General features: G+C 41.4%; 1 protein-coding gene across 3 annotated transcripts; it reads right to left on the bottom strand.

Annotated features, from left to right (window-relative positions):
- Nucleotides 1-10,452: 10,452 nt before the first annotated feature.
- On the bottom strand, nt 10,453-36,024 carry LOC119651587 (phosphoribosyl pyrophosphate synthase-associated protein 2). Of its 3 annotated transcripts, none has more exons than XM_038055233.1 (9): nt 35,857-36,024; nt 23,179-23,298; nt 23,000-23,119; nt 22,788-22,944; nt 22,472-22,603; nt 22,228-22,397; nt 11,644-11,752; nt 11,423-11,569; nt 10,453-11,136 (listed from the first exon to the last, which is right to left on the bottom strand). In XM_038055233.1, the coding sequence occupies exons 2-9, from the start codon at nt 23,253-23,255 to the stop codon at nt 10,978-10,980; spliced, it is 1,071 nt and encodes a 356-aa protein (XP_037911161.1). In that variant the 5' UTR covers nt 23,256-23,298; nt 35,857-36,024; the 3' UTR covers nt 10,453-10,977. The 3 variants fall into 3 exon arrangements, with proteins under 3 accessions (XP_037911161.1, XP_037911160.1, XP_037911162.1); XM_038055232.1 differs by having other exon boundaries at nt 35,788-36,024; XM_038055234.1 differs by lacking the exon at nt 35,857-36,024 and adding an exon at nt 35,741-35,764.
- Between the last annotated feature and the right edge of the window lie 36,065 nt (nt 36,025-72,089).

Raw genomic sequence — 72,089 nt, forward strand, 5'->3', positions numbered from 1 at the left:
ACCAATAAAGAAACTCTGGTAAGAGTCCAAATTTTTGCACTTGACCTCTTTCAGCACCGTTATCCTCTCCATTTTATGGTCATGTTCTACAATATGCCATGCGACAAGGGCAATCTTCGCAAGACATCTTGTAAATGCCGATTTTTTCCTCTGCCTTCTCCGGGTCTTTTTCATTGCGTTTTGATCGTGTGAATTCTGCTTGATCCTACTGCTTCGATGCCTTCTTTGGCAAAGATTCGTCGCAATGCTACGGATAATTCCATTGAGTATGTTATGCTGGCTCGTTGTGTGTCCATCTTCATCTTCTTTTGTTCGAACAAAGTTGTTAGGCGATTTCGTTCCTTCGTACCTTGCATCTTTTTAATTAAATTATGGATTAGAGTTGACTGAAATCAATGTATGACTTTTCTTTTTCAAACCTGTCTTTAGTAAGGGGATAGGTATAGACAAAAATCTGTGCACTATGGATCGGTAGACCACTCTATGATGGTGGGAGTGGGTAGACGTCCTGCATGTTGTGTACTCGATGGCTTCCTATATATATCGAATTCAAAGCCATTATTCCGCTTTAGTATTTTGATGTCGAGGAAGGGAATGCGACCATTTGATTCCTCTTCCGTGAGTTTTATATTAGGGAGCCACTTGTTGATTTGGTCAAGTATATCTTGCTTATCCGCCTCTTTTACAATGGCCAGAACGTCATCCACATAGCGTAACCAAATTCTAGATTTGGTCATCTGTTGTTCCATTTTCTTTTCTAGGCCTGCCATGAAAATTTCACTTAATAGTGGGGATAATAGGTTATCCATCGCTCTTCCTTTGGTGATCTTATAAAATTTATCTCAAAAAGTATATTAATATGTATATTCCGTGCCATAAATTCATTTTATAAATTTATACTAGAAAATTGATTTGTCATCCAAAATTAAAATCATCTGTATGTATTTTTTCAAATTCACTTTGATATATAATGATTTTGTTATCTTTAATTATCCAGCACATACCGTGCGTTGTATATACTATCTGAAGGAGACATGCATAATTTATCCATTTTTTTTGTTCACAGAACCATCTCAAAGATTCTTCAAACAGTTTTTTATTTCCTAAAAAATATTTGCATTTCGAAACTTGACCTAAAGAGCAATTTGTTTGGTCAAACAAATAAGTAAATATTATCGTTTTGTATAGTAAATTAATGATGTTGGTAATAAAGAAGATATATCTGCCCTGGCTGGGGTATATGATGACGACTGCGATGATGTTAATAGTAGTGAAGACGAAGCCGAAACCGAACAAAAGATTTACGGGGTAAAAAGTCGTGAAAAAAATTATTTATGGAAATGGTACTGGCGTGATTAACTATAATATAGTGAATTGGATGTGAGAGTACTGTTGATTATCTTTTTGGCTTATATGACATGCATGCTGTGCTTGTATCCGTCTATGAAATGTTGCCATTGGAAGGATACTGACGTAAAGGAAATAAATAATTTTTTGTTCCGATTTTTTTCTTAAAATGGGAGATTAGTTTATTGAAGAGATTCTTTTGGAAGAAACTTTAATTTTCGAATATTATACGGAAGCCCAACAAGATACCATCTATTGGAACTAACCCTTGAATCCGAAAATAGATTTGGCGATGAAGGAATTTCAAAAAACTAGCGAGAATGGAAATCAAAGAAGAATTATAATGCCAAAATGCGATTTTATCAACATTTGGTGGCCACTCATATAAAAATAATATTACATAGATTGTAACAAAGAAGAAACATGCATCAATATTTCTAATGGAATTTGTGCCTATTTTCTGTTTATTCGTAAGAAACAAAATGACATGTTTGGTTCTTCTTCCTTCTTATGAAGAACCAGTTGTTAATAGCTGGTTGGTGTACAAGTACAATATAATTTCAAGAAAGCAATTGTGGATTTTCAGAAAGACATAGTGAGAAGCTTGCTTTGGTTAAAAAGACCTATAAGTTCATTAAGTGAATAAACTTTTGTAAGAACAAGTGGCAGGGCCAAAAACAAAATGCTAAACGAATGTTTTGTCAAATGTTACAAAGATTAGCCTATATATGTGCTCTCGCATTGTCACGTACAGCAGATAAAATTTTATCATAAATACACGCTGTAGTCATCGTAATAGCTTTTTATCTTGTTTTCAAAAAACTTCATAAAATATTGTTATTTATTTGATTTGTTTTACAACACATTGCAAACTTGGGCCAAACAAATTTAATGGACAGTTAAAGTTCCAAACAACTTTAAAAATTGTTTAAAATGGTGTTTTTGCTAAATATCAACAAACAAATCCAAAGACCTGAAGCTGCACGGTTCAGGTATAAAAGTTTGTATGTAGCGAAACTCGGTCATGAAATAGAGGAAGGATCTGCGCCGTAAGAATACACGCTCAACCCATTAGATTTCCAAGCGATACTTTGGGCAATTTTCCCATTCAGAAAGACGTAAAAAATCTAAAACACAAGTAAAATACATAGATTTATTGGAATCAGCATTTTGGCGAGCTCTATAAAGGTTCTTTCATACAAAATGTATTGGTCTCCTTGCTTCCTATTTGAAAAAGCAAGTGCCAGCAGATTCGAATTTGGTATCGAACTGTCATTAGCGGCTATCTCCGACCGGCTCGGTCTTTTCATTAGGATGCCGGTTTCTTGACAGATTCTGATTGCAAGATTTTATCCGTAATCGTACAGTTCAGGTTAAGGAGCATTACAGTTGAACTACTGCTATGGATCAAGAAGATTCCCGATATAGTGGAGAAAGATGCTTTCTACGAGCAACGAGACGCAGTTCAGGAGAGGTTTCCTAAAGGTGACGTCGGGGTGGGTGATCTGACTGCCATCGTCATTGGTGATCTAAATTTCAAGGGGAGGTCTCACAATACAACACCTAACACCGAACATGTGATGGAGACACACGGTCTTGGCAACAGTGGGAAGTTTGTGGATTTCTACAACTTCTGCCGTCTCGTCATTGTTGGCACATTGTTTGAGTAGAGAGCTTGCCATAAAATCAATTGGGTTATATTTAACCCACACCGTACGAACAAGCAGTTTGACCTCTTTGCGATCAGCAGTAGACTTAGGAGTTGTCTTCTAAATGTGAGTAGCAAGAGAAGCGTTGACATCGGAGTATTAACAAAAGCATTTAACAAAATACAACATACATTATACATTTATTGTTGTTAATATAATACAAGATATGTTATATTATTTATTATCATGTCCTTTCATAATCGTACGAGTCATTTGTTCTGTAGGTCACTCGATGTTCTCACGAAACTCAATACATTCTTGATCATGTTACACTCTTTCTGTACAAACATATAACAGAACACCAGCACGAGCACGAGCTGAATTAGTCAGGTATTTCACATTCGGAACTTGTGGACAGGTCACTGTTCGTGTAGTTTGCACTGTTTGTGCATTTTAAAGTGTGTTACTGTGTGTGGAACATGAGCTTGCTAGTCAGTTTATTGAAATCCGTGGAAATATCGACTATCACCAAATTGATTCTTAAATATATATAGAGTAAGTTAGAACAGGAAACAGCAGTGTAGAATTATTATTCCTGGAGTCATCCTTGAGGGCTATCGTCCTCTGCTAATATTGAACACATTGCTTCCACTTAACTTGTGCAGACTGAAGCCGTCGCCTTGTTAGGTATCAACACGGAGAGTGGAAAAAGGGGATGATTGTTAAGATTCGAATGAAGGACACTCATTTTGAGTAAGACAATTGGCCGTCGCAAAGATAATAGATAAAATAATCCTGGGACACATCAGGAAACATCTCGAAAGTTTGATCTTCAGATAAGAGACTAGCTTCCGCTCTGGATCCTCCTGCATTGAACACATCAATACCCTATGGATCTTTTTGGAACAGTATACGCAGCATTGATATTCACTTCACCTGTTCTCCGCCAATTTCGAGAAAGTTTTCGACAGCATCAACAAAGAGTATATTTAGGGTGCTCTTCGCAGGGAGGGACTAATTGTTATTATCAGAGGGACATCTGATAGCGCGAAATATCACTGTAGATAAATATCACATCCCATTCTTCATGTCTGTATTAATGGCAAGAGTATCGAAAAAGCTGATTAATTTGTACATCTAGGAAGCGTGTTTTCTGCCGACGAAAACATCGAACTTAATGTTGATAGGCGCATTAATAGAACTAGATCTGCCTTCGCTCCTGTGGCTAAAATGTAGAAATGCAGTTATCTCAACATCGAGATCAAGTTGAAACCGTTTTGTGCTAATTTTCTCTCTGTGTTGTTAGTGGGAGTAGCACACGGAAAATAACCACCACTATTACTCAAAAGCTCCAAACTTTTTTCAACGCTTGTCTGCGACGTTGCATCGTAGCACGTTATATGGTTGCTACATAAAAGACGGGCGACAGCTCCATCGTTGGCTACGACATGTAGTGGAGTCTACTATCTTAAGATGGCTGACGATTGCGTCTGGAAAAATCCTGGAGGGAACTGAAGTGCATTTCAGTAAACCGTGAACAATAGCGCTTCTGCTTCTTTGACGCGCCATACCTCAGTAGAATATGAATGGCGACAGTAGAATATGAATGGCGATACAGAAAATCATCCCCACTTTTCTCCTGCCACTATCTTCGCAAGACTACTATGATTTATGAATTCGGGAGGAGGAGACTCTGGTTTACTCCAGTAAGCCCGTGTTACTAGTTCACCTTACTTTCAAGATGTACTTTACTTCCTAAAGCTTAGCTTGCTTAGTGTTATCACTAATGTGAGGCTTCCTACTTAGGGATGTTCACCATCATTACGTTTCCCCTGCCCCTCTTCCTTACCGTGAACCCCAGACCATGGATTACACTGTGCGATTCCTCTCGAAGACAATCGTGAGATTGCATGGTGCAAATATTCCTTTTAACTATCATGTCTTCTAAGGAATTGTCAGGTAGTTATTCACTTTGAAGCCATTTCTCATAACACGGGGTTAATATATGGGTCCATTTAAGGAGTTACTCTACTATTGCTGCCGTCTGCTATATAACTCCTTCCTAACCCTTTTTCAGAAGCTCTTCTGTGGATCATGGCCCAGGCCAATACTCTTGCATAAACAGAAGTCGCATATTCCAAGGGGTAACACATATTCTCAGTGCAGTAGTTATGTGCTTGGGGAGTTCTGTCCTTATGGCTGTGGCACTTTGTTGCAGATGAATTACTAGTCCTACTCAGGGATATGCTAATTATTTTAGTATTCTTATAGGAGAAGAATTTTGGTAAACGTTCTCAGCGCATTTTCAATTAGCTCTACGTTTAATGGAAGGCTGTCGTGATCGGAAAAATCTTATATGTTCCAACATGGCAGAAAATTGAAAACAGGGCATCTGGGTACCTCTAGGTCAGCACACCACTATATTTTAGGCAGAAATTTATGTGAGAGATATGGGCGTCAGAGAAAAAGTGCCGGTATTGTAGTATCCACATTTTTTCTGGCTCTCAGACTTTTTTAAAAGCTATTGCTTCACCACAAACTAGATCTAAATTCATGCGATAATATTAGTAAAACCTCTGGTGCACGAAATAACATTTAAGTGGAAAGCGAAAAATAAAGGTATTGTCGGCAGTGAAAAAGTGGATGCGCTTGCAAGAAAGGATTCCAATCACCATTCGTAGGACCAGAACCTGCACTTGGAAGTAGCAAAACCTGACAGACACAAGGGATTGCGAAATTAAAATCTTCAAAATCTTCCACATAACCCTGAAATTCCTTTCAAATCGGAATTCGAAATGATTTTGAAGCTATAGCTTTCGAAGTGTCCGTCCCTCTACTGAAGAAACAGTGCCGACTTTCTCATGATTTCACCCGTTCTGGTTCGTTTTGGACGACTAGCTGTTATGTATTATATATGCATGCAATCAATGTACGTATATGCACGAATCTTTACACGAAAGTTAATGAATTACAGCATGGCGCTGGAATTGCTGGATGACTGTTAATTCTTACAATTTTTGACTTTTCGTTATTGAAATTGCAAACGCGTTTTACTCAAAACAATGTTTTTCAAGTTGATGACCAAAATAAGTCAAAAAAACTTTTTTGATCTTGCTGCTCTATAAGGGCAATATCTATGGTATAAAAAAGAAAACGCGACAGACCCTGCCTGAAATGAAACGATGGCGTAGGCCAGGACGCCAGGTAGCTGAGATGTCTGGAGTTCCTTACTAAGGCAGGTCTAGATCGGATATCGGTTGTTGCCCCTTGATGATGATAATAATCTTGCTGAAATTTTCCACACACCTTATATATAGTAGCATCTTCTAGTTTAACCTAACATATGCAAAATATTATTAAGGCGTAATATTCTTAATTTTTACTGAAAAAGTTTTTATTTCAAAGCTGAAAATTGTTACTAGATTTTCAAAAAATTTTAATATTTTATAGGTTTAGCTAGAAACTAGATATGTTTGAAATAATGATTAAGACTTGTTTTTGATTTTTCATTAGTGCTATTCATTCTTTTTGCAATTACCGATATTTCGGGAACCACGTTTCGACTTGCAGCACTGATGAAGGGAACAAGTGGTTCCCGGAATAGCGGTATGTGCAAGTATCATAAATAACACGAGCGAAAAAGAAAAAACAAGCCTTCTTCTTTTTCTTTAGCCTTTGTCCCGCTCACAAGCGGAGTCGGTTCGTAGTTATCGGTTGCACCATTTTATTTTACCAAAGGCCTTATCTGGATGTAGCCGTGAGGCTTTCAAATCATCAAACGTATCAAGCCACCATTGTTTCGATCGGTCTTTTGGTCGTCTACCATTGACTTCAATGTTCAGACCAATCATGGCGAGTGAATTCTCGTTAGCGCAAATTACCTGACACATACCATCGAATACACCTCTCTTGCAATTTTTTCGCGATCATTGCAACCCCTTATCGAACGCGTATATCCTCATGTCAGGCGTGATCAAAGTGTGTCCCGCCACCAATCCAACGCAACATCTTCGACTCCATTACCACGAGACGCCGTTCGTTGTCTTTTGTAGTCAGCCAACACTCACAACCATAGAGGACGACAGGGCGAACGACATTGCGGTAAATTCTAGATTTGAGGCGTTCGTTGAAACGTCGACCACAAAAAAATATTTCACCATCCAGGTATTTAAATCGCTCAGTTCTGGGCAGGCTACTGTCACAGACAGTGAGAGTGCCTGTTTCATGGGGATCGGTCGTTTAAAAGTCACAACGGTACCAGTCTATACCAAGTGCATGGCTTAGCATTCATACTCGTGGATGCAAAAATTACCTAAATCTCTACCAAACTAAGGAGTACGGCACCCGTGTTGAAACACAACATCACGCCGAAGCCCGAAGGTCTCTTCTCGCTTGAGCATAACCACAACCCCCATGAAACTTCCACTAGGGGGCGTACCGCAAATAAACGAACTGTCCTCACATACAACAGGAGTTCACCCCAAGTATGAGAGTCCAGGGGCTATCTCGGTTCCCATGGTACCAGTAAGGTTTCGCGGCCAATTACCACTTCAGATGAGTCCCCGTGTAGACTCGGGTCTGATCGGCCTAATTAGGCATATGGAGCATTCGCCTACTGCATCACGGCCGGCATACCAAAGTGAGTACAGCGTCTCCCGATGCCACCACTATGGAGGTTCTCCTCGGCCACTTAGTTTTGGTTTGGTAGCCAGGGTTGCCGCCCCGTCTTCCTCACCGCCACCTCTGAGCACCAGGTCCGCTGACAGATGGAATTGTTTCAAATGTCGGGAATGCTTGTGGAAGTGGAAGATGAACAAATTCTTCAATTTAAATCTGCTCGAAATATTCTTGCCAACTATTAGTCGCGGTTCGTCGATCGGTAAGCAAAGTTCCGTTCTTGTTATTAACCCAACAGAAGTGTTTGATATTCTGTGCACGTTAGTGTCGGCAAGTCGATACAGATCTATCTCACTATCCTGAGCGTCTAATTTACTGTAAATGAACCGCTTGGGTGACAGCGATCGCTATTTTTGCTTCCCGATTACAAATATGCCAATTAGCCAGCGTTATATCCTCGACAGACTTGTGGTAGAGACGTTCCTTTTCACGAAGATTCATTTCAATATCGTTATTATAAAGCCAGGTATCTCGGTTGATGAACCGCTTAGCTGTCTAGGTGACCTCGAAAGTTGCTTTGCGGCTCGTGTCTTGAATTTGGCTCTACTTTTTTCCACATTCATAATGGTTACTAATCGAGTGAATTCATTTCTTCCTTTTTTCATACGTGATCGCCATTATTTAATGCGCGGCAGGCCAGTGACTCCCGCACGCTGTGGCTTGATTCGCAAGATGGCAATCAACGGCCGAAATTGAAGTCAACGTCTTACGTTGTTTACCGTTCTATCTGCACTATAAAATTTGGTAAGTTAAAACAATCGTATGATGAACCATGTATTCAGTTACAACCAAACCCTTTTCCCCTATGGCACGTGAGCCATCTGCCTTTTCACCCTCATGACCATTAAGGCGCATTGAGAAGTTGCCAGAAGGCAACTTTCTAGGTCGACCTGTTTGTGGTGCGTACCCGGTGGAGGAGTGAATAGTGCCATCAGCTGACATAATGGCTGAACTTAAGCGGGGTTTCCGCTTTCTCAAAAGTACAACAAAATTCTATTAATGAATTTATTTAAGCAGATATCGGTATAGATAGTCTTTTCAGGCTTAGATGTCCCATAAAGATAACTTTTTCAGATTTTTGATTTTTTGTAGTTTCTAGGTGATCACTTTCATTTGATATCAAACATGTCTATATTTGGTGAGAAAAAAATGTACACTTCCATTTTGTATGTATGGAAATCAATGTAGAACGATTTTAGGTTAGTCACTGCAGTTTTTGCCTTGCTACCAAATTTCATTTTAATTAAGGTAACCGTTTCTGAGGAAACTGTGTATGACAGACAGGCAGAGGGGCATAATAAAAATAATAATTGTTGGCGCAACAATCCATATTGGATCAGGGTCTTGAAGTGTGTTTGAGTCCTTCATTCAAGCCGATAAAGGTACACTACAGTACACTGTCGTTGGCGATGTGGTCAGCATTGCGCTTGCCTGAGATTATTATCCTGATTTGACTCAGGTACTCATTCACAACTGAGTCGACTGGTATCCGACATCCAGTCATGATTAGAAATTTCTCTGCCACCAGTGAGATTTGAACTGCGACCTTCCGCTACGACAGCTCAACGCTCTAATCACTTCAGCTATCCGGACACAGAGAAAAACAGAAGGATATGCAGGCAGATAATGAAACGATTTTAGTGAGGTTTTGCTTTATACAAAACCTTAAAAATGAGGACCCTGACGGATCTCCACGAAAGCATCTGCATGCAATTGGATGTTTCTTTTCATTCATGTATATATAAGACCGAATATGCACACTTTGCGATAAAGACGGATCGACCTCTAATCCTGGCGCGGTAAAGGTACACTACACCGCGAACCCTGAAAACGGCTTGACCAGGTACAGCTAGTCGAATATCTTCTGGGACTAACGAGTAAGGCGGGACTGTCCACTTAGACGCATGGTAAGTCATACAATAAACCAACACGTTGCAGCATGGGGTCTCAAAGTTTATTCATTCATCTTGTGCTAGGTCCAGTTTAACTAGTAGTCTTCTTTCGCACACGATTTTTGTTATTATTTCGATGGTGAAACGAACTGATTCTACTATCGATGCAATAGCAAGGGACACCCTTGAGATGAAGGTCCGCAATAGAATGGCAAAAAATTGAAAGCTTTTTAGTTTGCTACCAACTAGGAGGAAACAGTGGTACCAGATACTGTAACCATATTTGGAAATAATTCTGTTGCGTCAGTTAGTTTACATAACCAAGCACGAATTGCTATAACCACCAAGTGGAACATTTGTGTAATATTATTAATGTATATTAGCGCATACACTACTCGTTGACATTATCACTTTAAAGCAATAACCTTTTTTTCTTCTAAAAAAAACCCATTACCTTTTACCAATGTAAGTAAAATGAATAATGTTACGGTCGTTTCTCACGCCTGTGCATTGCTTTTTCCGATATGAATGATTGATGCTTTACTAATATTTACTAACTCATTTTCAACACTTGTTTAAAAACATTCGCAATATAAATATAAACCTGAGATTTGTATGGGTTCAGTTCTATGGTCTTTTATCAGAAGTTTATTTTTCATGCTAGTTCGATACACATACATGTGAAACAAAGTATTCGGCTGTTAATAAGGTTTCCATTGGCATGAAAGCCGCAATCATAGTTTCATACATATATGCATTGCAGCTTATTCGCATGATCCAACACATTTATTCAGACCACCAGGCAATCTACCAAAAATTCCGAAAAGTTTGAAGGCCGGCTGTAACAAACTTGAATATATTCAACCATGGCTACAAGAAAACAAACATTCATTGCTCTAACATATTTACTTTTCATTTATTGGTAATAAATTTTTAGGATAAAATATATGTATTTAGACAAGTTTTTTCTCAACGACAAAGGAGTTTCACTTTGTTCTGTGTTGATTTAGTCTACTATTTCATTGGAGTGATCTTAACAAAAACATTCATTCAGAAATACTTGGTACTGCCGGAAATTGGAATACTAAAACGAAAAGAGTTACACAACTCAACTAGCAGTTTTCATGCTCAACTAAAATCTTTAAGAATATAAGTGCAGACAACGAATTAAACTTTGGTGCATTTGAAGGCAGCTAGAAAGCTGATCAATTGCTTCGACATCGAAAATAGAACAAAATAATTCACATTCAAGATAAAATCATCAATAGTTCGTTGACAGAAGTACAAAATATATCTTTGCTTTGAAGCTACTGAAAATTCAAAAGATATTTCAACAGATATTGTATCTGCAGTTGTTGTAATTGTAGAGATAGACATATATAAAAATTGTAGACAATCTTCCAAAGATCCATCTAGTCTTCCAAAGTTACGTTTCGGAAAAGATATGACATTGACTCTTTGTTGTGAATTCGACGGATTGCTTCGGCGATTAAAATGGAAATATCAACTGTTTTGATTTTGTGGCACTGCATTTTCTGGATTTCGTGAGGAATGCTGTTTGTTACGACGACCTGTAATGTAAATTATAATTGAAAGTTTATTGGAAAATGTTGCTTTTGTAACATGGTAGATTTTCAATTGCAAAATGATGGATTTTTCCTTTCAAAATGTCTACTTCTTATGCGTCTTTTTGGAAATATAAAGCCAAAATCACGTACTGCCTTTGCATATATTTTCAAACCCTAATCTGCAAGGCCAATACCTCAAAGACGTACTAATTTTAAACCCAAATTCATATTTAGAAGTTGGTTTGCTTTAAAGACTGGGACCCTGTTTAATAAAAACGAGTACACTTACTTCATCAATAGGGGAATCCTCTATAAGTCGTGGTGCATCTGAACTGAGCAATCCATGTGTAGCTAAAACATAAATTTTATAGGCCCCGCGTTCTTTGAGAACTTCAGCGGCAGCGACAAACGAGTGAACATCGTCGATAAGGTCATCCTAACAAGAATATTTTACAAATTTATTTAAATGCGTATATTTTTAGTATGAGCAATAAAGCACTATATACTTACGACCATAATTGCAATCCTACCGCCTACATCGCCTACTACGTTAATAGGTGGCTTCTCCTTGGCAGGATGGCATGGTACACCTACTGATACATCCATAGTACGCGAACGGCTGTTAACAAACAATAAAAGAGAATATCATGTTGAAATACTTTATTCTATATTTTCCATGTTTCAATATAAAAATATAATTTCGGAGATGGGTTACGATTGTCAATTTTCCAATTGTTATTAGTTTGAAACCAGCCGCTTCAGGGATGAAAAGTTTTATGATTTTTTATATGAGACTTTGGGTGGGTTGAGCGACGTCATATTTTTATTATTCTGTTAAGGGAAAATCACACCGCCTTCTTAAAGAACTATTGTGCTCCTTTTGCTGGTTATAGTGTACCTATTAATCATAGTATCTCAAGCAAGCCTACCGTCTGGAATTTTAGTATATTCTCTACTTCCAGATCGTTCAACTTTGCATCAGGTATTAAGTGTTCTCCCAAATGTCTCGACCTACTTCGCGTAAGTGCCGGACACTGTCCCAGGGCGTGGATAGAGGTTTCATCCCACTCCGCACAAAACCTGTAGGCAGTGTCCATAGATATCCCTAGCTTCCCTAGGTGATAGTTTAGCCGACAGTGACCAGTGAGAACTCCCACTATGATTCGGAGGTTCCCTTTGGTAAGGTTTAAGCAATCCTTTGTGCAGATGGGTTCGTATCCCCCATAAACACCTTACCTGGTAGGCCCGCCCAGTTTTTCATTTTTTAATGTCATAGTCATGAAACCGTTTCCGATTCCACAGAAGGGTTCTGGCCCGTATAAAGACGTCTGCGCTCTCTTCTTGCCTAGTTCACCCACTGCCTCATTGCCTTCCAACCCAGCATGGCCTGGAACCTAGAGTGTGCAGACTTTGTTGGCCGAGCCCGGCGTATTCAGTCTCTCGAAGCATTCCCACATCAGTTTAGAGTTCACCTGGTTGGACCTAAGCGCCTTGATCGCTGCTTGGCAGTCGGTAAGAATGGCTATGTTCTGCCCCCTGTAGTTCCTTTGGAGATTAAAGGAGGCACATCTTTGGATATTTGGTTCAAGTTTCACATTTGGGAAATTATTTAAAACAAAAACATATATGATCACGCAGAGTTCTGGGTGAGGTTTTTTTAATTATTTTTGGTTGCTTTATTCATTTGTTTTATTTCGCTTAATGAGTATTTCCTTTCATTTTATTTTTGTTAGTTTATTTTTATTTTGATATTTTCTTCTCCTTTTTTTTCTCTCAACTTCAATGAAAAGTGCTTTTTGCAATGCAGAGATGAATGATAACAAAAATATATATATATATATATATATATATATAGGGTTTAAGGGTCCAGGAGATAGTATCAAAAGAATGATGGTGTGAATAGCTACTGATTATTTATTACAATGCATTCTATTTATATCCTAAATCTAATTACCCCCACGCGCTCACATCTACTGCTAGGTACATGCTGTACTTGCGGGACCCACTTACTCATGGTTTCCAGATGTGATTGTCTGGGGGTTCCCCATACTTAATGCAATGACCAGATGTGATTGTCTGGGGGTTCCCCATACTTAATGCAATGACCAGATGTGATTGTCTGGGGGTTCCCCATACTTAATGAGCGTCGCTCTAATTATACTCTACGTACCACACGGCCATTCCTGACATATCGCCAGTCCCTGGTGATGTAATACAATAAACATTCATATCATACGACAGACACATATTACAACAATTACATACGTATACACATAATTCTGTGAATCCATCAAATAAGATGTTAATTAGAGATTAAAATACAGGATATGCAAAACATGAATACATCTTATAAATAAAATACAGTAATCAAAACAAGAATTATAGCATCAAAGGAAGTTACATATCATAAATATAGTAGTAGAACTAAGTGCCAAAATAGAAGTTACAGTAGATAATTAAGAGTTACATATTATAAACGTGTCGTATAATAGGGATATTATAAAGACATTTTAATTATTCCACGCGATTTCTTGATCTGCTGAGATACTGTGTTCGCCTTCATCTTCTTCGTCGTCATCGGGTTCGAGGTCATCAGCAAACCCACGCCACGGCTTCATGTAGTCTGCTCCGGTTGTTGTTAATATTGGTCCTTCGACTTCACCGATCCTTTCAACTTCATACCTATCGCTGTCCTTTACTCTTACCACTTTGTATGGTCCTAAGAACTTGATGGCTATTTTTAGACCTGGTCCTCGTTGGGTTCTTCTGATGGCTACGACGTCTCCGACTGAATACTTGGTAGGTGGTCGGCGGTTTTTGTTGAAGTTTTTGCTATTTTCAGCCTGTGTTTTCTTAATTTGCTCTACTGCCCTTTTTCTGAGTTCTGATCTTGTATCTATGAACCTTTCTTGTTTGGCCTCTTCTATATACTTTATGATCTCCATATCTTCAGGAATTCTTAATTTGGCACCAAACATAAGCTCAAATGGGGTGGCGTTTATTGAACGATGATGTGTCCCATTTATGGCGTGTTGAACTCTCCTTATGAACTTGTACCATTTGTTAGGTTGGCCGAGAGAAACTTTGGAGAATACGGCGTTTGCTACCTGAATAACGCGTTCAACTTGGCTATTTCCTCGAGACATTCCGGTTGTAATAAGATGTAGATCAATCTTGTTTTCTTCGCAAAACTCGTCGAAATCCTTGGAATCGAACCCTCTTGCTCTGTCGGCGATGATGCGTGTCGGAGTGCAGAAATGTTGTTGCAATATGGAAAGTTTTCCAAGGGCTTCTTTGGTTCCTTTGGTTTTTGTGGCAAAAATCCATGTATATTTTGTGAATGCATCCACAATCACAAATAGGTATTTGTAGTTCTTGTTCGTGGATGGTAGTGGACCTACATGATCTATGTGCCAAGTGTGAAAGGGAGCCTCTTCCTTAGGGATTGGTTTGAGCAGCTCCTCTTGTTTGCCTTTCTTTCTTGAAGCTAAAATGCAGGTGACACAGTTGTTAATATAATGATCTACATGCTTTTTCATATTTTCAAATGCGAATTCTTCTTGCAATTTTTCCATTGTCTTTTTTGTGCCAAAATGACCGATGTCGTGAGCTTGCCGAATGATGTCATATCGCATTCCTTTTGGCACAACTAACAGCAATTTTTCGCTTTTCTTTTCGTAGAGCAGGTCGTTGTCCAGGGTATAATTTTTGTATGGCCCTACGTTAAGAAGTTTGCGAATTAATTGCAATTTTTCGTCGTGTTGCTGTGCTCGTTTGATCCTATCCAACAGGGGATCATGTATGAGAAGTATTGAATCCTGTCTGCTCAGAGCGTCGACGTGTTGCATCCTTTGAGCTGATCGATGTTCTATCTTAAAATCAAATAGCTCAAGGAACATGATCCACCTTGCGAATTTCGTTTTCAGCTCCTTGTTGTTCAGTGTCATTTGTAGAGCGGAACAGTCCGTTACTATCTTGAATTTAATTCCTTGCAGGTTTATGCGGAACTTTTCCAATGCTCTCACTATTGCTAAGGTTTCTAGCTCGTAACTATGGTAATTGCGTTCCGTCGGGGTAGTTTTTCTACTCATGTAGTAGACTGGATGGAAAGCATTGTCCTCAGGACACTTCTGGAGTAGAATCGCACCATAGCCATCCTTTGAAGCGTCGGTATGCAGCTCCGTTTCACGATTTGGCCTGTATAGTTGGAGGAGGGGTTCGCTCGTCAGAACATGCTTCAATTGCAAGAAGGCTTTCTCCTGTTCTGGTCCCCATTTGAAGGTGGCATCCTTGCGTAACAAATTGCTAAGAGGCTTTGCGATGGTTGCATACCCCCTAACAAATTTTCTAAAATATCCCGTAAGCCCGAGCAGGCGTTGTAACTGTTTGGTTGTTCTTGGCTGAGGATAGTTTAGCAAGGCTTCCATTTCAGCTGGTCCTGGCGTGATCGTTCCTTTCTCTACTATGTATCCGAGAAACTCTACTTTCCGCTGTAGAAGCTGAGATTTTTTCCAATTGAATTGAATTCCATTCTTTTGCGCTACCTCTAACACACGGGCCAATCTTTCCACTGCTTGATCCTCGTCTTCAGCTTTCACAAAGGCGTCATGCACGTAGATTTCCATTATGCCTTCATTGATGAGTTCTTGAAAAACATTCAGTATGAACCTTTGGAATGCAGCTGGTGAATTGCAGAAGCCGAAAGGAGCTCTTTTCGGGATGTATTGTCCCCATGGAGTGACGAAGGACAAGTACTTCTGACTCTCCTCAGATACTTCTACATGAAAGAAGCCATCTTGGAGGTCCAGCGTGGAGTGCACCACGGAGTTCGCAACTGAGTCTACGGCATCTTCTATAAGTCGCATTGGTTGTTGTTCACGTTCGACGACTTTGTTGAGAGGCTTATAATCGATGCATATCCTAGCGCGTCCGTCTTTTCGACGAGCAACGACAATAGCACTCGCATATTCGGAAATTCCAGGAACTACTACGCCTTTTCTTGTCCATTCCTCAAGTTGTTTTTTGACATCGACTTCATCGGCTGGAGATAGGCGCCTCGGTCGACATGCAATAGGCTGGGTGTTCTTTAGCCTAATTGACATTTTAACCGAGGTTTGAGGAGGCATATTTGCAGAATAATTTTCTAATAACTGCCTAATTTGCTCCCTCCTTGCCTCTGGTACCTTGATAATTGCTTGACGGACCCCATCTTTAGCTTCGCTTAACTCTTCCTCAATAAGTTGTACGAAGTCGTTGCCGATGATTGGTTCTATTTGTGGTCCTTCCTTACTGAGAAAAACCCTGGCAACGTCGAGTATAGGATCACCTAAGAGGATTCTTGATGGTAAATTTTCTTCTGGCACTACGGTATATTTTAGTATGTACTCTGTGCCATTGATCACCGTTGGTATCCTTGCACTTCCCAATGTCCGAATGAGGCCACCAGCTCCGCTGAGTGTTCCTTGTTCGCCGTTCAACGGGAAACGATCTCCGATGCGTTTGTAAAAATCCTCTCTCATTACATTGCGATCTGCGCCACTGTCGACTTGGCAATTCTCGATAATTCCACCAATGTATGCTGTAATCCGACTGCGATTACCACTTTTGTATTGCACGTGGTTGATTTTAGGTGCAGAATTGTTTTGTGTTTTTCCTTTGTACTGGACGAAGTTTCGAGAACTGGCCTTTAGGCCCTCCTTGAAATTAGAAGGTCGTTCCTGGACTCCTGATTGTCCTAGACCTGGTCGGGTTGCTTCTAAAGTTGCCTCGGTACAGTCTTTTCGGAGGTGCCCGTACTTGTTGCAGTTATAACAACGCTTTGTACCTTGTCTATGGTGGTACCGACGTTGATTATGCTCCTCCGACTCCCGAGCTTTCATTTTTTCATGAGACTCAAGTAGTTCCATGAATCGCAGGCGAGATGAAGCACCAATAAGTGTCAATTTAATAGATTGGTCATCCGTTACACCATTGACGATGTATTGCCTTATCTCGTCTTCGTCCAAGTTAGCCTGAGATGCTAGTAGTTCCATCTCTTGAACATAAGCCAAAATAGTCTCATCTCTTCTTCTCTTCCGCTTGCTTAGAGCTTCATGTATGTCTGAAGATTTGACACGTTTTCCAAAGGATTCTATCATACGTGTTTTCAACTCTTCCCATGATATTATGCCTTTTTGACCATCGAGCCATTTCCGAGCGGTACCTATTAGTGCTCTTTTTGCCGCTATGAACTTCTCTACGGGAGACCAAGCATGAATTGTAGCATCTTCGTCGACTCTAACGATCCACGCCCGAACTGACTGGGTTGGAGAATCAGCACTGTATTTCTGCAGTTGTTCCATAGAGACTGACAGTGGTACGCGCCTAAGGACTTGCTGCAAATCGGATAATATTGTTCCTGCGTCAGACATGCTGCCTGTTGGTGTTCGATTAAGCTGCGAATACATCGCCCGGTTGTCTGCGACCGGTGAAAATCCAGAACCGTTGGCATCATGGCGATTTTCCTGATTGTTGTTCGCCGTGAGGATGCCAATAGAATTTCTATGAGTAGCTTCAGCTGTGACCATAGAATTCGATTGATCCTGTGTTGGAGTTGAGGCTGCGACCGTCCCTTGCTCTGTCCCGGCCGTCGCTGCTGCTGCTGTTGCTGCCGCCGCCTGCTCTGTCACAGCCGACGCTGCTGCTGCGGCTGCTGCCGCCGCTGCTCGTTCTGCTGCTGCCGCTGTAGCCTGCTCTGCCGCGAGTTTATCCAACAGCAGACGCCGCTCGTTTATCCATGATTCGCGTTCATGCTGCACTCGAGCCAAAAATTCTCGATTGCTTTGAGCCTCGTTGCTGCGTTCTGCCTGCATCGCTTGAAATTGCTGTCTAAGTTCGGCTAAGGCGGATGAGAGCTCGTTAGCTTGTCGCTCGGCTTCTTCACGACGCTGTTGTTCCTGCTGAAGAAGCTGTTGATGTGTCATTGTTGTTGCCTTGGTGCTTCTTGGAGGCTGGAAGCGCGACGGGGCGATTATCGATTTCTTATGATTTTCAATCGTGATTTTTAATTTTTTCGCACTCACAGAAACCACTTTTAGCACGATAATCACATCTATTTTCACGTATATTGGCTATTAAACAAACACTATTATTTAACTTTTATACAACTCGCGAGTATTCACTTGCTGCTCCACGAAGGAGGTCTCCACGTCAAGGAGATTTATTGCTCCACTAAGGAGATATGACGGCTCCACTTAGGAGAAATGACGGCTCCACTTAGGAGAAATGCTCCACCAAGGAGAGATTACGGTATTCGCGAAGATTTGTGCACCAATCAACGCGAATATTAATCAAACTTCTAATTTACTACCTTAGGACGAGCCCCCATATAGGGTTTAAGGGTCCAGGAGATAGTATCAAAAGAATGATGGTGTGAATAGCTACTGATTATTTATTACAATGCATTCTATTTATATGCTGACCACATTGCCTCCTACAGTGCTCTGTAGTGTACCGTTACGGTCTTGAATGAAGTGCTCTAACACACTTCAAGGCCCTGATCCAATATGGATTGTTGTGCCAACGATTATTATTATTATTCTATTTATATCCTAAATCTAATTACCCCCACGCGCTCACATCTACTGCTAGGTACATGCTGTACTTGCGGGACCCACTTACTCATGGTTTCCAGATGTGATTGTCTGGGGGTTCCCCATACTTAATGCAATGACCAGATGTGATTGTCTGGGGGTTCCCCATACTTAATGCAATGACCAGATGTGATTGTCTGGGGGTTCCCCATACTTAATGAGCGTCGCTCTAATTATACTCTACGTACCACATATATATGGTTGCCATTCAATCCTTGGTGGGGCATAGCGCATCAATCACCGCACACACGTCATTGTACACGATCCGCTAAGATGCGCTTCAACTCCTAGTCCTTCCTGGGATGCGACAAGTATTTTTGGTGTGATCTACTCATCGGCCATTTAGGGAGATTGGGTTTCACTCCATAGCGTAACCAGCAGCGGAACTGCCGCCCCTTTTTAATGTATTACCTGTCGATTACCACTTCCGTCTTCTTATCACATCGTGCCGGGCAACTGGCTTGTGCGCCGACCAAGTTGCTTGTTAGAAATAGTGTTAAGCCAGCATACCCCAATCACACGTCACAGTTGACGACGGCTTGGGACCTTTGAGTGACAGTGGAGGTTACATTCCATGTGCTACTCCTATACAACAATATAGAAAAAATTCTAACACAGATCAGCCTCAACTTGATCTTGTTGTTGAGATAACTGGATTTCCAGATGCTGTTAATGCGTCGAGCAACATCTAGTTCGGTGCCACCGTCGGCAGAAACCACGCTTCCTAAATATACAAATTAATCGGGAGAGGGTGTTGACTTCAATACAACTTTCTTTGCCTCTCTTTCCCAATCCAGAGCCATTTGACTAAGTTTCCCGATCTGGTGAGAGAGCAAAGAGATGCCATTAGTATAGTTGTGGTCTTTGAGGAAAAATGTAGTCCATTAAACTCCTCCCCGTCCATTGGACTAGACAGCATTGGGAACGTCACCAATAACAAAAAGAATAATATTAGTGACAAGAGGCAACCCTGGAGAACTACCTCAAATTGCTCTCAGATTATCAGGATTTCCGTACGTGTGGAAGTAGCAGATCTGCAGGTGCAGCGTCAAGCCGAGCCGCTTTACTCCGTTAAAGTGCATTGCTGGCCGAGATGATTTCTCTCTATTTGAAAGAGTTGTCTTCAGCTGCTCGTTATCGTGGATGAGGAGTCTCTAATAGGACAATCTTCCGGGATGATGGTGGCCCAATGCTCATCGATATTCCCAAGCGAGTTACTCCCACTCTCAAGCGACGGCTGGATCATACAAGCTCGATGTTATACTTGGGGGGTCGCACCTCTCCAACCCTGCGAGACCTGCTCAAAGAATGCATTCTTCTCCACTATATCCAAAATCCCCATCGATGCCTAGCACGGTATAATTATGATGTTCCTTATCCTGGGCCGGCATCTTGCAGTCAGAATCCTGTTAGAAACCGGCCCCTAGTTCAGTTACTATACCGGCTTCGTATCTTTTACTACTTGGTTTTCTAGAGTACAAAAGCACATTGCCATTGGTGTGGCAAGGAGAGGAGTGTTCTCCAGAAATCCATCGTCTCGCATCGCAATCTTCATCAACATCATCATCATCAACGGCGCAACAACCGATATCCGACCTAGGCCTGCCTTAATAAGGAATCTTGGCGATCTTAGGTGCAGAATGTCCAGCCTATATCGCTCAAATTCTGGCCCGAATTGAAAAAAACGAGCATTCTGGGGATCCTCGATACCGTTGCCAAGGAGGAGCGTCCATACATTACATAAACCAATCATAAGTCGTTTTCGATGTTAACTTTTCAGTAGCAGTAAAGTCTAGAAAATTTCAGGCTATCTGGCCACTAATTTCTATCTCTTTTACTCGCCTTTTGTGTCAAGCAGGGAGGACTTAATGTATTTTTAATCCCAAACTTTTGGCTTAGTTATTAAAAAATATAATCAAATTACTAATATTTTCAGGCAATAAATGCCGGAATGATGGAGGCACCAAAATTATGGTAAACCGTATTACGCGGCGAAAAAATTATACTATGTGGTGACTATTAGTACGTTTCCTGCGATTCAATTTACTTTTGATTTCAGCATCTCCTCTTCGGAATTATGAAATCTGATAGCTACGTTGAAGGCCTCGATGAACTTCCTTCATCCATAAACCTCAGATAATGGAACATAATGTGCATCGCGTCTGAGAATAAAACGGCTCATTCAGGACAATCTGCTGTTTTTCCAATCCGAAGCGATAAAATGTTTCCTTTATTAGCCATGTCTTGTAAGGAAATGCGTTAGGTGATGATCTAACACCCCGTGTCTTTCCTCAATCCATTTCTCAATAAACAGGGTCAATTTATAGGTCTCGTGGCCCTCTTTGGAATTCTCTCACTGTTACTGCCATCGTCTGTTCAGCTCATTCCTAGTAACTCTTTGGAGGTCCGAAGCCACTTCAGTCGAATTTACCTTCCGCCTCTGGTCGAAATAATGGTTCGTTGCAAGATTTAAACGATTCATTTCTGCGATGAAAGGCGCTATTTTCCTGATAGTATCGTATACGCGCTGCGCACTATCACTATGATTGGTCGATACGCCCAGACAGGAGCTAAGTTCAAGCAGGATAGATTTCACCATCCATGCAAATGGTAGCCTGCTTTTTCTTCTGATTGCGACATCAATCTTGCTAGAGATGAACTAGCCCTTGTTGCCTGCCTTGCATAGTTCAGGTGTCCTTTGAAGTTTAGCTTAGTATCAATCTAATGATCGATTTTGAGACGACTTCATGCTCATTAAAGCGCATATCTACAGAATGGTTTTTCCTTTTATACGTACGACAGGTTCAGTTTGACATAATTGGATAGCATGATTGGCTGCACTTCTCAATAGTTCCCCGTCCTTTGGGTTTGTGCATAAGGTTTTTCGATTTTCTCAACTCGCTAAGGGCCCTTCGAAACAAGGCTATGAAAAGTCCTATTGAAAGAGATCGCTAAGGTAGGGGCACGCCTTCAAGATTGTAGCAATTTGAATTTAACCAAAAGCGGATTTCGTTCCTACCAAACCGCTAACAGTATGCAATTGTTCACGAAGGACGGTAGCTATTAGATTAAACGCGGCAACAAATTTTGATTAAAAACAGAAAACGAAAAACTTATACAAGTACCATCAGATTGTCTTCATGTTCTTTTCATCCGTCATTCGTCTCATATGAGGAGAGCGAGCATCTCAAGAGGTAACTCTCACCGTAAGCAGCCAGACAAAACTAGTTTAGCCAAAGTATTTTTAATCCAAACACAATTGACTAAATTAAAAGCATTCCATTCCATCTACCGCTACCATCGCGCAGAAATTACTAAAGATCATCGCTTCCCGGCCTAAATCCACGACCATTTCCATGTCACAAGCAACTTTTTCATGCTTTTTAGACGAATTTGTTCGTAAGATTCGTTTTGTGAATTAACTATACTTCTAGCTGCTGTTCATAAAATTTATAGACCTTACCTTGAAGGTGGAGGAGGAGAATATCGTCCATCGACCTCATCACTTTCAGATTCTTTTTGTTCACCGTGAATAACTGCGATTCCCAATCGCAAACGTTCGGCATATGAAGTAGCTTTTTTCGCTGATCCAGGATTCCGTGCAACAATAACAGAATTCCGATAGTCGGGAATCTGAGGGGACCAAAAAGATTGGGGGATGTATTATTTCTTTTTTTATTTTTAAGACCATGTTGAAATATGCTTACACTCTCTTGGATGTATTGCAATAAGAATGGTGAAGCTCTTAAATTGTCCACTGGACAATCGAAAAATCCTTGAATCTCTTTCTGATGTAGATCCATAGTGATAATGTGGGTTAGGCCGGCTTTACACATCATCTAAACATTTAATAATTTATCGTTAGAACTTCCTGGTATTCTTTCGTTAAAAATATTATAAAAATACACAAATTTACAACTTTAAAATTGCATTGGTTAAGCATGTGGCAATCGCAAAACTAATAGTTTCTAAAGAGCCATCAAAAGCAAATGAATTTTTAGTATATGAGAAGATGTTCATTACCTTAGCTAACAATTTCGTTACGATGCATCCTCGTTTCCTCATTTTGCATTGCTTTGAATATGGTAAGTAAGGAATGACACCAACTATTGACCGAGCTGATGAAGTTTTGCAAGCATAGGCCATAATCAACAACTCCATAATATTGTTATTAACGTCCCTATCAAAGTTTACTTAAGATCGTGCCAATTTATTGAGTTTATAGTCATATTTACTTAGTTCCCGTTTGAATGATGTAAATATCTTTCCCTCGAATTGAATCGCCTATTTCGACCATCGTTTCACGATTTGTTTTATGATATACGGAGCATCCGCCGCTTTTATAGCCTAGTCGACTAGACAGTGTAGTATATTTTAGTATCACTTTTAGCAGGAAAATAAACATTGAACTTACTTTGCAACCAAATTGGCTAACTCCGGATGAGAGTTGCCATGTATTATCACGAATTCCGCGCTGGATGAGACATCCATGTTGTCGATTTTTAATCGTTTTGGCGGCTGGAGGCTACCAAATCTGAAAAATTAGTTAAACATTTAAGTATATTGCATATGAAAGTAATCAAATAAATTCGGAATATAGCTTTTCGACTTTTCTATAAAATTTGCTTAATGGAACGTGCAGTAGATATAATAGGTGTGTCTTTTGCTTAGAAAAGAATTTGAATTTATTGCTATAATTTGAGTGAAACTAGGTGCGTTGAAATTAATACACGTGCAAATTATAAGAACATCTTATATACAGAAATAAGATTATAAATAAAGCTCCAGTTATTTCCATGATGAATCAATGGAATGGACGTCAGTGAATAAAGTTGGAAAGTATAAACAAGTTAGAAACCAGAAACTTGATGTTTCAGCTGTGGAAGGTGTAGAGGATTATCCATGTATTCATAGCTCATGCATGTGCCATATATGTATTCATCTGTTCTTCTTCTTTAGCCTTGTCCCGTTCAGTAGCGGAGTTGGCTCGTGTTGATTGAATGTGCTATTTTTATTAAGGTTTTGTGTTAAACAAAAAAACCTTAATGAAATCGGTTTACTTTCTTCTGTCTGCCTGCCTGTCTGTGCGTGACACGCATATTTCTCGGGGACTGTAGAAGCGATTTGGGGAGGAGGTCCCCATACATGCAAAAGAGGGATGTATATTTTTTTCACCAAATATACTCATATGGGGTATCAAATGAAACGTCTCGGTTAGTACTTTCCGAAATTGGCCTTAGTTTTAACATTTGTTGGAAAGGCGGAGAGTTCGGGGGGTTGAAAGTGGTCATTTGTTTAACGGGGCCATTCTCAGAAACTGCCCAACCGAAAAATTGAAAAAAAATCAGGAGGCTATATGTTGGCTAGGCTCCGAAATACCTCCCTTTAAATATATTCAATAATAGTATATTACTAGAATTTTCAGTAATTGGCTCCCTTAAGTCCATCCTGGCACCACGAAATATGTAGCGTAATATACAGCTTGATCCTACCAAGTTTGTTGGAAATCGCATTATTACTAACAAAGTTATAATAGGTCACCAGCTATTAGGACGAACGTGACTTCAGCACTTCATCGAAGTTACTCTGCATGAAGTAATTTTCTTAAGACAGTTTACCATTTGCTGATAGTATTGATCTCAGATACCTTAATAGCGTAGTTCCCAATAGGTAGATGTCACTGGCAGTGATAGGGATATGTATTCATTCACGATATAATTTTGACAGCAGTAGGATCTCCACTTAAATTCCCAGTATCATGCTCCATGTTATGGTCTACGACATTGCAAAATTGTGAATATAAGGGAGGTTTCCAACAAACTCACAAAATAAAGTAATAACAATATTAAATTTTATTTCAGTAGTTATCAAAGTGAAGGATACTTTTCGGCCTAGATGGTATATAGAGGCGTCGTCATGATCCTTATAATTGGATATTTTCTGAGAATGGACCCTTGACTTTAGTGGCATGGGACGTTTCGCCAAAGTTCCAATGAAACATTTTCGTCTCCATTACCGCAAAGTGCCATAGATAGCGACATTGTGGTAAATTTCGGATTTCGCTGATGCATAGATCACAAAGAACGCCAGCTGTGAAATACCATTTAATCCAAATTGTGCTGATACGTGAAGCATTTTCATAACGCGATTCACTATTGACTGACAGCATTGATTCGAGATATCTAAAGGTAGATTTCACCTGCGATGTGGTGAAATCCTGTTGTTGCAAAGTAGTGTTCCTCTCATTAACGCCACCAGAAATATTTGATATCTTGTGTGCGTCAGTGTCGGCTTTTGACAAGTTGTTACATGTCTCTCTTGCCGTCTTTAGTGTACAGTTTATTGTAAAAATCGTTGTAATGGACCGCTTAAGTAACAGTGATCACTTTCTCCGCTTTCCGGTTGGCATTCTTGTAACATTGCCGATCGGTCAGTGTTTCATCGATGAGAAACTTATACTAGAAGCGTTTCCTTTCAAAGCCAAATATCTCGGTTGATGAACCGGTTACCACGCTCGGTGACTGCGAAGGTTGCTTGGGTCGCTTTGTGGATCATGTTTTTAGCTTGATTCGTTCGTAATGGTAAAGTCGCGTAAGTGAAATAACTTTTTCTCTTTCCTCATGAAATCGCCACTATTTTATTCGCGGAGGGACATCTGCGCGCGTTCCAGCGTTTCTCATGCTGTTTTATCGGTAACTTGCGATGCGATGATCTTATAGGAAATGATTTGGCAGGAACGAAGCCTTTTTTGAGCAAGAGCGACGTTGGAAAATCATTTGCAACGTCATGCAGAAAATATCGACCATGATTTTTCCAACGTAGTTTTTTTTGAGTAAAAATCATGGTCGTTAGGAGGTTTTTATAATAATAACCACCTGTTCCTGTCCTTGCGAATGATTTGCTGGTGAAAAATTTGCCTAAATAATGATTTGTGCCAATAAAGAGGAGCATAATGGAATTACTCTCAAAACAAATCGCTGAACAAAATTGGGCACATTTAACCTAAATCGGATCATTCTAAGTAAGCTAAGTGAATTTCATGCAAAAATTATGTAGTTTTTCTTCATTTAATGTACATACAGCGCCCGACAAAAAATGTTCGTACTCAACACTTTTATTATTCCACACCATTTAGTCTCGGCTAATGATGTCTGTTTTGGGATTCAAAGTTAAATGTTGTCAGATTTAGTTCAGTATCAGTTTCCTTGGAGAGAGAGTGAAACCCCTCATTTTGTGTGAAAAAAATGTCAGGAAGGAAAAAACTTAAGTGTTCAGAAAAAGGTCCGTATTCTGGTTTTGGGAGAACGGGGTGATAGTAATAGGGAAATAGGAACAAAAATCAATTATTCTGAGGCATTAGGTATTATTATTTTTAAAAAGTATGCCAGAGATGGCAGTCTGCGAGATAGATTTGCAACTGTTCCTCAATTACGTACTGAATTGCTGAAAGACGAAAATGTGTCAGTTAGTGAATGAATTCGGACTCATAGCTCGAAGACCAGCAAAAAAGCCGATTTTAACGAAGGCTATGCTCGAACAAAAAGCTGAATAGGGCATTGAAACGACGTGACTGGACTGTGGACGATTGGAGGCGAGTTGTGTTCTCTGATAAGTCTAAATTCAATTCAGTCCCCAGTGCGAAAAAGAAAAGGAGACAGATTTGCCCCCAGTGTGTTGTATGAACTGCACGACATTTTCCCTCAGTAATGATGTGGGGATTCATAACATCTAAAGGAATCTGCATTTTTTCATTTTTAAGCGGTGTTGTCAACGCAGAAAAGTACAAAAAAGTTATCGATAATTGCGTTGTCCAGACGGTAGGAGCACTGCATGAGCACTTTGATGAAGTAATGTTTCATTACGATTCGGCTCCGTGTCATAGAGCTCGTATTGTAAGTAAACAAAATTTTTCCCGTGTCAATTATTTTATCTGTTTTATTCTCAATACGGTTCTTATTCACAGGTAACATCTTGGAAAGAGAAACTTGGCATACAGTCGCTGCCAGGGCCAGGAAACAATCCAGATTTTAACCCCATAGAGAACTTGTGGGCGTTCATGAAGCGGCGACTGCAACAAAGATCGATAAAGAATAAAACAAATCTTAATGAAATTCCGGACGATTTTATTGAAAATTTATACCAATCGATGCCCGCACGAGTTGCAGAGGTGATTTTCTTCTAATTTGACAGTTATAGATACCTTCATTTATCTACTTTCATTAAAAAAATCATTTAGCAAATTGTTTGTGCATGTGTTTATTTTCGACGTTTTTAAGGTTTTGTGTGAAACAAAGCCTCTCTGTCTTTTTGTCACACCCGATTTATTCGGAAACGGCTTGACCGATTGTCACGAAAATTGGTAAGAGTGTGTTATCTGCTGCTCCCTGGCGGCTCCCCATACATGTGAATGGAGGGTGCAAATTTTTTTTTTCTCAAAATGTGGTCATGTGTGGTATCAAATGAAAGGTCTCAATTAGTACTTTTCAAAACTGATTCTATACTTGATATTGTGTGAAACATAGGGGAGTGAGAGCTCAAAATATGACTTACAAAAAGTATAACAAGTCTCGTTCTCAGAACCTATCCAACCGAAAAATCTGAAAAACATCACAACGAAATATAATATAATAGTAGTATATTTCCACATTTTAGAAATTTACCCTCCACGTTTTTTTTGATAAATCTGTACTTATACTCCACCCCTCCACACCATACAGTTCTAGAGCAACCCAATGAAGTCGTCACCCTTTCTCAATGTGTACCCAATCCACTACTATTCGCTACAACTAAATACATATGTAGACTACCAGTGTCCCATTTAAGGGAGTAGTGTGACATACTAAATATACCTACATTACGAGCAGTTGTACATCAAAAGATCATGCCTGAAGCGACGAGCTTCTGATTTCTAGCTTGTTCAGTTTATCATCTAGCCACTGCCGGTTACGCTCCTAATTATCCCTTTCACTGATATTTGAACCGTATGCTTAAGTGATTCTTAGATATAATGTGAGACCAGAACAATGATTCCTAAGATAGAGACAAGAACAATGATTCCCAAGATATATTGAATTGCAATAGCGTTCTCTTTTTACTTTGGCTTTCATGAAATAGCAGAGGGAGTGCCAGAAGCAAAGAGGAGAGGAATACATGAATATTAGCCCCCCTACAATTTCTCTACACAATCTTTTTGTTCTTTATTTCTTAGTTTATTTTTCGAGGGTTTCCATTGATTTTGTCGCCCTTTCTTAGAGAAAATCATTAACTGGTAGAGAAAAATTACTCCTGTGTTTATTATTTGAATTGAAAGCAGACAAAAATAAAACAAAAGCAGGCAACAGCATCATCTTCTCATTTCTTGGATAAATATATTAAAACAGATAAAATTTTATTTGAATAATGATGGAATAGGTAAACAGGAAAACTTGTGACACCACCAGATCATTCTCAAATATGTATTAGCCAATAAATACGTGATAGATTTGAATAAGTCACATTTAGAAAGCATGACTCCTAAACTTTAAAGTATTCAAATAGATATAAGCTGTTCAATTTCATCATATTATAGATAAAAATTAAATATTTGATTCGAAGAAAAATTGTGAGAATTTTAGACATATGTTGACAAACAACGACGTATAATTAATCTACTTCTCTGGCTGACTTGAAGCTCTTCAGCAATTATGCAATGTTTTCCCAACTGTGTAGGTGTGGACCTGAAAGCGTACACCAAGATTACCAATAGTAACAATTTGTATCAATGCATTGGGATGGAATGTTGCATTGTTGATATTGAATTTTCATACAAATAGGAAAATATACCAGGAGTGAGCAAGCAAATAATGCCGAAAAAATTGAATCCATTCGCGGGGCTCGGTAAAGAATTGTGAAATTGAATTGGGAGCGATAGACGTGTAGACAATGTGTGATGCATTCTCTTACCGCAAAGAATATTCGCAATCGTCTGAACTTTGCCAATCGGCATCATTAAGAAGCGGGAAGGATACACGAGTGAGCATCGTAGGACGATTCAGTAGTGTTTATCATTTAAAAAGAAAGAGCCGAATTTCGAGCAGCGCTCTGGAAAAGTGCTAAACGTAAAGGAAACAACTAATGTGGAGAAGCAGAACCAAAGAGGACACTGGGATGATTTAACGGTCAAAAGTTGTATGACTAAGATTTATGCGGCACGATGGTAGAATCTTCTACAAGTGGGCAGATAAGTGTTCAAAGTCTTGGAAAATGAAGGTCGTAGAGTCAAATGTAGATGATTATGTTACGAGTAACGACACGGGGCATCATTTTGGAGCATCATGAAAAAGTAAGCAGTGAGAATTTGGATGTCACCGAAACTATAGCGAAGAACAAGCGGCAATTCTATTGGGCTAATGTTTAGGCTCAGATTGAATAAGATTATTTGCAAAAAGGTCGAAGATACTAAGAGGAAGAGGATTTATGAGCTTGGAGATCTTGTCAAAAGCGCAAAGTAGTTTTCTAGTAAAATCTTTGCATCACTTTCTGCACGGAGTCAGTCTAGTGCTAGAGTTAGAACAAATCGGGTCGGTTATGAATACGCTTCGAATTGTACCAGTTGAAGGAATTGTTCTATAATGAATTGTGCAGTACGGTTATCTAAGTTAGTGTAAAATAAACGGTTAGATTAAAGCTATAGAACGGGTTTTTGTTTGGTGCTACGCAATCCAGTGATACGAGCCTACGTAAAGCAAGTAGCGTAACTAGCGTCGAGTACGAAGAACGTAACAATTGGTGACAGCGGCAGGATTAAGTAAAGCGGAAAACGTAACCATATGAATGGTTAAAAAACTAAAACTAAATGTTTCCCTGCAACTTCCTATTCAGGCGAGCTCACTTAATTGTGATATTGACGTCATACACATTTTAAAATGCACAAATTTCACACAAAATGTAAAAGTTTTACCTTCTATAACTTTGTTAATAATAGTTGGATTTCGTTCAAAATTTCCAAATTTATGCCTTATGTTATTCCTTCTGCAAGTGCTTGTGCTTCTAGCATGAACTTAAGGGGGGTTGCCGGCTAAATTTCTAAAATATGCTAATATACTATTATTAACTTTTATTTGTGCAGATATCGGAACGCGATTTTTTTTAGATTTATCGGTTGGGTAGGTTCTGAGAACGAGACCTGTTACACTTCTTGGGGGACATATTTTGAGCCCTCACTATGCTACGTTTCACGCGATATCAAATATAGGACCAGTTCCGAAAAGTACTAATTGAGCCGTCATTTGATGACCCAATGGCCACATTCTGTGAAAAAAATATTGCAATCTCCAGTCACATGTATAGGCAGCCCCTCCTTAAACCTAACACAAAATGACGCCACTTGCTATGTCCTCACCACTTTTCGTGATAATCGGTCTAGTCGTTTCTGAATAAATCGAGTGTGAGAGACAGACATCGAATCGATTCTAATGTTTTGTTTCACACAAAATCTTAAAAAGGGCTGGGGAGAACTGGATTCTTCATAAATGGAATTTTAATATTTCACTCGAAAGTCAATTATTCTCGCTAATTATGACGGCAGCATCTTATTTGCATGGTTTTAAAAGCAATAAATTTGCGCGAAGTTTGAACTGCTATAACTTTGCCGATAATGGTCAGATATCCATGAAATTTGGAATGTGTATACGAAATATTTTGCTCTAGCTGAAGTGCTAGGATGAATTTAAGGGCTTTTTAAGTCAATTTCTAAAAGTTGGTAATGCACTATTAGTATGTTTGTTTGAGCAGATATCGGAATCGAACATATTTTGAGGTCTAGTTTTCATCTAAGTGCACCACTTTGATTTTTTCGAATTTTTAGGTTGGGTAATTTCCGAAAATGAGTCCTCTCATTTTAAGTGTCTACATTTTGACTCCTTACCCGCGCACAATTTATGTCAAAACTAAAAGTACCAATTGAGGCCCACATGTCTATATTCGACAAAAAAATTTTCCACATTCTCCCTTTGCATGTATGGTGAGCCCTCCTTTAAACTGCATATAAATTTATGTCACCCACTGTATGCATGGGATTTCATAGTTCCCATATGCCCACCGCATTTCGTTCGGATCGGTTTAGCTGTTTTGAAGAAAAGTGCGCGTGACTGACAGACAGACAGTAAATCTGTTTGAACTAATAAAAACTTGTTGTTTCTTTCTCGTTGGTGTGAATATATATTCTTGCAAATACCGATATTTCGGGAACCACTTGTTCCCTTCATCAGTGCTAACAAGTTTGTTTGGTTCCCGAAATATCGGTATTTGCAAGAATATATATTCACACCAACGAGAAAGAAACAACAAGTTTTTATTATTTCAAAGAATTAATCGTTGGAAATACCGCATAATTTCACTCAGACAGTAAATCGTTTTTAATAAGGTTTTGTTTTACACAAAACCTTAAAAATGTTCCGCCCGGAACGTCTCATCATAGGGTCAAAGCTCTTACAAGACAATGATCCTGCCAGTCCTAATGTATTCTTCGGAAACCCGGGCTCATAGCAGGAAAAATTGTCAACTCTCCGCTTCGGTCGAATAATTTTTGACTCCCTACATGAGGATGAATGTTTCCCTAGCCTATATAACGACGAAATTTATAAGGGATACCACAACCGTAAATCCAGATGCTAGATAGCTTTTAGGGATATCGAACTGGTGGGCGGTCAAAGGGTAATATAGGTCCCAGGGCGAAACGTAGATTGTGCCTGCTGAACAACAGCTCTACTACCAAACCCTATCTCCACCTCCACGTAGTGATCGCGCGTTCTTTCTTCATGAAAAACTGCAGATGGACTAGGATGAAGGCGAGTCTCCCGCGCCTTAAAACGGGACAAAATCTACCAACTGGTCCTCCAGGTTGGGTAGGACTAACAACCCTACACGGAAAACCGATGTTATGAAGCCACAGAAGGAGTCTTCTCGGACAGGATGGATTTCAAAACGACGAACCCGACAACGGATTAACGATTTGCGCATTTTCTCATGGAACGTTCGCTACCTGTACAGACCGAATGCTGCTGAGCAGCTAGCCGATTCCTTGTCCCAATATAAGGCTGGTGTAACAGCATTGCAAGAGATGCGATGGACAGGGACTGGTTTCCTGGAGAAGAGCCGCTACATCATATATTATAGCAGCCATCCAGTAAACCATGTGCTCACAGTAGGTTTCTTAGTCAGCCAAAAAATGAAACTTGCTGTTATCGGCTTTGAAAATATAAGCGCGTTTGCGAGGCAAGTTTGGAAATATAAGCCTCATAAACGTTCATGCCCCTTTAGAGTCGGAGAGGATACCTTCTACGAAGCAGTTGAGCGGACCCTCGAAGCCTGTCCCAAGTGCAATATCAAAATCATACTTGGAGGTTTCAACAGTCAAGTAGGGACGAAGCCGTATTCAGGCGATACGTCGGCTCCCATAGCTTACATAGAGATGCCAATGATAACGGACTGCGGATTATTCAGTTAGCAGTATCGCACGAAATGATTGTTGAAAGTATCTGGTTTGCACGGAAAGCGGTGAGAGATGAATACTGAAGCCATTCACAACACAGCCTTCCGCAACACCTATAAGAGGGAAATGGATGCCGCAATAACCACAGTTAACAGGGATCCTGGAGATGAAGCATCAACAAATGATCTTCACAACCACCTGAAGAACGTTATGATACGGCCAGAAAGATACTTGGCCCCAACCGCAAGGAAAGTCGGAACGGCTCGTTAGACGATGAATGTAAGCTAGCTACGGAACGAAGGAATGCCGCATACCGAGTAATGTTACATTCTCAAAGAACGCGGGCACGCGCAGAGACTTATCATAAACTCCGTCGAGCGGAGAAGCGACTTCATAGACGGAAAAAGGAAGCCTGGGAGAACCAACAAATCAGTGAACTAGAAAAGTACAAGGAGAAACCGCACTAGGCGCGGGTTTTACCATCATGTCAGCAGGATGAAGGCTTATACACCTCGATGCTCCTGTCGAGACAAAAAGGGAAATCTGATTTCCGACAATATGGACATATTGGAGCGATGGGTCGAGTATTTTGATGAACTGCTGAACAACCAGAATATCGGCGAGTTGGAGGTCCCGCCAACTGAAGATGACGGACAAATTCTGCCACCGCCAAGTGTAGAAGAAACAATCCGTACAATCCACCGGCTTAAAAACCATAAGTCGCCAGGAGCTGAATTGGTAAAATATGGAGGCGATCAAGCGGTTCGTCAACTGATGCTCAAAGTATGGGACAGCGAATCAATGCCTGACAACTGGCAACGAAGCATTACCTGTCTTATACATAAAAAGGGGGAGCAATTATCGAGGTATCACGTTGCTGAGTACCATCTATAAGAAATTCTTCTTTATCTTGCTAGGCTAGATAGCCCATACTAAGGAGCCTTCACTCCAGGCAAATCAGCAACATCAGATTTTCTCTCTGCGGCAAGCGATGGGAAAACTGTTGGAATATAAACATCAGTTGCACCATCTTTTCATCGCCTTTAAAGCCGCCTATGACAGCGTAGCCAAAGTAAAACTGTACATGGCCATGAGAGAATTCCAGAAAGTATCCCAATGAAATTGATAAGATTGACTATGCTGATCCTGACCAATGTGCTAGGACAGTTAAGTCCTTGAGGGTTTAACGTGAGCACCTGTCTGGACGACTTAATTCCACGGTCTTCTTAAGACACGGATTGATTTTGTGACCACAATCAGAGCCCCGCTGAGACAAGCACTCCACTCCACTCGATACCAAGTGCATGGTTTGGCATTCATACTGGTGGATGCAAGACCTACCTAAATCTCTACCGAACGCAACGCAACACCACGCCGAGGCCCGAAGGTCTCTTCTCGCTTGAGCATAACCAACAACCCCCATGAAGCTCCCACTAGGGGGCCAACCGCAAATAACCGAGCTGTACTCACATACAACGGGAGTTCACCCGAAGTATGAGAGTGCAGGGGCTATCTCGGTTCCCATGGTGAGGTCTCGTGACTAATTTGCCACTTCAGATGAGTCCCCGTGCAGACTCGGATCTGATCGCCCTGATTAGGCCTTTGGAGCATTCGCCTACTGCAACACGGCCGACAAGCCAAAGTGAGTACAGCGTCTCCCGGTGCCACCACTATGGAGGTTCTCCTCGGGTACTCGGAGGCACCATCATCTTCAAGTCCACCCAACTACTGGCCTACGCTGACGATATCGACATCTTGGGAATAACATTACATTAACAGATTAGGCCTTTGGAGCATTCGCCTACTGCAACACGGCCGACAAGCCAAAGTGAGTACAGCGTCTCCCGGTGCCACCACTATGGAGGTTCTCCTCGGGTACTCGGAGGCACCATCATCTTCAAGTCCACCCAACTACTGGCCTACGCTGACGATATCGACATCTTGGGAATAACAACGGGAGATATACAAACTGCCTTCATCCACATCGAGCAGGCGGCAAACGGGGCGGGAACTCGGGCTGCACATTAATGAAAGCAAGACGAAGTACACGGTGGCAACGTCAGCGCCAATACAAAAAGAACGAACAACATCGAATCGAACTGGTCAAACGGGAAGAAGTAAGATAGGATAAGGAGGCTATCACTTTGAGGCCGTTGATAATTTCTCCTATCTAGGGGCGGAAATTACAACCGATAACAGCTATGACGATGAAAGCGGCGCACGGTTGTTGACAGTCAACAGAGCCTATTTCTCACGATAGTGTCAAAGCTCTTACTGTACAAGACTATGATCTTGCCAGTCCTTATGTATTAGTTGGAGACTTGGGTTCTTAGCAAAAAACGAAATGCTAACTGCTGGCCGCGTTAGATGATGAACTGGTGGGCTTCGGCGCAAAAGCAATTGTTATGCTGTTGATGACGGTGGAATTTGCTATTGGAACTTTGATGTTAAGACCAATCTTAGCTGACAAGTTACTATCAGCGTTAGCATGAGCATGTCACCAAGGCTGACCCTTTTGCACTTTCTGCGCGAAGGGTGCAAGGTCATATCAATCGCAAAGGTCCTCTTCTCGGACATGATCAAAGTAGGCTATGTCATTTTTCCAGCGCAACAGTATCGTCTCCGTTACCTCGAAGTGGCGTTCATTGTGTTTTGTGGTGCGTAGTTGACAAAAGGAGTTTCCATTCGCTTCATATTCTCTTTTAAAAATCCGTCTTTATTGGGTATTTCTTTTCGGTTATTGACAGAAATCTTTCGTTCTCAATAAATAACCTTTAAAGCTGAAAACCACAAAACATTTTGTAACAAATATAAATCAACATTCCTCCGTCAAGGAATGGAGCAGGTGCCGTGGAACAGAAGTTGGAAGTGTAGACAATCATAATTCTCGTGTTCATTAAGATACACAGATTCAATTGGCAAATCAGAATCACAAGCAAGAAACAAAGCTTTTCGTTACTGGGTGCCTTTATCAGGGGTCGCCAACTCACGATTCCAGGACAGAATTAAGATTATCTCGGAATCATTAAATTCCAAATTAATTCATCCAGCATAATTGGCGTGAAACAGTAAAATACACATGAAACCGTCCGATCCAATCAGTAACCAATTGGGTTCTCTAGCCACGCCGCGGGCCGATATTTCCCAGCCTTATCACGGTCTGGTGGCCTCTCAGCCGCTTATCTCAGATCTATTTACTTTCGTGTTAGCAGATAATCCACAACGCGGCACGAAGCTGCACGGTCACGCCGTTTTCCTCTAATTATACACTTTGCACGCCAATGTAACTCAATATGCAATTACACGGGCCATTGGTTTCGAGATTTTGCTGATCAACCCACAAACCCGATAATTTTTCACTGAGAAATATGGGAACGCGGCGGGATCGTCATCTTCTAGATCCGCGGCATCGAGCCAAGTTATCGAGACTCAGAGTCAGAAGCATGCTAATAGCAACAGCGGGGCTTAGCGTTGGAAACATGCAAGCAATAAGCAAGGGGAATACCTGGAAGCAACAGGAAAATCAAAATTTCTTGCTAAATTCAAATTTACTTGTTCCGGCTGAGTAGCATTACAAGTTTCTACTTTTTCTTGTTTGGCTTTGTTCCCAGAGCGACTTACATCAAATGAACTGAATTTGGGAATACGCGGAAGCGGTAATCGATAGGGAAATGGAAAAAAAAGTTTCACAACACTTCCTTTCCGGCAAATTATTAAAGCTTAGTTCTGCACTTTGTAAAACGCACGTAGAAAAATCACTGTCTATCAAAACGGGATGCGCGATTCTAGTGGTTTCCCGATAGTTGATCTGTCAAAGTGAACTACATTACCGACAAAAGGCCATTGAACAATTTTTGTGACCAGCGTGTTATGGTTACGCTAGTACGTTCTAGATGGCTAATGACGTCACAATGTTGAATAATAAATTTAATTTGTTTATTATAATGGAAATCTATTTCCAAATTTTTCATATGTTTTGAAATGGAGAACTTAAAATCATACTTCAATAAATATTCTGCATTTTAAATAAATATGTACATTCACTGTAAATGTTCATCTATGTATATAATTTCCATTTTGTTCGTACGCGGAGGGGTAGAAAGGGACGTCCACTGTAATAAGTCGGAGGTTAAGCAGGCGGGTGTGGGATTCGCACCCGCTAACACCGTCCCTCGTCTTTCCAGCACCAGCCCCGCGGGGAAACTATTTAGATATTACTTCGTGGGGTAGGTTTTCCTTTAGGCACTCGCTTTTCTGTTCCTTTTTGCTTTCCTGTTTTAGCAACTCTCACTATATTTTTATGATTACGAAGGAAACTATATTCTCCGGGCTCACGCTTCAGGTTCAGATTCCTCCTTTCCATTCAGGACCTTGGGCAATGTGTTACGTATGCAACAACTGTTGCCCTGTGGAAGATCAAACACTACGTGTAGAACTGATTTTATCCTCACAAAATTGGTTACACTTGGGTAACAGATTCATAACGTTTATTTTATTTCACACGTAAATGTAACAGCGAGTTTTTACACTACGAGATGGTTGAGCGTCCGTTTCATTCGTAGGTTAGGTTGTCTTCTCCTACCTTGAGCGCCTCTGGCGGATAACTCTGCAACCCCTACGTCACTCCCTCCACAGGGATGCCTTCATTACGATGATTCTGAAAATCGCAACACCGCCGGCGAAAAGGGGGCACACCCGCAAGTTAGGCGGAGGCGTCATGATGGGGAGCGGACTGCCACGAAAGCTTCTTTCAGGTGTGGCGAGAGTCAGCTACCAAAGGGTGCAGCCAACGTTGATGACTGTGCTGCGCTCCTACGATGGACGGCTACCGGCGTCTCGGCTGAGTGGAAATGCTGCACATCCGCTGCTGTCGCGAATGTTATACTCCGCCTCGCTGATGTTTGATGATTTGGTCGATGTAGGCCAGCTTGTGAATCTGGCAGTTCAACCAGATGGTCTGGCGTAACACGTAGTTGAACCAAAGGAGTAGCTGGTAACAAACAAAACCCAGCGGGTTGCCTCGCGCGGATAGCAGACGGAGATGACTGAAACAGTGTCATATAAGGGTCAAACTCCTCGGCCGGAAGGAACGCTGGTTTGAGCCTTTTAGTCGACGCATTCATACGCATACTGTTTATTTCGACTGGACTACTAACTCAGCAGACGGCGCCCCGAGGTCCTTTTGGACACTGTCTTCATGGCACATGGCGGATGGTAGGGGGTGGTACCGGTTCGGTGACAGCCAGTTAGATTCGCTAGCAACTTGAACGAGGCGGATTCAAACTGCGCGCCCTGATCCGTGGTAACGATGCTCGGTACACCATAGCGTGATATCCAGATTGAGCAGAATGCTTCGACCACTGACTTCACCGACTGGTCTTTTAAAGGGCAGACCTCGCGCCAACGCGAAAACCTGTTGAGCATGGTGAGTATCGGAAACCACCTGACCGAGTAAATGGTCCGACGATGTCAATGTGAACCTGCTGGGACCGCTGGTCGCGCATCGAAAACGGTTGGATGACGTTTTTCGTGTCCCACTTTCGAGCGCTGGCACTGCGCACACCAGCGCGACCACTGCCGAACGTCGCTACGCATCCTAGGCCATAGAAATCTCTTCTATATTGCCCGCAGAGTGGAATGAGTGCTCCGGTGCGGATTACGATAAAGGAGGGTCGATACCTCGGCTCCGCATACTCCCAGAAACGACTTGTCTGGGCGCTGGAAAAGAAACATCGCACCAAATAATTGAACCTTGAATGGTAAAAGGTATCAGTTCCAACGATATGTCGCCGCTTCTCATCAACTGCTGCAACTCCGAATCGCGAGATTGTTCGTCAGCGAGTTCTTTGGGGTCGACATCCGTGGCCAAAAATATCTCTTACGCGCGAGATAAAGCGTCTGCAGCAATGTTTATATGTCCCGCTATATACTCAATCTGCGTCGAAAACTGCCAGATGTAGCTGAGATGGCGAATCAGTCGAGCAGCTGGTTTGCTCGATTTCTGCGCAAATGCGAAAACTAGCTGCTTGTGGTCTGTTTTTATTACAAACCTAGCTCCCTCGAGTAAGTGCTGGATGCTTGTGTATATCACGAGAAGCTCTCGGTCTACGTACTGTAATTCCGGCCGGCCTTAGACATCTTCCGCTGAAAATATACGAGCGGTAACCAACGGTCGCCCTGCTTTTCGGATATGCCGCTTTCGGCAATGGAAATTTTGGTGAAAAGCCCTTAACAGGTCTATTTTGCTAAATATGCGTTTACTCGCCAGTCCTGCCAAAACGTCTTCGATGTGTTTCATAGGATATCGATCAGCCGTGTGATCGCATTAAGGCGACGATAATCAGCGCAACCACCTTCCAAGGTGCAGCTCCCACGAGCTATTCGACGGCTGGCAGCGACCCAGCTTCAACAAGTACTCGAATTCTAACTCTGCTTCGGTCAATTTCTCGGTAGTAAGCCTACGAGCTTTTTCCGCTGCTGGTGGGCGGATTGTTATGATGTGATGTTCCACCGATGGCCGTGGGGTTAAAACTCTAGGACTAACGTAGGTGAATGCCGGAAATTGTCTCAGGATTTGGTATCGCGTCTGTCCACTGACTATAGCGACTGCTGGTGCGCCACTAGCCCCACGTAACCCTTTTGACGGATTGATTATGCGTTTATTTCGGATATCTATCACTACGCGGAAATGATGAAAAAAGTCGGCGCCTATAATCACTCAGGACACACCAGCCACCCAAAACTTCCAAGGCAGGCTCTGCTGGAAACCTAGCTTGAGCGGCAGCAACTGTTGCCCGATGGTGCTAATTTTCAACACGTTTGCTGCGTACAGCTCGTATATCGACGGCTTCGAGTGGCGAGGATTACGCTTGCAGGGAACAACAGAAATGTCGGCGTACGTGTTTGCAACGTGTCATCGGAATACGCTGGATTTCCAGGTGGCTTCTTACGTTTGGAAAGCAATACCAACTTTTGCTTTTTTCATTATTATGTTATATTATATATTATATTTAGGCGCTCCACGAAGGTGTTAGTAAAATGTTTAGGCAAAGTCATTACTGCCAGCTTCAAAGCTCTGTTATCGATGCCATCCAAATTTAGAGCCTCGTTGTTACCGATCCTACCACATATTTCCTACAGTTCCTTCGCAGTTACTGGAGGTATTATGCTCTCATTGGGCTGGATACCGGTTGCCTTCTGTCTAATGGCGAAGACACGTTGTCGGGCTTTCCCCTGGTGAAACCTTCTTGCCCGGAAACATGTCCTCGTAACCTTGCGATTTCGTTGCTCCATCAGCAGTTGGATTGCATATTGAGAAGCAATAGTCTTTCTTTGCTGAAAGTTGCTGTCTTACGGCCGGGCGTAGTATCTTTTTGATCCGATTTTTTATGAGGTTCCTGTTGTATCCGTCTTTTTTGGCTGTTTTCGGGATGTAATTCATTTCTTTATTTCTTCTCCCTTCTTTGAGCGGTGTTGTGACCATCCTGTGAATCATAAAGTTGTATGCCGCCATCTTATGGTGGAAATCGTGGTTTGAGGTGTATGTGATGGTTCGTTGTGTCTAGGTCGGTTTCCTATAGATGTCAAATTCAAAATCACCTGTCTAGGAACGATATCTCCCCTTCCTTTCCGATCTCCATGGAGATATCGATGTTCCTGTGTGCCCTGTTGAGTTAATTTTAAGTCATCGGCCAATAAATAACCTCCTTATTCATATCATAGCGCTTTTGTTAGTTTCCTGTTCTCCTTTCTTCCCCATTTGTTCATTGTTGGGGTGTCAGGCATAATGTTGCCGCCTTCCGCCGTGGGGTCGGACCCCGGGAAAAAAGTTCTCAGTAGCAGATGTACTTTGTCTTCCTCATTCTCGGTAAATGTCCCATTTTCCTTCTCCAGACAGACAGCTTTGACTATAACTTTGTATAGCTTAGTTGTTTCTATGGTTTGCTTGACCTCTTCACAAAATTCTCTGAAGCTGTTCCGTTTAGCTTCCCTGATCGCGTCCTCGGTTTGTTTTGCTCGATTGAAGAGTTTTCGTACCTTTGTTCTCATTCTGGTTAGGTTCCTATTTCACGAGCTTACATGCCTTGATGACGTAACTGTCTCAGCCGGACAGCTGGCCTCATATGCGTCAATGACGATTTTTTTGAGGTTTTCCACCACTGTTTCTAGTTCCAGTTCGCTCCTGATGTTAGCACCCTTTGAAGATGAGCCATGTTGTTACTCAGGTGCGCTGAATAAGAATCTCAACCAGTTCTCCTGGGATTCTTCACTATTCCTTTTATTTCCTATCCCCGATCGTGAGGAGTCTACTCTTGTACTTCATCTTGCTTCTGAAGACTCTCCATAATCGCGTATGGAGATTCTCATCCTGAGCGAATAGGATGCCCATGAAATCTATTGCTGCGGCTTTCGGAAGAAACAGTGTCACCATGTGTGCTCCTGTATATCATTCCCAGCACATGTCGACAGTTCTGCTCCTTCCAAGCCTGGCAATTCAGGAACTATTGTCCTAAGGCAGTGTTTTTCGTCGCGCAGTCCATCAGAATGTGACCTGGACGAAAGCGTATCCCGGTGAACACAAGCTTCGCAGTCCATCCCTTGCACATTTGCCTGACGACAAGGTCTTCGATAGTTTCCCGCTCCTCACGAGTGAATATTTGCTCGTGAAACCTTTTTGGCAGTACGGCCTGTCGAATACCTTGTACCGCACTAGCATAGCTGATGGCGGACTTCTCGATTCCTGCCTTCACCTCTGACCTACCCTCTTGGATTCAGGTTGGGGCTTTTTGGGAGCATTCCCTTCATGCGGGTTGATCTCGCTGCTCCCCGCATTCTTGGCTTCGATAAAGATGGCTTTAGTCTGGCCTGAGCATTCTTAAGGGCCTCTTCTGGTTTCAGATCTTCCTTCAGATAAGACAAGTACCATTTAGCAGCTGCACTACTGAGGCCTATCACCTTCCTGAAGTTTAATATATTGATCTCAGACACACTTTCGGTTATCCCTGCTTTTTGAGCAGTGGTCTTTGTTGGTTGTCGTCGTCGCAATATACCAATATTGACCTTGGATCCACTGCTTGACGTCCAGCTTCTCCCTTTTTGGATGCAATTACCTGGCTCTTAGTATTTCGGAGATGCCCTTGACCTGGTTGGCTAGTTTGTGTGCCGAGCGTGGTCCCGCTTGTTTGGTTGTATTTGTATGGGGGTTAGGAGGTCCGCTTTATCAGAGTCCTCCGTAGCACGGTAAGGTCAAACTTACTCACTGGCACGGTTCCCATGACACCTTAGATTGGGGCAAGTTTTTTCGACTTCCAAAATCCGTAGCGTTTCGTTAATAGTACGGTTACCTAGTACAGGGTATGGTTATTACCACTTAATAGCAGCATTGGTAGACGAAAAGCATTGGTAGACGAAAAGCATTGGTAGACGACATCACCCTAGAAGAGAGACAACTGACTCTCGGAGAGGGATAGGTTGGCTCCAGGGAGCTATATTCCGCGTTAGTCTGTCCTGCAGTGCACTGATTGACCTCCGCTAATGACTCGTGAACGGTTGCACTTCGATGCAGAACATCTAAGCCGCGTCCTCTCCAATTGCGCCTTGAAGACCCTCTATTTCAAAAAAAGTCAAGCGACGACGGCTTTACGGTTTCTTACCAGGGCAGAGGTGAGGCAGCGTCTGACGAGCAGCGTGACCGTAGCGGCTCGCAGATGTTGAATGCTCATTTATATAATTCGTAAAACACGACATGCCTACGAATTATATTGAGCGCAAATCCGCCTTATATTCGTTTTGAGAATGAAGGGGGTCCTAAGTCCGCATCAACTTAATGCAGGACCGGACCAATTGAGGAGCAACTTACTCCTTCTTTTCTGGTCCACGGACCCCTCGCTTAGGGCTTACACCCAAACTTTTTAAAAAAAGTCGAGCGACGACGGCCCTCTATTTCGTTGCAAATCTTTGCTTTGTGACTTACTTGCCTCCATTTGCGGTATCTTTGACCTCCTGTCAGATGTCCGGCAGGTTGTAGACATGTGCTCATGATCTAATCATCTGTAATACTTGTGTAGGCTACCCGAATCCGTACCCTACATACTATCCAGGCAATTCTGATTTTCCCGCAGTTAAGAACCTTTTTCGTCCATTGTTCGATAACGTCTATCACAGTGAATTTTCGGTCTCGGAAATTGCGCACAGGTGATTTTTATCCGGGTATTGGTTATAGCTGGCCATTCACGTTTGATGATCTCTTCAACTTTGGTTTTTTCTGTAAGGTAATCAAGATCCCGGATTTCCAAAGAGCACTTAGTCTCTAGGCTAGAAACCTGAGAATACAACTTAAACGCAAATCATATTATTCGGTCGTCCCCTCATCATAAGGTCGAAATATGCAGGAAGACGAAGCTTCGTGTATAGAAAATAATTGTGTTATGTTACCGATGCGAAACTTGGACTTTGACTCAGGTTTTTGCAAAATGCCTAACACCTTTTAAAAGAAGGTACCAGGAAAAATCATTAGAGCAGTTTGAGAGGATGACTGAGCGCGAATGAGGTACAACGGAGATATATAATAATAACCAGAAAGTCTGTAAGGTGATAAAATTGGGAAAGGCTTAATAAGTTGGCCTCGTGTGAAGGATGAGTGAGTAGAGAATACCCCGAAGAAAAAATCGATGGCTCCAGACCGGTTGAGAAGCCGAGAAGGTGACGGGAAAATTTAGACAATTATTAGATATAGGGAACTGGCGGACATGGTCATTGGTCGGAGAGGACTGGAGGCAGTTCATTCGGAAGATCAAGGCTCAAAATGGGCTGTAGCACTACCAAGAAGAGGGTTCCATTTGTATACATGCTACTCTATCATGTACTTTTTTAGAACTTAAGAAGAAGTAATCGGTGCTCTTTAATTTGCTATCAAATCAAAATGACATCTAATGAACGCCCTTATTCAATCACCACCTGAAATACAGTTTTTTCTCATAAAACTTAACCTCAAGTTCAATACATATATCACCGCAAATTGTTGTAAAACTCTCATCGGGAAATGCGGAAAATTTCCCACTTGAGAAAAGTTAATTGAAAATAATTGCCCACTTTATGGTTCAATGGTCAGGTTGATCAGATTTCAAGTTATCCAATGGCTCAAAGGAGAACTCGAACGTATGAAATAATCAATGCAGTCCCGACTTCCCTTCGTTCATCTTTATTTCAAGTTTGTCCACCTTGGGTTCACTCATAAAACGAACAAGCTCCTTACAGCTCTTAAGATTATTCGTTACGTATGGACCGGATGTGGATAAGATTCTAGGCAGGGTAGGTGGAACAGGGAAAACTTTCAGGAATAAAAGAAAATTTCGAAAACTTTTGAAGTTCTTCGTGTTATCCACTGAGTTGAATAAAATTCTACAATACATTATGGCTATCTAGCATTCATTGCAAGGTTTCTACATATGTGCAGATATAAATACAGTAGTTTCCCTTTCACCTTTCTAACTGAAGTAATTATGCAGTATGGTAATGGCAGAATCGGATGCAACTCCTGCACAAATTTACCAGGACGAATATGGAATACCACTACCGCCAAGAAAATTGCTCCCCTTGTGGATCAGAGAACGATTTATTTCATAAAATGGTTATTTCATAAATCTGCTGAGCGTGGAGATTTCATGCGTTACACTTAGAGGTGTCTCTTCCACCTCGATAAAATATCTAATTTCCGAGTTATCATCTCCATTCTCAATAAATTTTAAGCAGGTGTGCTTTATGATGTAGAAAACCAACCGCACGAATACAGCGCATATAAACCCATCTGTCTTAACTTCGCTGGTGTATCTGTGTGTATCAGTGCATTGCAGGACGCCTTCTGCTCTCCCAGCTCCAATAAAATTTTGCCGTTTTTGGCTAGCAGCTCCACGTTGACTTCATCGTCACGTACCATAAAGAAAGACGGACGACGACAAAATCTGAACCCAATCCATAAATCTAAATAAGGTGTCGTATCTAAGGTAAAAAGGACGCAATGAGGCGAACAGACATTGTCGGCCGCCCGACGACCGTAAACTATGGCAAAACGGTAAAAGCAATGATAACGGAAAAGGATTCTAGAATGGGACCTGATTCATAATTTCTGCTGTGACAAGAGCATAGTGGAAAATCTTTTTCTTTTGTGAAATTATTGAGCGAGCATCAGAATCGAAAGAACGGTATGATAAAGGTGGGTCCCCCGGTAAGGATATTGAATAGTATCAAGGAAAAGTTGTTGGCCACAATCAACCCTTTTATTGCCCAGTCAACTGTGTTGCAATTTTCTCATCGTCTTTGTTGTATTCGGGGTGGACTCTAATGGGATGGAGATAGGCACAGTGTGCAATATTTGGATACGAACACTTTTTACTACTGCTGGCTCCTGCCATTTTGCTGATTAGCACTAGTTCCGTTTTATGTTCAGCAAGTGTTAGACTGGACTTTTTCAACCAGGATTTGAACTTCATTTGCGTAGATTTCGATCTCGTCTAAGCGTTTTGCAACTATTGCTACCCCGATATCGTCCGCAAAGCCAATAGTTGTCACGCCGTTAGGAAGGCGTAGCGTCAGCACTCCATTGTACATAATTATCCACAGTAAGGGACCTAAGACAGACCGCTGTGGTACGCCGCACGTCATTGGGAATAATTTCTGTCCATTGTCCGAGTCGCAATATAATCTTCTTCCAAGAAGAAATGTAACAGCGATGCGTACAATGTACTTCGGAGCCTGTAGTTTGGTTAGAGCCTTTACGATTTTCGTCCACTTCGCAGTGTTGAATGCATTTTTTACATCGAGTGTCAGCACTGCGCAGCATTTGTCATCTTGTATTGCAACGCGAGCCAGGCCAGTCACCGTGTTGATTGCATCGACGGTTGATCTCCCCTTACGAAACCCGAATTGCTTGTCGGATAGGCCTCCTTCCTTTTCCGCAACAGCGAGCAGCCTGTTGTATAATACTCGTTCAAATAGTTTACTAATGGTATTGACCAAACATATCGGCCGGTATGAGGAGGGTTCACCCAATGGTTTATCTGGCTTCGGAATAAGTATCAACTTTTGCAGCTTCCATTGCACGGGGAATTCTCGTTCTTTAAGGCATGCCGTAAAAACTTTGGCAAACATACCTGGTGCTGTTCTGGCTGGCACTTTCAGGGCGATATTCGGGATTCCATCTGGCCCTGGGGTCTTATTTTCAGCGAATTTCCTTGCTGTATCAAAAATTTCCTCTTCTACCACTACAGGGATTTCGTCGGGGTTTACATGGACTTTAGGCAGATTTGTATAGTTCATATCCTCTGGGGAGAGAGTGTCCACTATGTTTTGTATTAATTTGGGACAGGTAATCGGTGGGGAGCGCTTGCCTTTCAGTGATGACATTACAGACTTGTAGGCGCCACCCCATGGATCAGAATCAGTTTCAGTACACATCCGCTTGAAATGTTCGGATTTGCTCTTCGTGATAGTTACTTGCAATTTTTTCCTCGTGTTTTTGTGTTGCATGTGTAGCTCAACGAATTCAGGTTGATTTCCTATACACTGGGAGCACCTCTTAGCTCTGAGGCAGTTTTTCCGACATTCCTCAATTTCTGAATTCCACCAAAAATTGGGATTTCGTCTTCGGAAAGCGCTACGCCGTGGCATAGAGGCATCGCATGTCCGTTGCAATTTGTCCGCGACCTATAAAGCTTTTTCTTGTGCACTTCCCGATAATAATGTGTGATCAAAAAATATCTCCTTGAACATTTCTTCATCGAATTTATTAGTTACCCAGCTCATCGTTATTCTTTTTGGTGGCTTCATATAATTCCTACGCGAGGTTTGGAAGACAATAGCCTGATGATCGCTGTGTGTATATTCTTCGCTGACATGCCACTGCAAGTCTTTGGTAAGGGTGTCTGTCGGTCTGTTTTTTTTTATAGGTTGGAAGGTGGAAAGGTTCAAAACCTATCGCTGGTTCCTGCCATACGGTTATATGAGACTTTTACTCACTAAAACAATCTCCTTTTCCTTCGCTTACCCCCCGGGACTGTCATTTTGGTTTTACATAGCGGGGCAGGATCAATTATGAAGTCGGCTTCTATCGCTATTTGTAACTTTCCTCCGAAGCTCCTCCCTCCTCAGCAGATTGTGGATCGCCTTCATTAATTTTTCCACCGCCCTCCAGGATGTTTCAGAGGCTAGCATGTGGTCCACGATATTCTCGAGTGCCAACCGTGCCTCGTCGTCAATTTCCGCCTCCGCTCTGTGTGCGGTGAACCGCGGGCAGTTAAAAACAACATGCTCCACATTTTTCGGAATCATCACGCATGTCGGGCAATACGGGAGTCGTTACGCCCGAAGCGATAAAGGTATGCACGGTACCTTTCGTCCCCGCTTAGGAATTGAGTTCGCTTGATCCATTTAGAGACATTTGGAATAATCCTGTGTGTCCAGCGTTCTTTAGATGAATCATCCCATCTTTTTTGCCATTCCAAAATAGATTCAGTTCGTGCCAATTGCCGACGATTGGTATAGGACTCGCCGATTGCATATAATGGGTCATAGAGGCGTCGACCCTCGTTCGCCAAGATGTCGATGGGGATCATGCTTGCTATCACAGAAGCTGCTTCATCTGAAGTTGTACGGTAAGCGCATGACGTTCGCAATGCGCTCAATCGGTATGGGGCTGCGATTTTTCTTCTGTTTTCTTCCACCTTCAAAGACGATGCCCAGACTGGAGTTGCATATAGCAAGATGGAGCTAAAAACACTGGAGATCAGGAGCCGACGGCTTTGCCTAGGACCACCTATATTTGGTAACATTCTTGCCAACAATGTAGCCACTCCAGAAACCTTGTTTGCTAAATTTTCAAGATGGAACTTGAATTTCAGTCTTTGGTCAACCATGAGTCCTAGGTATTTAAGCGTTGGCTGCGACTGTATGATGTGTTCACTAATCCTGATCTTTATCGACGACTGCTTCCTTCGCTTGGTAATCAAGATTTCCTCGGTTTTATGTTCCTCCGAAAGTGTCAGACCAGCTTTCTCTAGCCAAGACCTGATTTCAAAAATTGCCTCGTTTGCTAGTACCTCGATCTCATCAATGTCTTGTGCCACGATAGTTACTCCGATATCGTCTGTGAAGCCAATGATTGTCACTCCTTTGAGTAGTTGCAACTTTTAAATTCCGTCATACATTAGTGTCCCCAGGAGAGGACCGAGTACTGATCCTTATGGAGCCTCGCAGGTTGTTGTATACGTCTTAGGTCCCTCGTCCGAATCGTAACGCAATATCCTCTCCCGGAGAAATTCCATGACTATGTGCACCAGATATTTAGGAGCGCCCAATTTGGCTAAAGCCGCAATTATTTTGCTCCATTTGGCCATATGAAAGGCATTCTTCATGTCGAGAGTAACTACCGCGCAAGACTTATTGGCCTCCATTGCTTTTTCCGCAATTTCCGTCACCGAGCTGATGGACAGACGTCTATCTGTCTGTCACATGCACTTTTCTTAGAAACGGCTATACCGATTGACACGAAATTTGGTGAGACGATGGGAACTGTGAACGCCCAGCCATGCAGTGAGCGATATCCTTCTAAGTTGAGATTTAGGGGGGGGGGGGTCCCCATACATGTAAAAGCGGGTGTAAAAATTGTTTTCATCGAATATAGTCATGTGGGGTACCAAATGAAAGGCCTCGATTAGTACTTTTCGAAGCCGGTATTAGTTTGTTAAAAGGGCGGGGAGTGGGAGGGGTGGAAACTGATGATTTCTTTAACGGACCCATTCTCAGAAACTACCCAACCGAAAAATCTGAAAAAAATTCATGAAGCTGCCTCTATATGGTGCCCAGGCCTCAAAATACTCCCCATATTGATATCTATCCAAATTAAGTTAATAATAGTATATTACCATATTTTTGAGGAAATTTAGTAAAACCCCTCTTAAGTTTACCTCAGAGTTATAAAAGTAGTGGTATAAAATATAATATGAAGCATATTATCCCCAAGTTTGATCAAAATCATACAATTAGTAACAAAGTTACAATAGTTCAAAGTTGGCTTTACCGTGCATATTTACTGCCACTAAATATCAATATCGCACTAAAGTGGGTAGCCAGACATGCTAAATGCATATGCATAACGGGCTACGTACAAATGGGATAGACACTCAAATATACTCACAGAAGAAGCAAACAAAACCTTTCATACCTGAAGCGCCCAGCTTCCGGTTTTCCGACTTGTTATTGATTGGACGCTTTAGGTTTTCGCTTCATACAACATCGTGTAGCTTAGTAACGCTTTTTAGAGAGTATTATTTTTAAATGCAGTCTGAAAAACTGTATTGGATTTTATATATCTTTTTCCTTTCCCTTTATGTGTGACCTACAGTTCATAAAATGTTACTATAAGTTCAATATTTTGCTGGAGAACCGAGGCTGATTCGCAATCCTAAAGTGATTGAAAGTTTTTGTTCAACGCATTGTTTCCTCAATGCTCAATTCCTCACTGTCCTCTTCTCATATATACATATGAGGCGCCCCACTTGCAGGCTTTCTTATGAGAGTGGATTCCACTGCATGACATTGCCGCCTCTCCTTAATGTGTGATCTATCCACTGCCACTTCCGTCTTTCAATCACAGTGCGTACGAGTGGCAGGCCTGTGCGCCGACCAAGTTTTTCGTTTGAGATTGTGTTAAGTCAGCATACTTCGATGATACGCAGACAAGTAGAAAGCTCGGAACTTTTGGGTAACAGTGGAATTGACTCCCATATAGCAACACAGAAAGAATACTAGCAAAGAACAGTCTACACTTCAACTTGGTGTTCAGATAATGGCATTTCCAGATTTTAAGCAGGACTTCGAAAACGGATTTAGCGCTGTTAATGTATCGGGGCGACATCCAGTTCAGTGCCACCATCGCTTCCTAGATATACAAATTGATCAACGCCCTCAATGATCTGCCTGTTAATGCAAGAGGGAGAGAGAGAGTGCGATAATCCATTAGACTGAGAACCTTTGTTGTGCTGGTGTTTATCTTCAGTCCAAATCTACTTGCCTCTCTTTCCAAATCCAGAGCCATTTGGCCAAGGGCCATGATCCTGTGAGAGAGCCAACAGATGTCATCAGTGTAGTCGGGGTGTTTGAGGAAAGATGTCATTGTCCATTGAATTTTTCCACGTCCTCCGAACAAGGCCGCATGAAGAGCGGACTATACTTTGGATCTCAAAATTCTCCGAGATTTTACCGCGGAGCAGCACGTGACTTTTCACGTCATCAAATGCCACTCTGATAATAGCTATTAGTTTCTCCGTAATGCTCCTCCTGTGTAGAGTAACATATTCCAGATACACTCCCTGTTCACGCTATCGAATCCTCGAAATTGATGAAGACCAGGTGAAGCGAATATCTAAACTGCGCGCAATGTACCAAAATAATTTGTAGGTTAGTGATGTGGTCAACGCATTAGGATCCGCTCTCTGTCGACCAAGCTTCCGAGATGTTTTTGTTGTGTTCTAGAATTAATTTAGCTATTACCTTTGAGTCGGCAGGGAGCACACAGATACCGCTCCAATTGTCATACTCAAAACGGGCGACCTTCTTCCACTCTTTGGGAAAGGCAGATTTGCAATAACTGCAGGTGCAACTATAAATAATTCTGCGGGAGACATTCGAGCCCAGCAGCTCTACTCAGTTTGAGTGCATTGGTGGCCGAAATGATTTTTCTTTTGCTTGGGGGAACAGTCCGTATCCGCATATTTTTGTGACTTACCATTTCATGTACAAGAAGAGGAATTTCAACGGATGTCATACGGTTAAGAACCGTGGTGAAGTGTGCTTTCCGCCTCTTCAGTTCTGCATCATCGTGGATGAGAATTGGACGGTTGACGTCCTTTACGCGGCCATTGAAAGATTTGTGACTGCATGCAAGTTCTTTTGTAATGCAGTATACATTCCTGAAATCATTGCGATTTGTGGCATCTTCAGCTTCCCTGACCAATGCAACAACAAATTCTTTCTTGCCATGCGAACACTACGCAGAACTTCGTAGGATTTCGCTCGGTAGTTCGAGGGGAGTTCGAGGGATGCCTGCCGTTACTAGCAGTGGGCAGTTGAGCCTCAACCGCTTTGTTTATCGATCCGCTTCCACGATTCTGCAATCAACCAGATCTTATGACGCTCCTTCGGACGTTGGCTGGCGACCTGTGTAGCACCCGAGAAAACAACATTTTTGATGGCGGCCCAATGTTCATTGATCTTCTCAGGTGGGTCACTCAATAAATCTCTGCTATCTCCGCCACTGTCAAATGGTCGATATTGAACTTAGGGGATGCAGTTAGCTGTCACCTTTAGGATGCCTCCCCTGAATGGCTCTTAGAAAGCATCCTTCTCCGCTGTTGACATTCTTCAAAATTTTCAGGTTGCTAGCCCACAAATTTTAATCACCTCTTACGGCAAATAGGGAATACTTTGAGTGTATTCTTTAGCCCCAATCCCTAGTCACCTTGGGGGGTTGCCAGATACTGCCAGGTAAACTATTGCATGAGAAAAATTGGGACGTTGGTGTTGGCTATATTTACCCAATGTGGAGAAGAGAAGGAAACGACGCATCATTTCACATGCGACTCCTCGGATGTTTTTTTTTTGAAAAATCTGGACAGTACTGCCTCAGAAAGATATTTTCAGATTCGCAAAAGCTTGCATACGTTGATGGCAGCATGCCATCGTTGAATTGGTCCTAGTATAGGGCCTCAATTTCTCAGAGTAATATAGTAGTCGTTGGCGCAACAATTCATATAGGATCAGGGCCTTCAAGTGTGTTAGAGGACTTCATTCAAGAACGTAACGATACACTATAGTACACTGTAGGAGGCAGTGCGGTCATCGGGACACTTTCTTCTCAAAGTAACCTAACCTAATAATAGAAGTGGGAAAATCAAAATATTTTCGGCATTATTAAGCTAAGCATGCATGAAAAAGCTGGCCGAGAATATGGAAAAGAAGCAACTTCTGGGTGAAGTATGTATGCCGTTGTCAAGATGCAGTACGATAAATTATGAGAATCTGAATATAAAACTAATAAGTAAAGATAATACATTTGAATCATATATTTATATGAAATGCACCCACAAACAACCCAATATAGATGAAAATAAACCAGTGGGAAACTGGAAGGTCGACACTTTAGCTATGAAATGAATCCATTATGTCTTTTATGTTGCATGAAGTCTTCAAACTCTTTGTTTGCAGCAGCCAGCTGCACTCTTGAGAAGCAAGGGGAGCCGATAGTGTTGATGTAGTGGTGCACATCCTGCTTAGTCGGCTGGGAGAAAGTACTTTCTGTAGTGATGTTGCAGTATTTTCCAAGGAGTGCGTGAATGTTAGGGTCGGCAACGTCCTTGAAAAGATTTGAAGGGATGTCGTTTGCCCAGTTGGAAATTTTGCCTAACGGCTTCAACGAGGGTGCAGGGTATGGATTGGAGAAGAGTTCACGGCTGATGATCGTTTTGCGGTATTAGTGTATTTGGATGGGACGTGTCGACGAGAAAGCAATATCTGTTCAGCGGGTCAAAAATTGTAAGGCGACATGATACTGCGCTTCGGGTAGTGTTGCCGAAGTAGCCAGCGAACCTAGTTTTTTTTGTGTTGGAAGTCTATACATTGATACATTTAGTTGATTTATCCCCAAATTTATGGTGGTACCAGCAAATTGTCGAGCCCGCAGAGGGCTCCGAGTTTCGACTACCCGAATGCATCTTACCGGGTGACCCTAGATACTTCCACGATCGGAGCCTGAGCCACAAAAACTTTACGCCGGCTCTTGCTCACTTTCGACCACCCGAACTCCCCGCCTTTCCAACAAAATTCAAAAAATTTACACCCCCTTTGCATGTATGAGAACCTCCCTTAAAATCAATGTAACAGGTTGTAACTCACGGTATGCGTGAGCGTGCACAGTTCCCACCTTTCCACCAAACTTGGTGTCAATCGCTGCTACAGTCGAAAAATGAGTGTGATGGATAGACAGAGAGGCAGACATATGGACGGACAGACAGACAGACAGTAAACCGATTTTAATAAGGTTTTGTTTTATGCAAATTTATCCATTTCTGGGACGAGGATGGGGTTCCCCTCGGTGGAGTTCTCTTCGGTGGTCTCGTCGGAACAACGATTGACCTTCTCCTTTATTTTGAAGAATTTGCAGGCAATGTGGGCGGTGTGACAATACAACACTGGGGGATAGCCGTTTGAGATTTGGCTAAGGTGGTTGAGCGCGATGAGTCGGGCGCTGAAATCCGCAGTTCCGCAGGGTGGGTTCCTCTTCGAGTCGCCACTGTTGGTTTACCATAACCTCATCGTCTTCCACGTCACCCGATATGATGGTTCGGCCAGGCAGTATCGAAGTCAGTGCACTCAGGTAGCATGAATAGCTAAAAATAGTTGTCGTGCGATAGGTAGAATTGGAAAATGTGAGTCTAAAAGAAAATAGGAAAAGATAAATCCGGCAATTCTCATACACTCGCTTCGGGGTCACTATTTTGATTGTACACACCAAACACCTTGGTTAAATTCAGATCTGAAGGTAGCTCCTCCATGGGTCTAGGATGAATTTAGTAAATTTTAAAAGTATATTAATATGTTACTATTGACTCCATTTGAGCTAATATCGGTATGGAGGGCATTTCTGGTCCTAGATGTCATAAAAAAACATAATCAACATCATTTTTTTTCCAGATTTATCTGGTGGGTAGTTTTTGAGAATGCCTCGTAATTTAAGTGACCCCTTTATTACTCCCTCACGTTCTGTTTCGCAGCTAGCTTATTCAGAAATTACTAATCGTGAGGTTTCATTTGATGTATGATTATAATCGGTGAAAAAAAATCTACATCCTCCTTTTGCATGTATAGGAAAGCAACCACCTCGCTCATTGCATGTTTGGGCGTTCAAAGTTGCCATCTTTCCACCAAACTTCATGTCGATAGTTGCAACGATTTCTGAGAAAAATGCATATGACAGACAGATAGCAGAAAGATCGACGAACAGACAGATAGTAAACCGATTTTAATAAGGTTTTTTTTTAAGCTTAAACATGGCCCTTTCAATACTATAATATACCTCATTAATATAGTTTCACTTGGGCACCAGGAAAAAAGGATGCAGCACCAGCTCGTAAGCAACCATAAGCCGGCCTGCTCGGAATGCGATCAAATTTACATCGAGAAGGAAAAATACTGTCCAGTACCCAATTAACGAAGATCTTCTTTTTCTTCAGCCTTTGTCCCGTGCACAAGCGGGGTCGGCTCGTCGTGATCGGCTTCGCCATTTGGCTCTATCGAATGCCTGATCTGGGTGCAATCTCGAGGCTTTCAAATCCCCATCCAGCGTATCCAACGACCGTTGTTTAGGTCTGCCCTTTGATCATTTACCATCGACACCCAATTAACGAAGATATTAGAGAGGAATGGATGCCAAAGAAAGACCAAGGGTAGAGGAGGTCAAATCATCGTTAATCGATCAAATACAAGAACTATATCATAATCATATACAACTAGAAAATGCTTTACGTAGTTCGGGGAACATGGAGGTTCAATGTCCCCAAAATCAACTAGTAGTTGCTCCATCTTATTCGCTCCAAGTTCGATTGTGAAAGGATATGGAATGCATAGATTCAATCTGAATGACTGAACGTCATCATAGCGTTTCAGGGTAGATTTACGGAAGGCTTTTAGCATTGCATGCCAGGTATTCTGGCTGAAGTAAGTTGCTTCACAAATGGTCTGGTCCGTCACCAAGTGGGTGCGGACTCAGGGCTCCCAGAATCCTCAACAAAAAATTTTATTGAATGTTGCCTGATTCCTCGCAACAGAAGTCCACTGAGTATATAAAAGTTTACCATACTGTTTCGAGGACTATACACCTTCAAAAATTTTCTTCAAAGGGATCTATTAAAATACTGAACAGGACTTGTGATAAGCGTTTGAGGCTTCGTAGTCCATGCATAAAAAGAATTTATGACACCGCTACTGAATAAGGTATATCTTACATAAAACACTGTAAAATTTACGACAGCAAAACGTAAAACCATTTTAATATATCCACATAGATATCCTTTCCGAAAGGGTGCGGGGATCATCTTCGATTTCAGCCCTGAATTTCTTGAGGTGCTTTTCTCGGAGGTACCTATATCTATGGAAAATTTCCGGTGACATGAAGCGCAAATATGCACACAAAAGAGCAGGTGATTTATGTTTTATTGAATACTATCGAGAAATAACGACAACGAAACGGAGGCAATGTGCATATTGTATCCTTCCTTCGTTGTCTTTTTCATATTGGGTTATCGTCGCGTCGCATTTTGTCTGACTTTGTATCCTTCCATGCGTAATTCAATGCTTTTCCAAGCAATTTCAGAGCTCGTGAGCTCATAAATCTTGGTCACGATTATTTTCTTATTCATTATCGAGTCATATAAGACAAAACAATTTATTTAATGTTGTAGATTTTGAATGTATGTGTATAATGCTTGATGTAGTGTTTATTAATTTATGAATTATAGATGCAGACAGGATACACTTTTTTCGAAATTTGTATTATACGGATACACATCTACATAAATACACGCACGTGATTTTAATTAATTCCGGTTCCCGGTTTTTAGTTTAATCATTTTTAAATAAAATCAAGTTTGCATATTTCACTAATATGTTTAGTATAGCAGAATATTTTTTTTCTTTTCTCCATCTGTGATCCTACGGTGTACAGTAACAGTGAATGTGCTGGTCTTCAGCTGACTTTCTCCGAATATGTCTCGGCAACTCACCTGCCCTATAGTATCTGTAGTAGCTGTATTTCGACACGTCAACAATTTGGTTTTCTTACTGTCTAGAGTCAACCTGATAGAGGATCCCACTTGACGATAGGCAGCTTTTCTCAGTTTTCTTCTCTTTTCCCAATACGTAAGATCTTCTTACTATCCCAATCGTCCCATTTCAAATTTTCTACTCAAGGCAGTGTTAAAATGTCTTTCAGTGCTAAAGGAATAATGGCTTTTTGACAGGCTTTAAAAAAAATTCACCTACTTGCTACTATTCTTAAATCAACTATTCTGCAACTATTCTTAAATCCACTTTCCAAGGTCAAGCACTCGTACCCCGCTTCGAAAAGTTTAGAGGGACTTCTCGTCATATTGAGGCAAACTATGACACAATTCATGACATCAACGCAGACCAGGAAATGATGCGTAGCTAATCACAAACTTTACAAGTCCCAATCGGTAACAAATGATCGAGCTGAAAATTTGTCATTCGAATGCAAATGGCATCATTCGGCGGGGAACTATTATGCCAACCACAGTCACTAGGAATTAAGAATAATTTCCCCGAAAAGCAGACAATGATTAGACACCAGAAGTAAGTTCAAAGGGCTTGATGTTGTGTCTCCAGGACAGCCTACATATTGGCCAATGATCTGTGCAAAATTCCTGATTTTATCCATTTTGTCGTTTTAAAAAACATCCGTCGAGACCAGATATGCGCCACAGCCAACTTTGACTTATCTTCGGATCACTCCTCTGTTGTTATCACTATCGCCAGTCAAGCAAGAGGACAAACAGGTTGAAGTAAAGGAAATACATCAACGCCCATCTCCACGAGACAGTTTCCCTCAAAACTTGCCCCGACATAGACAATGCTGTGGATAAATGCAATCAATGCATCGTCGCAGTAGCTTGACACTCTTCTCTACCGCTGAACAGTAGTGGTGGGTTCAGGAAAATATCGTTGACAGAAATCCAACAGCTGTACAGAGATGAAGATGCCAGGCCGGTAACCGATACCTTGTTCCAATATAGGGCTGATGTAACAGCGGTATAGGAGATGCGTTGGACAGGGACCGGTTTCCTGAAGAAGAGTCATCTATTAAAGCGGCCATTCAGTAAACCATGTGCTCGGAGTGGGTTTCTTAGTCGGCCAAAAAATGAAACCTGCTGGTATCGACTTTGAAAACATAAGCGAACGGCTGTGCACTCTGCGCTTGCGGGACAAATTTAGAAATATAAGTCTCATTACCGTTCATGTCCTTACAGAGGAGATTGCAGAGTCGGAGAAGGATAACTTCTACGAGGCAGTAGAACGAACCCTCGAAGCCTGCCCCAGATATGATATCAAAATCATACTTGGGGATTTTAACAGCTAAGTAGAGACGGAGCCCGTATTCAGGCGTTACGTTGGTTCCCATAGCTTACATCAAAATACAAATGATAACGGACTGCGGATTATTCAATTAGCAGTGTCACACGAAATAGTTGTTGGAAGTACCTGGCTTGCGCGGAAAGCGGTCCACAAACATACATGGAACTCTCCAGACGGGATCATTTTCAACCAAATTGACCACGTGTTAATCGAACGCCACCTCTTAGCCTTGATGAATGTCAGAACATATAAGGGGGCCAATGTAGACTCGGATCACTATCTCGTTGGCATGGTGCTCCGAGCTCGAATAACAATACCACCTAGAATCCCCTCCGACAATCAGGTGAGAGTGAACACTGAAGCCATGCACAACACAACCCTCCGCGACACCTATAAGAGGGAAATGGATGCCGCAATAACCGCAGTCAACATAGATGAAGCATCAACAAATGATCTTCACAATCACCTGAAGAACGTTATCATGGATACGGCCACAAATATACTTGGCCCCAGCCGCAAAAGGAGTCGGAACTGCTGGTTTCACGATGAATGTAAGCTAGCAACGGAACGGAAGAATGCCGCATACCGAGTAATGTTGCATTCTCAAAGTACGCGGGCACGCGCAGAGACTTATCACGAACTCCGTCGAGCGGAGAAGCGACTTCACAGACGGAAAAAGGAAGCCTGGGAGAACCAACAAGTGTGTGAACTAGAAAAGTACAGGGAGCAACTGCACCAGGCGCGCAAGTTTTACCAACAAGTCAGCAGGATGAAGCCTTATACACCTCGATGCTCATCCTGCCGAGACAAAGAGGGAAATCTGATTTCCGACAGAATGGGCATGTTAGAGAACATCGACGGGTTGGAGGTTCCGCCAACTGAAGACAACGGACAAATACTACCACCGCCAAGTGTAGAAGAAACAGTCCTTGCAATTCATTCGCTTAAAAATCATAAGTTGCCAGGAGCCGATGGAATTACAGCCGAATTGGTTAAATATGGAGGCGACCAATTACACCAAGTTGTTCATCAACTTTTCCTCAAGGTATGGAATAGCGAATAAATACCTCACGACTGGCTAAAAGGTATTATCTGTCTCATACATAAAAAGGGAGATATCACGCAGTGCAGCAAATATAGAGGTATTACGTTGCTAGTACCATCTATAAGATATTCTTCGCTATCTTGCTAGTCCGGATAGCCCCATACGCTCAGAACATCATTGGCCCATACCAAAGATGCTTCACTCCAGGCAAGTCAGAAACAGATCAGATTTTCTCTGCGGCAAGTGATGGAAAAAACTGTTGGAATATGGACACCATCTTTTCATTGACTTTTAAGCCAGGGTAAAACTGTACATGGCATGAGAGAGTTCGGTATCCCGACGAAATTGATAAGACTGACCCTGACCAATGTGCGAGGCCAGATAAAAGCAGCAGGATCACTCCCAAGACCAGCCGACATCAACAACGGTCTACAACAAGGGGATGCCCTATCATGTGTCCTCTTTAACCTGGCCCTCGAGAAAGTGATCCGTGATGCTAAGGTAAATGCAAGAGGTACGATCCTCTTTAAGTCCACCCAACTACTGGCCTATGCTGACGATATCGACATCATGGGAAGAACGACCCGAGAAGTACAAACTGCCTCCATCCAGATCGAACATGCGGAAAACGGAGCGAGATCTTCGACTGCACATCAATGAAGGCAAGACAAAGTATATGGTGGCAACGTCAGCACAGAAGTCCTCATGTATTCCTCGGAGACTTGGGTTCTTAGTAAGAAGAATTATGAACTCTTGGCCGCGTTCGAGAGAAGAATCCTCCAAAGAATTTTTGGCCCCTTACATGAAGATGGACGACTCGGTAGCCTACATAACGACAAAATCTATGAGCAATACCACGACCGACTGGTTCTGGATAAAATCCGGCTGAACGGGTTGCTGTGTGCGGGTCACTTAATCCGTATGGATGAGGATGATCCAGCCCGGAAAATCTACAGAGTGCGGCTGCATAACTTCCTTTTTTCAAAACTCAATAAAAACTATTGTATGCATCCGAAAATATTTATTTATTTTTTATAATGTAGGTACATGTTTAAAGTTTTTATTTACATTGTTTTGAAGATCAAATCTGTTAGGTGACGTCCCCCATTCGCCATACATTGCGTAAACCGATTCCTGGCGTTTGTTATGACTCTTGTTAGCATAGCAGGTGTTATGTTGGCAATTTCTTCTTGGATGTTGGTCTTCAAATCTTGTAGGCTTCTTGGACGGTTCACATAAACACGGGATTTCAAAAAACCCCATAGAAAAAAATCACCAGGGGGCAGATCGTGAGAGCGTGCCGGTCATTCCAAATCGCCTCTAATTGAGATAAGGCGCTTTGGAAAGGGTTCCCTCAAAACAGCCATCGATGCTCTTGAAGTGTGTGCTGTTGCACCGTCTTGTTGGAACCAAGTGTCCCCCAATTCCAAATTTTCTAGCCGTGGGAAAAAAAATTCTGTAACATGTTTACATACCGGTCCGAATTCACTGTCACTGTAACCTTATTTTCCTCAAAAAACCAGGGACCAATAATTCCAGCTGAGGAAATTGCACACTACACTGTGACCTTGCGTGAATGCAAAGGCAAAGGTGTCAGCCCAGTAGCGCTAAATTAAAGCGATTCCGAAATGCACTCTGTGTTGCAATAACCGAACATCCGCTTGAAAAGTAAACCTCAACGGCAAAGGCACGCTCCTCACTATTCCAACGCATGATGGCGACTGAACCGTGTCGGGACAAAACTTTACAGTATCCCCTCTTGAACGAGACCACTAGCGCTCCGCTATGACATCAACTAACTGAGTGGCGCGCATTTTAAAAAAGGAAGTTATGATGCCGCACCCTGTATAAGGGCAATATCTATGGTAGAAAAAGAAGACGAGGCAGATCCTGCCTAAGATGTAGCGATGGCATAGGTCAGGACGCCAGACACCTTTTAGGGATATCGAATTGGTGGACCTCTGCGCAAAACTGGGTTATCTGGAATTCCTTATTAATGTAGGCCTAGACCGGATACCGGTTGTTGCGCCTTTGATGATGATGTAAAGCTGGTACTGAATTTGCATCTCTCTGGGAGGAATAAAATAGGCGCAATGAATGTATTCGATATCCCTTCTCTGGCCGAAATATTACCGTGGACAAAAGCCGATTGAAAATGTCCAGCGGCGGGTACGTGTAGCGGTTGAGCCTGTGTCGTGACATTGGGGGTCCACACCTCTGCCACCGCTTTCAAGTGGCAGGTTCATTCGCTCCACAGTAGAATTTGGGTAATGCATGCGGAATTGGAGATAGTAGCCCGTACCCCCCGCTAGACGAGTCAGATCGGATGGTCATAATCCACTAATCGTCCTTTTTAAGGTTTCGTGAAATTATTATTTTTTAAATTATTGACTATTTCTTTATTTTGCCAGCAATTTTGCGAGTCGCACAACTAAAGCAGATGAATGGAAAACAAGAACGCAATATTCTGATCCATACTCTCAGTACTAAAATTTAAATTGAGTTCATGAATCCCTTATTATACTTTGGAAGAGTAAAATGAATATTGAAGATATAAAACTAAGAAGTCTAAGGCTTTAGGACGGCATCTATAATGAAGTGGAAAGCAGAATTGAACAAAAGGAGGAAAACACCAATCTATCGTCTTCTATCTGGAAATGGAAACTTCTAATCAGAAAATTGATATATTAACTATTTCCCATTTCTACATTATCCAAAATATAAACAAAAACATATGGACCAAAATCTTAATAAGCACATCAATAACGCTAAATGTGAATGATTTATGAGCCTTCATTCGGAGAATCGTTTCGGTAAATCAAACCTCATCATTTACAGAGCATGCTTCCATAAGATAAACATGCGCCGCTGAATGCTCTCATATTTGAATATCATTGTTTTGAAAAGTGATACATTTAAACAACAGGTGAATTCGGAAATCCAAGCCAATCCGCACACCCACAAATCTTTAAAATAAACATTTTGATGGAAGCAAAAGCAACGGAAATATTCCATAGCGCAACACAAATTGCAAAGGTTTACGTTGGGATATAAACAAAACGTGCTATCGAAGAGATTATCCCAAGTGAATTCTAAGGTATGAAAGAAGAACTAGAGCTTGTGAGGAGAGAATCAATTTTCTTAGAAAAATCTGAGATAAATATTAGCATACTTTCAAAAACAAATACGGATATCGACGGATATCTACGAAATCTTACAAAGGGACGACATGTAGTTGTAGGGTCTTTAATATTCTAGTAGTTACAAACGAATAACTACTGTGAATAGAAATTTATATATGTATATTACTTAATTAACTAATGTATCTAGAAATACATTAAGGGGGTCATCCCGTGAGAAGGGCGTTTTTTTTGGCTTTTTTCGAATTTTTTTGTGAAGAACTGGAGAAAGATGCAAATTCGAATTTTTCGCTATAGATTTGATAATATCTTGAGCGTTCATAGTAATTTCCAGCCCGATCACATAGTAAGGTTGAAGAAAAGTATCATGCGGTGCACAGCAGTGAAAAGAGTGAATCTGCATATGTATATTATTAAAAAATATTAAAAACTAAATTTTTAGTGCCGTCTTAAACTTTTTTTTTTAATTTTGGCGTTTTTTACGGCTTTTTCAATGAATTAAAAAAAAACTACTAAACGAATCGCAATTATTCTAGTTTGCGGACCGTAGAAATATGTTTTGAATAAGTCGTGAAAATTTCAAAGAATTTGGTTGGATAGATTTTGGGCTATGGTGGCAGCCGATTTTCAACATGCGGTTTCGAGAAAAACGCAATTAAAAAGTAGAATGCGATTTTTAGCCATAAAACTGACCATTAATCTGATATACCTAGTCCATAAACCTTAGGTTTCTTGAAGAAACACATGTATGGCCTTGACTTCAATTTTTGTCCTTTTAGCGAAGTCATTGGAACGTCATTCGGACCGATAAATACGAGCTTTATTACGGCGATCGACATAAATCTAGCATGTGACTTATCACGTGTTTAACACTATAATTTCCGAACGACTCCGAATATCAATAAAATCACTTTGTCCATATATTCTACATTATATCTAGATACAACTGATGCCAAAAAAAGAAATTCGATTCCGCGGATCCGACATACAGAATGTAATTACCAATAGAAATTAGGGATTAAAGGATAACTTGTGTCTCAGGGGATTGTAAACCGGTAATACCTACAAGCTTAGTACCAAATTTCTTACTTCGACGACTTCCTATCCAATGCGAACCACAGATGAAACATGGTAAACGACAAGTCTTCTACATCGCAACGCAAAAATGGGTCGACTAGTTCTAGCTTAGTTCCAGGGCTCTCCAATGGATTGACAACCTGTTCATAGTCTAAAATTGCCTTGCAGCCTAGGCACTTTATAGTGGCAGCCTCTTGATTTTTTTCAGATTTTTGGGTTGGGTAGTTCTAAGAACACTCATTGAAAAGTACGAGGTACATGCCTTGGTGGACAAAGAAACGAAATGATTAGGCAGTTAACTATTTGACTTTCAAATGCACACTATTTTTAAAAACGAGAACAATGTGGAACGTGAGAACGATACAATACAGCCTTTTTCGTCCACTCTCAAGCGTGATGTCACGGACTTCAGACCAATCAATGAAAGAATTGCTGGAAACAATGTTGGGTAAATCAACGTACATATGTATGATATATGCTTTAACGGAAGACAACCCAGTAATCCCCCTTGAGCCAGTATTCCGCGCACCACCTTTGAAAGATATGAAGATATTATTCGGCGGTTCAAAGCAAAGACTAGAAACGAGGCTAGAAATACTGGAAGCACACCAAAAAAATTGGCATGCAATAGAAATATGTCAATCTTATCGACTTATTTCCCTCGCTGCAGATTCATAAAAGAGCATAGGGCTCAACAAATGGGAGGACACACTACCAGATTAATCATACCCTCATTGGGAACCGAGCTTTGAAGCGCGTGAACCTGCCACAGCAAACATCAATACGTCACACCAAAATATCAATACCGGATAACAAATAATAGAAGGAATAGGGTCACCCCAGCTATCAGGCTCTATATTCAAAAGCTCGAAATACGAAAAACACTGAAACAACACCAGGACGCCGATAGTATTGACGTAAAGCGAAGTCAACTAAACAAAACAACGACGTAATTAAGACGGCGGCAGAGAAAATGATCTAAAACCTACTTCGGCGGAAAAAAATGAATGGTTTGACGAGGAGTGTCAGCAGACATTCAACGCATATAAACAATAACAGAGGCGAACTCCACGGGCCCCAAAAGACAAATGCGCCATTCAGATGCGCCATTGATCTGCAGAAAGAAGAAATGCAGACATATATCTAAATAACGAAATCTACTGGTTGTAGCCATGCAGTCCTCGTAAAAGCGGGTTCCTTTTCAAGTTCGATAAAGTGTCTTCTAATATCCTCCGCCATTTTGGAGCTGTTTCTAAAGCTAGCCGGTTTTACAAGTCGATCTTTCAACACAAATGTGTTTTTATGAGCTCCTGATTCTATCTTTCGACTACTGGACTGGTTCCAGCAATTTTTTTCAAAGAAGTTCTGCTGCAGACACACTGTAGCGTACTTTAGTTGAAATTTTTCCCCCGACAAAGATTCGGCTTGCAAAGATATCGGAATGGGACATATTTTGAGGCCTAAATTTCATCTAAGCGCATCACCTTGGATTTTTAGGTTGGGTAGTTTCCGAAAATGGGTCCTTCTCACTTAAAGTGTGTACATTTTCCAATTCACGACAAAACTAATATCAGTTGCGGAAAGTACTAATCGAGGCCTTTCATATGATACCCTACACGACTATATCCAGTGAAAAAAAAATTTGAATCCCCCCTCTGCATGTATGCGGAGCACCCCTTTAAACTCCACCTAAATTTATGCCACTCGCTGTATGCGTGGGATTTCATAATATCCATCTGTCCATCAAATTTCGTTCGGATCGGTTTAGCCGGTTTAGTCTGTGTGACAGACAGACAGATATTGAATCGATTTTAATAAGGTTTTCTTTTACACAAAACCTTAAAAAGGGCTGGGGAGAAGTAGATTTTTCAAGAATGGAATGTTAATTATTCTCGTTAATTATAACGTCAGCATCTTATTTGTATGGCGTAGGATGCGGCAAAATAGCACGAAATTGATAAGTTTGAACTGTTACAACTTTGACACTAATAGTCGGATTTTCATGGCATGGGTATGTCCTCAATCTCTAAAAGTTGGTAATAAACTATTAGTATTAGTAGTTTTTGTTTGAGCAGATATCGGAATGCGACACATCTTGAGACTTGGAGGAGGGCTGGAGAGAAGTAGATTCTTTATAAATAGGACTTCAATATTTTACGCGAATGTCAATTATTCTCGTTAATTATGACGTCAGGATCTTATTTCCATGGCTTTATAAGCAGTAAATTCGCGCGAAATTGTTAAGTTTAAACTACTATAGCTTTAGCGTTAATAGCTAGATTTTTATAAAATTGGCAGTCGTATAATGAAGTTAAGGGAGGATTTTCAGTCAATTTCTAAAAGTTAGTAATATACTATTAGTACGTTTATTAACAGGTCTGTAAACTTGAAAAGTACAGAGGGCAACCGCACCATGCGTCGAGGTTTTATTAACAAATCAGCAGGATGAAGCCGTATTCACCTCGATGCTCATCCTGCCGAGATAAAGAGGGAAGTCTGATTTTCGACAATTGTTTGAATATGGACACCAGTTGCACCATTTTTTCATCAAATTTAAGGCCGCTTATGAGAGTATAGCCAGGGTAAAACTACACACGGCCATGAGAAAATTCGGTACCCCGACGAAATTACTAAGACAGACAAGGCTGACCCAGACCAATGTATGAGGCCAGATAAAAGCGGCAGGGTCACTCTCGACATCATTCAACATCAACAACGGTCTAAGGCAATGGGATGCGCTATCATGCATTCTCTTTAACCTGGCTCTGGAGAAAGTGATTCGCTATGCCGATGTAAATGTGAGAGGCACCATCCTGTTCAAGTCCACCCAACTACTAGCCTACGCTGACGATATTGACATTATGGGAAGAACAACGCGAGATATACAGTCTACCTTCATTCAGATCGAGTAGGCGGCAAAGGGGACGAGATCTCGGCTGCACATTAATGAAGGCAATACGAAGTAAATACATAGTGGCAACGTCAGTACCAAAATCAAAACCGAAAGAACGAATAACATCGAATCGCACTGGTCAAACGAAAACAATAAAGATAGGAGACTACAACTTTGAGACCGTTGAAAATTTTTCCTATCTTGGGTCGAAAATCACAACCGATTACAGCTATGACGATGAAATCCGCACACGGTTGTAGGCTACTAACAGAGCCTAGTTCAGCTTACAAAAACTGTTCCGCTCGAAACATCTCACCATAGGGTTAAAGCTCTTACTATACAAGACAAGACAAGACTGATCTTGCCAGTCCTCATGTATTCCTCGAAGATCTGGGTTCTTAGCAAGAAAAATACTCCGAATAATTTTTGGTTCCCTAGATGAGGATGGACGATTCCGTAGCCTACATAACGACGAAATCTATGAGCAATACCACGACCGACTGGTTGTGGATAAAATCCGGCTGAACAGGTTGCTGTGGGCGGGTCACTTAATCCGTATGGGTGAGGATGATCCAAGACGAAAATTTTATGAAAAATTTTATTTTATTTTATCTATAGTATTATAGAAGAAGAAAACGAGGCAAACCCTGCCTGAGATGGAGTGATGGCATAGATAAGGACGCCAGACAGCTTTTAGGGATATTGTATTGGTGGACTCGGTGTAAACCGGAATGTTTGGAGTTCCTTATTAAGATAGGCCTTGACTCGATACCGGTTGATGCGCCGTTGATGATGATGAAGTTTATGTGTTTATGTGAAATATTGGAATGGGGCATATTTTGAGGCCTAGATTTGATATAAACGCACTCTCCTGATTTTTTTTTTCGGTTTTTTGGGTTGGCTAGTTTTCTAAAATGAGTCCTGTTTCATTTTCAGTGTGCAGCTTAGCCTTAATAAAAATTAGGTCAGCTTCAGAAAGCACTAATCGATAAAGTTCGTTTGAAGCCCCATGTGACTATATTCGATGCAAAAAATGTTACACCCCCTTTTACGTGTAGAGGACCCCTCTTGAACTAGCGTAGAATGATATTACTTACTGCATGCAACGGTATTTACAGTTCTGACCTATTCACCAAACTTCGTATCACTAGGAGTAACTATTTCTGAAAGGATGGGCTTAGCAAACAGACAGACGGATAACACTCTGACAGTAAACCGAATTTAATTTTAAATTTCACATACAATCTTAAAACGACATACGACAAACAAGCGGGACCCCATACCTCACCCAAACGGGTTCATCAGGTAGAGACACATTATTACGAAGACCGTATCCAACTAAGGTCTTTGATTAGAAGCCAGAGACCAACCGAAATGCATCTGAGGCCAGTATATCTGACGTCAAGGAGGCGACAGACTTCCATGGCACTAAATGGAACCTGGGCTATCTGAACTAAGACTTAAAGTCAAAATTGGGCGTTGTGAAGGCTCAGGATAAACTTAAGTCAGTGAATCAGCGGAGATCAGCCTATAAGAGAGGGATACCCCCAAGAAGCAAAATACGATTCCATGGTAGGGGAAATCCCGGGTAGGTCAGCGGCGAAGGTAGGAGGTAAGAGGCCCGTCGTTATAGCCACGCCAGTTTACGGAAGGGCATTCAAATAACAAATCTTGCGAATTTTTTTCGGGATTATATTTTCACTAGTAAGGAGCAGGAAATTGTCGAAGAACTTGTCGTCATGTAGATGTGCAAGAAAGGGGGTGGAGAGCTCCTGCCCACCAGGATGCGTTTTCGACCAGGTCTTATGCTAGCAGACTCCGCGATGGGGGACACGGCGGAATGGCTTAGTAACATAGTCCCTAAATTCTCACTTTTCCAATGATGGGAGGGATGCCTCCCTAAGCGATAGAGATAGGCAAACTTCTGGGCTTCTTAATTTATCAGAATAAGGACTTTAACACATGGTTGTGGAGAGCATTTAGAAGCAATTTAGAGAGAGAAGGGAAACTCGTGAAGATGGCGCTAGATGACCAATACTTGGAGGCAATTAAACGTTGCAACTTCTTTCTCAACTACAGGCACGGCAGCATCCCCCTGCGTGTGCACAGAAAGAAACTGAAGAAAGATACTTTGCAGACTGATCGGTTGGAAAACTTACCGAGATCTCCAAAGAGTCATAGAGGCCATAAAGGCTGATAGGGCAACATCGAGCGGGGAAGTAGACCTCTTGTCTACTGAGGAGGGAAATTGGACCATTTAGACCTAGGGCTCAAGGCAAACAGCGATATGGGGGAAGTGCCATGTCCGAAGAGGAGGATAGTACTATGATATCAGAGAAACGGTCCAAGTATTAATGGAGCCAATAACCAGCACTAGGATAGTTCAGGTGGACTTCCACCATGCAAAAGTTGCATATGCTCTGATTTCAAGAGCAATTTTTAAGAAAAGGAATATCTTTTAAGAAAAGGAATATCTGCTCCCAATGCCCCGGGGGGATTGGGAGCAGATTTGGGGTCTGTAACGAGGAAGTGTGCAGGTAATTTAGGATCCCTTCTGCGAAAAACTAAGAACATGCATCATTCTTAAACGTAATTTAAAATATTTATGTGTTTTTCTGACTTCCCTACTTGAGACGCCTTTTTTGTTTGAGGATCCCGCTGGAATAAGTCGTAACACTGGTGAAGTTCTGCTAGAGGAAGGCGCTACACTTTTTCTCGGCTAAAATGCCAACGCCCATCATTAGATTTGGGGAAGCGGCGACACCCATCGAAGGGGTGAGCACTCTCTTGAATTTATCTTTAACCATAGGCTAGAATAAACAATAATGAGAACATGCCAACATTCGTGCTCCACAAGGCAAGATACAGTAAACAAAACCCTAGGTAATACTCTGGAGGGTATCAGAAGTGCCCTCTATTTGGAATTACAGGATTCCCCATTGAGGGCAATTCTGAAGGAGAAGGAAGTAAGGAATCCTGGAGAACGAATTGAGGTTCTTATATAAGGCACCTGAGGAAATAACAATATTTACATTATCTAATGAATGATTAAAGGAGCACAATAGTGTTTCCAGGACGCAGTGCAACTTAATCTTAATAGTTTTATTATTATTAACTCTGAACAGAGCAAACTTGTTACTATGATTTGCCTAATATCATTCAGCTATTCAGATGATCAATGGCTGAATTGGCTTTAATAGTGACTTCGAAATGTTTCTCGTGCCATTCTCCTTTTCCTCTCCTTTTCTTATTCCATGAAAATTTTGAAAAATTATGTAAATATAAACTAAACTACATCCATTCAATGGAGAAAAGAATATTTTAACACAATACATGCTGCTCAAAATTCGCCTAACGGAATGACGAAACTTCCCTCAATTTCTATCTCAGAACTTAACTACAGCGGCAGATTCTATTCAAAGCTCAGCGACAGTTATGTATGTCTTCTACCTTTCTCCCAAAAAGGGATAAATACTCGTACTGAGTGTCCAGTCAGATATGAATGAATGACCTTACCGTATTCATATCCTTGACATTAAAGGGAGCTGCGTTGTACTTTCCGCCACTACCGTCCAGACAATAGCATATTCTCCCCTCGAAAGAGCAGGGATGGAAAAAACGCAATAGTAAGGTCTTTCGCACCTATTTGATTCTTTTCATAAATTATGACTGCTTTTCTTCTGCCCCAAGTACCAAACAGAATGATATTCATTTTATCTAGGTTGGCATGATTGTTCATACCGTTGACCAACGTCTGTTAGCCCTCCACAACGGTCGGGTTCGTGGCGGGAATCTTTTGAGTCTCTGCAATATTTTGATTGTGATGGAAGTGGCTATTATGGAAGCTGTTAGGTTCTTTAAAGGGCTGATCTAAAGATGGTATTCAGAAAGTGGTCTTTTGGTGTAGTGTAGACATATGGGCACATAACATGTAAGCTTTGACTCAAAGAGAAACCTACTGATTCCTGCATGACACTTAATCGCATACGCATATACCCTGCTCCTTGCTGTTGACTAAGGCGTCTATAAGACGTCCTTATTTCCTCTTTCTTATCCCAGTCATTGTTATCATCTTTCATCGTCTTCATCATTCGTACTTTCGGTCGATTAAAGCGATTTAAAGGTGTCAGCAAAAATTTTCTCCATGATGATATTGCAAAACTAGACATGTCCTTGTAGATACCTATAAAGTGTGTGAATATAATATTTTTTGGGTTACATCCACATTTGAGCTCCAATTGCAAAGTCGGCGTTTGAGAGACGTATGAAAGCAGCACATTTCGTATTTGGCTAATGCATTCACTATTAATAGGAATCTTCATATCTACACAAGCTTAGATTAAGGCGAGTTTAGTTTAAAACAGCTAGACGGACATGACACTAAGGATTTTCAAGATTCCACCGCCTCCTGCCAAGTCAAAATATTTTTCTGTCCCGCTGTACGTCCTTAGAATTATTCTGAAGCATATGTGAATTGTAGCTCGTATAATATCAAATATGGAACGAATGGGTCACATAGGTATAATGGCACATGCAAAGCCTACCCTCTATTAAGAGCAAGGTGTTTCATTTGGCTACAGGCCACTGTATAGGCTGGTTGTTCCCTCACATGACTCATTTCAATAGTGCGCTTAGTCGGTGAGGCTGTGTGCAGATTCCAAAGGACATGCCCTCAACCGGCCTACGGATAAATTCCCACCTATATCTACAGTCAACAATAGTCAGCATTCGGTTGATAGCTATGCAGACCTATATAAAGATAATACGGATATTGGATAAACTACCTATAAATGGAGTAAGTGGAGGTATGAGCTAAGGAAGCAGATTTCTGTTTAGGTGAATATAACGGTATAAAAGTGGCGTTGATAGTCTCCCTATTCAGCTGAAAAGCACTTTAACAATAGAGGATAGACGTATTTCACCGACAAGGTATTATGGGGATGATGAGGTTGTAGATGGGAAAAATTTTTTCTCGTCGGTAAAGCTTCAATATATACGCTTTTTAAGTCGTTAACAAAGAAATTGCTTGATTGGCGTTTTTTTCGATCATAAAAGAAAAATGGAACTTTATAATGTACATCTGTAGGTGGTAGGTAGGTGATTTAATGGTTTGTGAAGAAATGTATGTATATTTGGGATGGGTGGCTGTGGTTGGATGCAAGGGCTTTTATCTGCAAAGTGTTTTTGTTAAAAGATTCTTGCTTGATATTATATTAATTGTTGAGAATGACAATTCTCCTTTATGCGTATAATATGTCAATCAATTGAAGATATGTTTGCGTAATGAAATGATGGTTGTATTTGGTCAAAAACCAATGACTGAACGCATGAAACATGGTTGATGGCAGTTAGAAATGCTAATTTATAAGGAAGATTCAATCATGTACTCAGTTTAGGTTATTAACTTACATAATTCATTATATTTATTAATAATGGTTTTTAAGGTTTCGGTTGTAAAACAAAATCTTATTAAAATCGGTTCAATGTCTGTCTGTCTGTTACACACACTTCTCTCAGAAACGGTTAGACCGATTGACACGAAATTTAGTGAGAAGGTGGAACTGTGAACGCCCACACATATAGTATGTTACATCTTTCTACATTGAGTTTAAGGTCGGTCCTCATACATGCACAAGGGGGTGTAAAATTTGTATTCACCGAATATAGTCATGTCGGATATCAAATAAAAACTCTCTATTAGAGCTAGTTTGAAAGGTGGGGAATGCGGGCTACGTACAAATGGGATATTTATGCTCTTAAATATACTTAAGAAGAAACAAACAAAACCTTTCACACCTGAAGCTTCTAGCTTCCGGTTTCCCGACCTGTTCTTACTATGTACATGTGTGAGTAGTATATGAGTATCTTTGGATGCACGCCTGTTCCATTTGTACGTATTCCTATTTTGCATGATCTGTTTATATGTCGAGCTTGTTCTGGAGAGCACAGCATCGGGAACAGTCCTCTTACACTAATGCTGCCCTCGCGGAAAGAATTGAATCTTATTTACCAATTGTGAAGAAATTGACGATTTAAATAGATAGAAATTAGAGTGGAAAAAAGTAACTAATTTATTTATTATTATAATCTATGTCGCATTATCCATTCTCAAGCAACTGAATCTTCAAAGTTCTTAAACTGACATCTACTAAAGGGTCCCATCCCGGATTGAACGGGAACGCCTTTTCCTTTCAGCCGTCTTTCATGTTTAGCTAATTTGTTGAGTTGTTTCAAAAATAATTAAGGTATTGCTATATAATGTATTGTTATGTTATGTGTATATATAATTAGTAACTTTGATATTTTCTTACATATATGGTTCCCATCCCCCCCAGTCAGCCTTACGTGCCATTGTTTATCGTTTGCTGGAATTCTCTTGGTGTTGAGATCGTTGCATTTTCAGATTTTACGCAAGGCAGCGAAGGCAGATCTAGTGGTGCCAATCTCGGCGGAAACCACGCTTCCTGGGTATACTAATTTATCAACGCCTTCGATGACCCATCAAGCTGAGAACCTTGATATTGTTGTTTATGTTCAGTCCAACTCTACCTGCCTCTCCTTTCAAATTCAGAGCTCATAGCTCTGGGGGAGAGAGCAAGCGGATGTCATCAACGTAGTCGAGGTGTTCTCCTCCGAACAACGCAACATTAAGCATGTGGAATTTCGCGCCAATATATGTTGCCCTGATAATAACTATTATCATACTTCCTATACACTGTTGTAGGCTTACTCAAAATAGGATGCAGATTGAAAAAGTTCCAACTCTGCGTGTTGTTCTAAAATAATCTGCACGGTGCTGATGTGGTGAGGGTAGGCGGTTCCAGACCGCGCCCATTTATTGCCTCAAAATGGGTCGCCCACACACGCCTGCGCACAACCTTATTAATTATCCCCTTTTTTAAGGTTTTGTGGAAAGCAAAACCTTATTCAAATCGGTTTACTGTCTGTCTGCCTATCTGCCTTTTTCTTTCGGCGTTGGAAGGTGGAAAGGTTCAAAACCTACTGCTGGCTCCTGCCACGCAGTTATGTGAGACTTCTACTCACTAAAACCACCTCCTTCTCATTCCACTCTCCCCACGGAACTCCTATCAAGTATTGCGTCGCGGGGCTGGATCAGCTTTTAACTGCGGCTCATTATGGTTCTCTTCCTTCCTTGTTTTCGTCGTAGTTCTTCCTGCCTAAGCTGTTGATGAATAGCTTGCAGTTCCCTTACAACCTGGTTCCAGGCATCCGTTGACTCCAGCATAAACTCCACAATGTTTTCGAGTGTTAAACGCCTGTCTGCGACCGCTTCCATTCTTATTCGGTGCGCGGTGAACCTGGGGCAATCAAATATAACATGCTCCGCATTCTCAGCCACGTTACCACATCTTGGGCAGCATGGTGATTCGTCGTGACCAAATCCATGTATATAAGCACGATAACCTCCATGTCCACTTAAGAATTGTGTTAACTCGTAGCTTAATTCCCCATGGTTTCGTTCAAACCATCTCCGAATATT

The sequence above is a fragment of the Hermetia illucens genome, chromosome 3 (genome assembly GCF_905115235.1).
Source record: "Hermetia illucens chromosome 3, iHerIll2.2.curated.20191125, whole genome shotgun sequence".
Lineage (NCBI taxonomy): Eukaryota > Metazoa > Arthropoda > Insecta > Diptera > Stratiomyidae > Hermetia > Hermetia illucens.

Bases quoted from the DNA above. Each gene is read 5' to 3' on its own strand.
- LOC119651587 (XM_038055232.1), bottom strand. From the start codon at position 35,807: ATGCTACTCAGCCGGAACAA. The intron at 23,299-35,787 runs GTAAATTTGAAT...CTAATTTTTCAG, and splicing joins ATGCTACTCAGCCGGAACAA to ATTTGGTAGCCTCCAGCCGC. The intron at 11,570-11,643 runs GTAAGTATATAG...TATTCTTGTTAG, and splicing joins GTAGGATTGCAATTATGGTC to GATGACCTTATCGACGATGT.